Raw genomic sequence first — 60,948 nt, forward strand, 5'->3', positions numbered from 1 at the left:
TGCGGTTTTGATTCAAGGAACCACAGGAATGTGAATGCTTTCCATTATGTGAATGTCACGTACAACACGTTATATAAATTTTATATCTGTAACGAGTTGTCTGATATGATTTAGACTAAAAGTGATGATTATTGCACACCGGAGAGTAGTAAAGGTGGGAACAAAAATCAGCACAAAGTCTGATTAATAGGTGAGGCTTTGAACACACTGCATGAACGTAACTGACCATTATGTTTGGCCTAATATAGTCAACCTTGCAGTAATTTCATGTTTTGTTATTTTCTGTTTGTTTCCTCATAAGAATATTTTCGTATTAGTGATCTTATTGGAATTGCATTAGTGGGCCTTTAATTTGAAATGAGCATCCCTGTAATCGTCGCAGATGCAAAAAGGAAGTTGAGACGTAATGTTAGATAGATTGAGAAAAACACTGTGGAAAAACTCAAAGCAGGACAAAATCATATTTCTTTTTATTGTTTAGCACCTGGCTGATATGGGCACAAGGTTTGTAAATGTTTCGTTTCATATTATGATCAATATTGTGTGACATCGTAGCCTTAATGTATAGTTTTGGTAGATTTGTAAGCGAGTCTTACCTAACAAGGCCGCTGTTTTAGCTCATTGCATTGCCGATGTATGTGCGCTCTGTTTACAAGTGATTAACATTCTATTGCTTAGTTTTGTTAAATGCTGAACTGTTAAAATGCGTATTGCAGTAGATAATTCTAAGCATGTGTAAAACTTTCATACGTGCGTTGCATGTAGGCTATAGCCTAATTTATAATGGTATTTGTTAGTTTCTATGCTAACTGGTTTATTTAAAGGGGTTTCATTACGGAAATAGGCCTGCCTACATCAATCTGAGCAGAGATTCATGAGTGAAATGTAAACATCGATTCATTATTAGTGTAAGGTTTACACATGATTTGAGTTCAAATGTTTTTTATTTTATTTTTATTTTTTTATGACACATTATTACAAGACTACAGTTTGCCGTGTTTGACATTACATAAGAAATTGTTTTGTTTATTTTCACCTTTTAGCTCTTATGGTGTGTTTATGGAGATACAACGTATTCAAATTATTCAGATAATTATTCAGATTCAGCTTTATGAACCGTCAGTTTGGAGAGTCGGACCATCTTTCAGCCGGGGATGCTACAATGACTATTGCAAATGTCAGCAAATTAATATTCATAAGCACTAGCTATAATAGGCAATAATCCTGCACTGTAACCAAGGCATAATGCAGTGTATTTGTGATAAAGTGCATCACAGTTGCTGCAGTCATCAAAGCAGAGATTATTCTGTGAGGTTTTCTCTCTGTACTCTTGTTTGCTAATAGCTTTTTTTCCTTCAGAGCTAATGAATACATTGTACCACTACCAGGGCAATGGATACTCATGAATATAATATGGAATATATTTTACTTAATATCCCCACCTGAATTGAATTAAAATATTCTAATTTTGTTGCCTTTAGAAACACGATCATCCCAAAATTTTGGTTTTCATTTACATACATTTATATTTCAATTCTTAAAAATCCAAAATGCTAATCGTGGTTAAAGGTTGAATTGTATTACCAAAACAACATGAGATCAATCTGGACCAAATGATCTGAATCCTTTAAAAAATAATATTAATAATAATAATAATAATAATAATAATAATAATAAAATAAAGGATTTAATCCTATTCAGATGGTATAATCCAAACAGAAAACATGTAAAAATCAGACCCTGTGCATCTTATCAACAACACAGTGTGAAATTTGTTGACATGAGGAAAGCTAACTGACAACCCAGAGAGGCAGCCTGACATCTCCCCACACCTGGCCTTGCGTGTTTCAGGCAAGTCTCCAGCACTGCCATAAACTACAACCAGAATGACAGAGGGGCGTGTCCTTGTAGCATGACCTATGAACTGCCAGACTTAAGGGATGTCGCATTTACAGAAATGTGATTGCAGTTCAGTACTACAAACAGTGTCAGCTTATCTTTTTTAACATACTTTTTTTGGCATAAATGTTAACAATCTCAGAAGTTCTAATGGGCCTCAGGAGTGTTTCTTCAGGGAGTGTTTGATGAACCTACTTAATCAATTTCATGAAACCACTGTACTCTCTTTAAAAACAACACAGCAGGGGTGTGTGCTGGAAGCAGATGGACCGTGAGGTCTATGTGATTTGAGCCCAAGTTTTAAATGGAGTGATGTTTTCATGTTGCTATAGTTTTTTACCTGAAAACGTTTCACTGATGCAACTGCAGTTACACAATCAGCCTCTTTGCAGCCCAATGCTTGTACATTCCCACTGCTTTCTTTTTACATTGCTTCAGAATACAAGCCATAATCTACACACATTTCCCTGACTGCTGTTGTTGCTACCTGTGGTTCCTGGATGTCCCTAGAATATCGTCTTTCATGTAAACTGCAGTAATGGCTTTGGAATGTTATAAAATTTTGTTCTTCAAGTTAAAAGTACAATAAAAATAAAATAAATAGAATGTTACATGCCTGAAACATTTTCCAGAGCTTTAACAGGACTTGGAAGTTTGGGATGTCATAAGACTGTGTACCATTCTCAACATAACCTAATCTCACCAGCCAAATGGGAATCTAGCCAGAATCTTCCTCAACGTAGAAGCGGCTTGTCAGCTATGCTGGAGGAACCCACACTTTCACTGCTACACTGCTGTCACTATTTTCTTTTTGGAAAAACGTCTGTTTGATTCATAGCTACTGAAATTAGCCCTAAGTCTGAACAAAATGCTTTCCTCTAATTAGCAGTTAGCGCTTTACTTTGCTCTTGTTCAGTGGCACTGCAAATTGAAAGTCAGCATCTGCGAGACAATAAAACACAGGCTGTTGAATAGATCATTATGGCTGCCTTTCATTTTCAGTCATTGTGGAGAGAAGGAAACTGGACTGATGCTTATGATGTTTTCTGTTGTAGAGATTTATGATGGTAAAACACACAGTGAGAGGAAAGTAACTTTTCAGCACCTAGGGAGGATGTGAGCTATTAAATGCACAATTAGTTTTTTTATTGTCCTGCATGCTGAGAGTATATTTCCTGTGTCATCCTTATATGAGAACCCAGTCGGGCAGGATGTGGATACCCCTTTCCTCATGTGAGCTGATACACAAAGGGTTAACAGTTTGCCTCTGGTCATGAGATTTAGGCTATATCATCTCGGTAAAAAAATAGGTCAGGCTTTTTAGACTGAATACTTTTATTTCCTTCTGTTTCCTTGTCAGCCTTGCATTAAAGCCTTGCATTATTTGCAGCAGAAAGGAAGGCTATCATCTCTAACAGGTTTATCAGCCATGGTACACCTCCTTCCTAAGATTAAGGCTGCCCCCTTTGGTCTTCTGTGCGAAGAGAGTGTTTTCTTTTGTTATGATATTTGAGAAGGCTAAAGCATTGCCCTAATCTGTTAAAGGCTGATATTTGCATGCATGATGAATTGACTCCATCTTATTTAATAAATCCATAACATTCCATTTCAAAATACTTCCAAAATATTACATTTTCCCTAAAGATCTGAAACCATTTAATGTGACAAATATTCAATAATAGAAATACCTGAAATAACTGCAGTCATGGTAGACAAACCTCCAGAAGGTAGACAAACATCAAGGGAAAGGAGATTAATGTACTTAGTCATGTTTGAAACTCCCATGTTCAAAATTCCTCTGATCAAAAACAGACATTTATTCCTGAAATACCTGCAACCATGGTAAACAAACCTCCAAAAGGTAGACAAACATGGCAACAATGTCATGTATATGTTAGCTAAAGAGACATACAGAAAATACAACAGCAAGATGCTCAGGAAATCAGGAGGGGGAAAATAGTTTTCATTTTTCCACAACACTGTAATTATATGAGGAGACAATCACATTTAACCAGACACTCTTCTGGAAATGTGAAGATCTTTACTGGGGTCATTAAACACACATAATTGTCATTATCCCTGGGCCAGCAGTTGTCCCCACTAACTTTGAACTTGCATTCGAAAGCATGGCGGTGTGATTTTAGTGAGGGCCTTGCACAATTGGCTTGTTCGTTACAGAGCCATATTAAACCAAGTGCCAGAGCTCTATTGACGTGCTGCTAATCCTGGCACTGTTGCTGAAAAGGCCGTATTGATATTTTTTTCATTTGATTCAGAGGTTTACAACCTTACTTGAGTACCAACTCAAAAAGGGGATTAATGTCAAACATTTGACTCATAAACTTAGACTTTACTAAAGGACAACCTCAAGGGAAAGCAGATTAATGTACTTAGTCAGGTCTGAAACTCCCGTGTTTGAAATTTCTCTGATCAAAAACAGACATTTATACCTGAAATACCTGCAACCATGGTAGACAAACCTACAAAAGGTAGACAAACATGGAAACAATGTCATGTATATTTCACCTAAAGAGACATACAGCAAACACAACTGCAAGATGCTCAGATCATAATTACAATACATATTACAATTACGAAACATTACAAAAATTCTAAAAAAAAATGTTGCAAGTTTGATTCCCGCGTAGGACAACACTGCTGTTGTACCCTTGAGCAGGGTACTTAACCTCCATTGCTTTAGTAGATGTCCTGCTGTATAAATGTATGCAATATAAATACTATGTAAAAAAATAACGTAATCACGTTTTGAAAGAAAACGCACAAACAAACCCATTTGTCACTATAATTTTTTTAAACCCTCATATTCACATCATATTCATATTCACAGCAATTTTTTTCAAGGCTATTGCATTGCAGGATATGTTAAGATTTTCGGTTATTTAGAATAAAACAAGAGCATAATCTGTTACGTGTGACCACACTCCAGATAATTAGTTGTGTTTTGTAGCTTTCTTTTGAACCCACCTCTGTTCACCCAGCTGCAAAGGCCCCTTTCCTCCAGTAGACACAACCCAGCTGACAAAACCTTTGTGGTAGAAGCTGTTAATTTTGGAGGACTCGGACCAAAGGGATGAAAGGCTATTCTTCAACTGCCAAGTGCCTTTTTGATAAAAATCTTTCTGTTTAGAGAACACCCAAGGCATTTCTTAGGTAAACATGAACTACGGAATGATCAAGATATTGTTAGGCACCAAAGGAGTAATGACTTTTTTTATGTCATTTGGCGAGGATGGAGGGTCATTGATATAGACATTAACAGTAGTGTGAGCTCATTTTGACAGCATGCTGGGTTGAAAACTGAACGAACTAGACCACAGGCAGGCACCCATGGAGATCCTGAAAGCAATCACATTCAAAATGTCATGTACCTAAAGATCTCCCAGGTTGACATCCTTTTAAACACTGTCCTATGAACACAGGCACATGCCTTTGGTCCCCAGAGATCGATTAGCCTCATGGTATTTCTGTGTCTTTCCCTTTGGAATGGCCATCTTCCACAGATATCATTTGGAGGTGTTGCCAATTGTCTGACTCAAACCTTAGAAACGCACAATAAGAAATTGTAAGCTATCCTGTATTCTCTATCTCAATTCATTAGAAAAGGTAAAAAAAAGAAAAAAAAAGAAAGAGTCATCTTGATATATATTACATTGGTGTTATTTGAGTGCACCCATCCAGCTGCTTTCCCCCTTTCATCACCTTCTTGTCTGTGCCTCTATCCTCTCATCTGTTTCCTGAAAGGAATCAACGTGGTCACTCTCCCCTGTACACTAATGATGTCTACTTTGTTGACCCCTGAATGAGTCAGTCTGAGCCCCTTCCAGAAAGGATGACATCCACATTCCTGATCTTTATGGGTCGGCCTCACTTTACATTTTCCTTTTCTTAGGTTGTGCACCTTATGAATGACATTGTGAGTCAAAGTGGTTTTTTGTTTCAACATGATTATTTCAGCCTGGGTTCACAACACTGACTACAGTTTTATCCATGCTCAGGTGGAGTGTTCACAATCACCCTTTTCTTTTATTGAGTGAAGAATCAGTTCCCTAACCATTATGTTCAATGTCTAATATGAGAGAAATACTGTCCATGAGGTTTACAAAATTTCCAAACATGAGTTTCAGGTTCTTCTCCAGTTGATACATAGATACAGTATAGTTGTATTGGTTAGGGAGTTGGCATCTATAATATTGCATGTGTCCAATGAGGTTGTGTGGATGAATAGTCCAGTGATAAGTCATTGCAGACTCAGGGAGCAAATGTGCTTATTAGGGTATGTCTTGGTTTTTGCCACCAATGGCTGTTACTTGATATAAGCACTTCAGTGACCCTTAAACCCTTGAGCATTACCTTACTGTCATCTACACCGGAGTGGGAACAAATGGTATCTGTTAGGGTTGAATTAACACTGTTAGAGTTGAATTAATGCTGGACATTTTACAGTGCAGCAGATGCTCTCATCAAGAGCAACTTTAGCAAATCACATGCACTGCATCTATCTCCTATTGGACATTGCTGCCTTTAATAAGTGAAATGCTATGCAAATATACAAACTGAATTACAGTTGTAACAGGTTTGTACAAGTACAAACAGTACATGTTGCTCTTTCTGTGCAGTCAATAGTGAGTCAATAGGCTTTGAAAACAAGCATGGAGTTTTGAAACATAACAGTAAGGAATGGATTTGAAAACAAAAAGACATTTAGCTTCCCCATTCTTATTCTGGCTGAGGATATGACACTAGACTTTGAAATATGGGTAATTTTAACAATTCCCTCCAGTTCTTGTTTAACAAGTTTAACAAACCCTTCCCTTTATTGGCTTTGTCAGCATAAATCTCTCTATCACATTGATTTATTGATTTAAAATTACTAAATTAGCTAGATACGGCTTGTCATAGCTAGTCTCATATGCACTGAGCAATGCCCTATGTATTCCTTACATAAATAGTTTTCCAATTCTAACCAATAAAAATATAAAATTTTTCAAGCTCTCAAGTTTCACTTTCTGCTTGCTATATAAAACTACTGAGTTTATTCATTTTCTTTTGAAATGTACCCTTTGGAACTCAAAAAAATACATCTGTGGAAATACAATTACAAACCTTTTGTTGTATCTTTTTCATTAGTGCTAATTAATTTAGAGTGATCTCTTCCGTGGTGTAATAGTTTATGGTGCATGAATTCCTGTGCTCGTGCTCATCCATGTGGTATCTGAACAACTCTGATGAAATACTGCAGCTGGTCAATCCTGATATCTGAGAACTGGCGATGTGTCGCTACATTCAGCTTGTTTGTTTGCATCTTGGTAACAGAAAATCCATAGTTAGCTAATTTTATGACAATGTTTTTCAGATGTACTGTCAGTCATGTGAAGTCTTTTAGGGAAGAATCAACTACAAAACACAAAACATCCATATTTGGTTGATTTCTCTATTCAGTGTCTTAATTAACTAAACTTAAGCACATATGCTAAACTAAGGCTGCTCACACCTACTCGTGCACATTTGAATATGTCAAGCTATGCTGATCTTTAATGGCAGCGGAAATTGCAGGCAAGTGCCCATGTGGAAATGTAGGTTTCAACATACTGAGTGTTTGTTGTAGACCTGTTTCATTTCACAATGCCTCTGAAACACTTGAAACAGTGTGTCACCAAAGGAGAGCCATGGAGAGCCCTGCATGAACGTAGCAGCGGTTGCTGATAATTGGACTTTCCAAATCAGAGTGGGAATTAGACATTGGTTCAGCCCTGTTTTGGGTGCCAAATTCCTAAGAATAAATGAATAGATACAATAAAAATGTTTTGCATTGGCGGCAAATGTTTTCCCATTAGAAGGCAATCATATAACTGTTTTGGAATTTCTCCTGTAGCTGGCACGTGCCAGTGAAATAAATTTCACTTCATGTTCAGTTGAAAGAGTTTTGTAAATAAGTGTGAAAGATTGAGGAGTTGAGGGGCAGACAAATGTCAGACTTGTAACTATAGGGTAACATTAGTTATTTGTACCAACAGGATTGTATTTGTTTTTCAGATAGTATAAAATACAGGCTTATGGCCTATGCAGTACGTACTCTTAAACTCCTTCAAGCTTTGACCATGCCCCATTTCTACAAGCAAAAGCCCATTTAAAATGACCAACAGTGAAAAATAAAGAATAATAACATTGATTAATGCTGTAATGCTCCTTAATGTTTCCCCCACGTGGTTTAAACCACGTATTTATTAGCTTGACGGGTTTAAAACACAAGAAGGTGTTCTTTGTCCGTCTTGGGGGCGTGAAATGAAGGGGAGAAAATAAAAATGCATATGCGGCGTCCATGGTAGCTGGCAACCAACTCCTCCCCCAACTGCGATTGCTACCTTCCTAATCCCCATCCCTGGTCCCCAATTGCTCTTACCCCCCCCCCCCCCCCCCCCCCCATGAAATCTCGCCGAGGGCAGCAGAAAGGCTAGAGCTGAGCCTGGCACATTCTTTACTTTGTCTTTACCTTGAAATCGTGGACTGAATAGCTGGTGGTATGTGTTAAAATGGGACACGACTGGAACAATTTTAGACCAGCTACCCTATACTATGCGTTTCATAGTATTGTGTATCCTTTTCCTGTTCACAAAATTTGCACTGTTCAGTACTGTTTTTGACAAAAGAGAAGTAATCATTCTATGTCACGTAGAATCGCAAATGCAGTTGCTTACTCGATGCTAAGAAAGTGAAAGAAACACTTTGCCACAGCACTGAATTGCTCCTATATGATTGACAGTTTCAGCCTTTGCAGTGCCACTGCTGCTAACCTTACAAAACTACAACATCAATGTCTCAGATTTCAGGCAAAATAATACTCTGAACTCCAGCACCTTGTGAGCATTTCAGTGGAGTTAACGTACAGAGGCGGTTTGTGTCAGGTCAGAGGAAGTCCACTGCATCTCCTGAAAACAGCGGAACAACAAGTTGTTTCCTCATTAAGAGTAATGTACCTCTGGGGAACCCGACACAGCCATCCAGCCCTGACTTCCTTTGTTGAGAGCAGATGCTGGATGGAACCTGATGCTTCACAAATAAAGGAGGCCTGTTCTACCACAGGCGCGCCTCCCCTCTCCCTCACACCAGGCCATGAACTCTGCCACAGGGAGGACCTCACCCCTTTCATTCCTTGTCATAATTGCTCTCATATGTTTGGGAAATGCCTTGGGGTGTGTGCTTACGACCACGTGCAAACCAATACTCTCTGATAGCACACATGCCCTTGATTTTGGAAACAAAAACTTTTCATAATCCACAGAAAGCAAAGTTATTTGTCTTAGGCTGCTCACTTATTCCCACAAAACGAAAGAAGAGAAAACGCGTTCACCAGATATGATTTATTGAGCAGACATCCCTTCCTTCCGTTTTAAGTTAAAGCTGCATCCATTTACGACACTGTGAAAGGACACACTCAGGCCATCATGGGTACTACAATGTCACACAAACGGCGATAATAGTTGTGCATGTTTATTTGGTAAAGATGTAATAACGATACAGAAAAAAACATATTGTCACACCCTTTTGAAATGGTTGCCTAAGAAGATTTTTAGGATGGCCTGTGAACACTTGTCATGGGATTTGAGGACGCTTTCGGCATGCTGATTCTTTCTACTTTGTTGCCTTGTAATGACTGAAAGGTTCTCTTAATTTAAGATGGAGCTGCATACGATCTTTCTGTTTAACTTGATGGAACGAATTTTTATGGTGTCCAGAGTGTTCTGGTATCATAAGGGCAAAAAACATATAGAAAAAAGTTTCACTGCTATAATTTAATAATTATTTAATGATGTTATTACATATTCGTTGACATGTTCCAGTTTATAAGTGCGATTTGATTAACCTATGAAAAAACCATTTAATAAAAGCTGAGAATCTGCTCTTTAACCTCATGTGAATTGTTTGATTACAAATCCAAATTTGTGGGGTACAGAGCCATAAAACAAAAAAAAAACAATGTTTGTGTCCCTAAAACTATGCAGCTCTCTGTATCACAAACATTGAAACAGTATGGCTTAATATGGAATGGCTAGTGGTTAATTCTGAGTAATTTTTAATAGTTAGAAGGCAAACATTTCCTTTCCCTGTGTGCACAGTGGGTCATCTCACTGACCCTGCAAGAGCAGAATTCTGAAGAGAGCCTGGAGACATGATTTGCATGGTTGCAATGACAGGGAATGCAGGGAGGGGCGGTGCTGTGAATGGAGCCTAATCAGAGACAGGATTTGCATGTTGGGATTGACAGAGAATACTTGCAGTGCTTAATTACACAGAGGGGCCAACTTTGTGTGTTTTTGCGTTTAATTAAGATTAGAATAATTGTCCTCCTTGAAGAGGGAACCCCCAAAACCCACATCAGTGAGCCGCCAATCCATGCAAAGCTTTTACTCTACAGTTTTTAATTGGATTCTTTCACACACACACACATGCGTGCACACACACACACTCACACGCACGCTCACACACAAACACACATGCATGCACGCACTTGTAGTTGAATTATGGAGACATGCCTGCAGCCACTGATTTCCACTTTAATGTTCATCTCATTGTTTTTGTGGTTTCCCTATAATGAAAGAAGAAAGGTTTTGTAGCTGCATATAAATAATTTTGATGTTGTTGTTCACACTTGTGAAGGCAATTTCATTCAAGTTACGCCTGTGCTTTAAAAAAAAGGGTTTCAGCGGTAAAAAGAAAGTCAGTTTCATTTAAATCAAAGTGATTGAAAACATGACTAAAAAAACTATTGGAAAGAGAGTTTTGATGCCATGCCGTTGAGCAATGTAGGCCTAATACACCTTTAATTCTTTGGTAAATATTCACCTTTAAAAATAGTTTGTTTCTTGTCAGCCATGTAAGTCATCCTGGATAAGGAGATCTTCCTTACATTGGTAATTCACAACTAATGACAAACACTAATATACTGAGATTCTACCCAATGTTAAGAATCTCAGCAAAACAAATGGAAATAAATGCTCCTGCTCATCTTTTAGATAGAAGGCTATTCATATTCACTCCCAGAGATTATGGATATGAATAGTATGCCATCTTTGAATCATCATGTTTATGGATTGGAGATTAACTTTCATTGAGAGCACACATTTTTCAGGCATGCAAAATTGGGCTTGAATTGCAAACCTGAGACATGCAGATGTGAGTTGACGCATTCCTCTAGAGAAAAACCACTGCAACATAAGTCACATTCCTGACAATATACATTCATTACATTACATTACATTACATTTTTCTCGGAGAACTGCCTTGCACAACGTGCAGGAAATCTCTAAGCAGTCATGAAGGTTGAACAGGAGGCCAGTGGAATCCGTAGTGCTCCTCTGGGAAGGGCCTTGCTTGTCTCCAGGCCCCCTTACGTGAGGGTCTCAAAACGGGCTCGGGACACAGGCGCCTCGACATCTCCTCCCATTGTGCCGTAATTCTGCGGGGGTAAGGGTCCGACACCCGCCCTGACACCACGGCGAGCCTCTTGGCACGCCGCCCGGTGATAGAAATTGTCATCTGCTTGTTAACCTCCTGCTGGCTGGCCATGCCCTTTCATTTGTGATGGGTCTAATCCCCCCCTCTGAAGTAGCTCTATGCAGAGAAGGGAGAGGGCGAACATAAAGGGACTTCCAAGCACTGTAATAGAAGGGGTGCATTCTTCCCAACAATGGTGGAAATGACAAAGGCCCGGGTGACGGGCCTCGTCTGTCATTAGGACCTTGAAGCAGCTGGAGGAGGTTGGTGCTCGGTGGTAGGTGGCTGAGTGTTGGGGGGAAGGCGGGGGTGTGGGCAGGAATGCGAATAGAAGCCATTGTGTGGCCTGTTGCTGGAGTTGATTATTCATTAGGTTTGCTTTCCCTGCGTTAACAAACTCCTTACTGGGCTTCTATGTGAGGAATAAAATAAAATAAAATAGAACTCCTGCTTATGTGAGAGGTATCGATGTTGTTTAAAGAGGGAAAATGTTGAGCTGGTGAGCTCAGTGGGGTGCCTGTCTCCCACATTAGGCTGTAAATTTATGAAATTAAAAGATAATTGTGTTTCCTTTTGAATTCAGATGCACAGCTGACTATACACTTTATGTGCACTATTAATCAAAGGTACCTGGTCATTACTCTAATGTTCCATTTATTCAGACTGTTAATTGCCATAGATGTAGGTGGATAAGAGAAGGTTATATTCTTCACTGAGTAGCCTAAAAACACTTCAATGCTGCACCATAACAATGGAATACTACCTTTTCAGTTGCAGCACTCAAAATCCCATATGCATTTGCCAGCATCTTGTAAAGCTTCAGAATCAAGGATTCAACATTTGCACACCATGCACGTTTAGACTGCAAACCTCGAGGAGTTGCTCTTGGGCAGTAACGCAGGGTCTTCAGGCTTCCCTCCCTGTGTGAACCTAAGCCCAATTTTACACCCACCTGTGGGTCTACTCACTGTAGTCGGCAATACCACAGCAAGGATTTTGTTTCAGAATGTGGGGTATATTACTGGATACAGAACTGAGAAACGCTTGGGTTGGATGTGCCATCTGTCAGTCAAGATATAGACTTACCACAGGGTATGAACAATATCCAATACAAAACATGAAATAGATATGCTGATTCTCTATTTTCCCTGTATTTTCCTTGATTTAATTATTTGTCTTTTTTTTTTTAAAGTACCAAAATGAAAAAGTAAGACTTGAGTCATCCAAATGGAGCAATTCTGTAGTCAATGAGACATTACATTAATTATTCTGTATCATATTCACTCCATATGTAATATGAGAAAACACTCACAAATGAAGATATTAATAATGCTGCAATAAGATCCTGTCAATGAGTTCACTGTTTCTCATGTTAAATGTATGCAGATATATGCTAATCAACTCCAGCCCACTTTGGTTCGTATTACAGCAGGCTCACGCTGAAAGAATACGAAGAGGATGCCACGTGGATTGAAAGTGATTGATTAGTGTGTGACACTGAGTGTGTGTACATGGAGGCTCTTTCTGGCTTTGCTTTAATACGCTAGAAAAACAAAAGCTTTGTGTGAATAATTCCATCTTTGAAACATGCAGTGTTTTTCATGATGTATCTGCTTGTCTAAAAAAAAGAACACACAACACGCATGGCATTATTTTTAATGGATAATAGTTAAATCAGCAGCCAACCACAGAAGGAAGCCGGCGGTGGATAACGCAGGGCTTTTTGATGAGGTCTGGGCCTCGTTAGAATGCGTTAATGGCAGCGCAGATCAAACGGGACCTGTGGGTGCGGACGGCGTTCAGCCTCGCAGAGACGGAGAGGGGTCCTGATGCCGCTGTGGCACGCAGACGGTCTCGGCGGGGGCGGTTAACTCATTAAAGGGTTTCTCGAAGCACCGCAGCCCCGACACCCCCCCGCACCGGGACCGCTTCCAGGGTCGCCGCCCGTCCTGTTTGCTGTCGCCGTCGGTAACGGGTCGGTGCCGCGCCTCTGGCGATGAGTCAGAGCGCTGGACCTGCTCACCAGCACTCATCTGAAATGGACTCACTGGAAGCCATTCAGGACAAGGAGGTTTGGGCTTGACAGTTTTGTTTCTTGCTGCTTCTCGGTTATGTGCGTTTCCTGTATTATCCTTTAAACCCTCATTGATTCAGGGCACTCATCCTCCTGACCGTAGCTGCTGGAGTGAGATTTCACATTAGATTTGGAATTATTCACGGATTGTGGTGTGGGGATTTTACGCTGACACTGCTTCTTTTTTTTTTTTTTTACAATTATTTTCATAAGGTCTCTGAAAAGTGACCTTATTTGCAATGCAGAAAAAAAATTACTTATTATAAATTACAATTCGTAGAGGACTCTGCAGTTTAAACCATCTTGTGCTGTTTGTTTGACATTTACAAGTTTGTCTGACTTTCTTAACAGACCTTTCCACATAAGCTCTGTATTTGTTCTCGAAATAGGGAATAATATTTATCTGCGGACACAGATGCCTCTACTGAAACTGCAAATGATAAAGGTTAGACGTTAGACCATGACTAGAATTTGGCCTAATCTAAAGGACAGCTATGTGGGGACCTGCCTCTGGGTGCCTGTCTTGCAAGGACCCATGTCTGTTGGACGTGGTACCAACCTGATCAACAGATCAACATTTATTAACATTAAATTGATGAGCAGGAAAAAAGGTAGTCCAATTAGTTTAGCACGCAATTTCACTGAAAGTCACAAATTGGAGCCGAAGCTTTCTTTGCGCTGAATCCAGGTACTGCTGTGAATGTGGAAGCCTGAGAAGATGGTAAATTGGGACCTATTTTCCTTACAGTTCTTATCCTTTTCTTATATTCCGCTGTGGGTACCTTATTATAACTACATTCCGACCAGTCCAATGCACTCTGGGGGGTTCCTGTCTTTACTGTTGAAGACATCAGAGTTCAGGTCAGGGCTTATTGTATTACTGCCTTTCACAGTGAAAGTAGTTTTTGAAATAATTGTATCTGTTGGTAATTTCACAGAGGTTGAATGTGTTGTCCCCACCGCAAATATCTAAAATGGTCTCTGGTGAAAGTCCCAGTTTGTGCACATGGATTTCATATTGCAAATAAAACAGATGAACTAAGAATTCCTCTTCCATTACGCCCTGCACAATTTGGCGGATGTACTCAATCAAAGAAAAACGAAGACGCAGAATTGAATTACAGCTGAGGTAAATGGAAAAGAACACTTGCAGAGGAGACTTTGCGAAGGAATATGTGCACTAACTTGACAGCGTATGTGGACAGGCTGCAATCCCTGGAATGTCCTCATATGGACACTTGTTTTGTTCTATACAGTCATGGGATTCCTTCATAACAAGTAAAATCCGTGTAGTGGGCATTCCAGGGAGTTGCCTGAGAAGCCCAGTCTTTCATGTTGATATGGATTTGTGCTTGTTATGACTCCCCGTGAAAGTCTGATCAATGAAGCCTACATGCAGCCTGTAAGCCATTGTGCCCCGTATGAACTGCAGCCTGCAGCAAGTGTCCTAATTAGCCTTTATCTTATTGAAAATCAGATCACTGTATATTATAGGAGTTATTCACATTTTTAATTTCATATGCATAATTTCAGATGTCTACCGATCAAATTCAATTTGCAGACTTGCGTGAAAAAATGGAGAGCTTGTCTGATTGGTAAAATGCATATTCTGGGGAAGATAAAATAAAATTGAATAAAAAATTGAACATACAGTGATGTGTGATGGAAAATGGAATGGGGCGAAATGGAAATATATGGAAATTGCTTCTCCAACAAAATAGTCATACAATGTAAGATATATTCATAGCACAACAGGCACTTCCTGCAATCCATCAACTATTGTCTTTATTTACTTTCAATTCGACACCACAATTTCTGTGTGCTTGTTGAAAAAAGGCTGGTGTGATGCTTATCGAAATGATGATATGGTATACAGAATATGACTAAACATGTTTCATATCCAAAGGGAATACAATAATTACTATTTAATTTTGCTCCCAACAGATCTCTGATTCCAGCTGCAATTATTGATTCATTGGTAATTATATGTAATAACAGCTTCAGAAGGTTTTGCTTGGACCCATTTCTTTGAATTACCTGTAATTGCTGTAATTGTGAGATTCCTGCCTCTAAAATATATATTTCCATGGCATTCTTAACTTAAATTTCTGAACAAAAAAATCCAGAAAATAAGCATTTTAATATATTTTATATATTATATTCGCTAATGATGACATAGAACAAATGTAGGTTTAAAAACAATGCCTCGTGATTTCAAGATGTTTGGCCTAAGGAGGAGATCACTGACATACAGATGACTTATCTTTGTTTATTTAAATGCTGGTGTTGTTTTTCCATGTATAATATGCACATATTTTAAACATGTCCTTAGCCGATACACAATACACAATGATACACAATAACTGTATATGGTATAGTGAAAACCCTATAATCAATTATATTGGCAGTCTGAAAAAAAAAAACCAAAAAAAAAAAACATAAGCTTCAGTGGTGTTACGTGTAACAGTCTCCGTTTTGCATAAAAACTGTGGCAGAATTCCTGAAGAATTGTAGTTTGGTGGGCGGCTAATTAACGCTCTAGAGCTCCCTCGTCTCGCTCTGTCATCTTATCCACAGATGGTGAAATGCTCCGTCTGCCGCTCAGTAGTGATTTATGGAGGATCAATACTGCCATAAAGGTAAATCCTTGCAAATGGGCCCATTGAGCTTGTTCTAACGGTGTTCTGCTCCGACACTTTAAATTCTGCGCTTAGAAAGCAATTTCTCAGAGCCCAAATCCATAGTCTCTGAGCAACGATGGTCCCCTTTCCGATTGCTAGGTTAATGCAATTCTGAGAGTCCAAAGGGCCTCACATCTTGTTTACCTACATTAAATGTATATAATCCTGTCCCCATACAGATTTTAGTACCTATATACGCTGCAGAAATATCAGACTGTCATAATGGCATCATTGAGAGTTCTGTCAGTATTCCAGGGATAAAACCTTTGATTTAAGAGGGTGAAAATGTTATTATTATGATATAACCCCAGAAGTGTCTGCAAATAATATAACATAGATGAAAAACTACAATTGTGTGGGACCTGGGGGGCATTAAAGCTGTCACTAGACATTCAAGGTGAAAGAAATGTGCCAATGTTAAACAAACCCTGTAAGACCACGGAATAGCCATAATGATAGTCCCAGTGGTTCTACTCAATGAAAAAAACTTCAAATTTATTCCACATAATTTATTATTCTCCTCAAAGCAGCAAATGATATATTCACAATTCTATGGGTATAAAGGTCAGCTAATTCATGTACTGCTATAAATGTAGATAAAATGAAATTATATGTTGTAAGTAATATAAGTTTACATCTTTCTTTCCATTTTCTGTGGGTAGCCTTACTGGATATCCTCATGGTCAGCAGTTGAGGAAGCAGCAGTTGAACTCCTGGGGTTATGCTGGGCTATAGAAAAAGCCATTAAATAGATTTAAGAAACTGGATTTATGGTTTCCATAAAGTGCCGCTAAGCATTCTGTAGTGAAATATTGCAAGTTTAAAATCCCCTGTATTGCCTTTCACTTCCTCTTCTCAAAAAGCATCTTCTGGTCTTGAGTCATGAGTGGATGATGAACAAGAATAATGATTGCAAGAGACAATGCAAAATATATAATAATATATAACATATCTATTGTATACAGTAGTCCCATTCCTTCTCTGCAGAACAATGCTACAATGTGTATATATATATATATATATATATATATATATATATATATATTTACTGTATATATTATGTTTAAAATGTAACCAGTCATAAATGCAACAGTAATTAAAACCTAGAGGACTAGCATAATAAAAAGCAAAATTGCCCTCAAATTATCATTACACATGTGACCAGTGACACATAGAATCTTTTCAGCAACGATGTGCTTAGCTGATACACATGCCTATCAATGTCCAGCCTTACAGTTATTATAGTGAGTATACTTGGGGTGAAGTAGGCCAACGGATTCTGAGAAGTGGTTTGTGTGCCTCTAGTGTCCACAGTCACAGCACTTCATGGTGTATTAAACCAGAAACGCACTGTGGTTTTATTCCATTTCCCTCTACATAAGAAGCTTAATGAAAACAGACATGGTAGCTAGCTAGTCTACAGTTAGTGCACATATTGCCATTAATAGATCTGTTCTTTCATTGCATTATTTTCTGTTTTTGCAATATACTGTATTGTGCAGTTTTTTTGTGTGTGTGAACATTTTAAATTCAAGCTGGTTTTTTTCCATCGTAATCTCAAACTATAGCAATTCACCCCCATGCAGTTTGAGGTTCAATCCTCTGCCATGACACATTCTGTGCTGTGATCCCATCTCTGTCTGTAACTCTTCTCTACTTTAATTCTTTCTGAACAAAGTAAAAATATATATTTACTAAAGGAAGGCAGACTGCCTGCTCTCCTATAATTTATTTTTGAATCAGTGCTATTATATGTTTTGCTGAGCAAGTCTGCGCATGGATGTTCCATTTGTAAGCATCACATTTTAGACTCCCATTTATCAACACATTCCTGTGCCGATCTCCTTTGCTGTGATTGTGAACTTATGAGTGAAATTATTTCAAAATAAATGACCAAGCTGAAGGCCGTGGAGAGAAGTGCTATCGATTAGCACACAGATTCACTGAGGTCAGCTCTGCGGGATTACCTCGATTTTCTACAGGCAGTTGAAGCTTGTCTGGGCCATATCCAGAAGTCTCCAAAGCTTGTGGTATCAAATGTTCACAGGGTCAATCCATGTCAGGTTCTTATTCGCCATGTGATCCAATCCACTGTGGGTTCCAGAAGGAATAATGTTTTGTTATGACAGGAATGAAATTGCCTTCTGTGGTATATCAAAAAAATCATTTAGCCCCCAATGGGAAACAAAATCTATCAGCACTGAGAGATAGGGGGAAAACTGAAATGCGTAATATAGATTAAGCTGTAAAAGCAAAAATGTATTTGTTTATAAAATGTGGCCGCATGCCTTGAAGAAGCCATAAATATGTGTCATGGTCTTATGGATGCTGAAATACACAAAAAACATATCTATTGCTTTGCTCTTGGAAATCAGTCTTTAAGTCACATGACCACCCGGCAAACTATGCTGTCGTGATCGTTACCTGAAATGTAAACCTGCAGGATACTAGGACAGATGCATGCTGTAAGGAAAACTCAAGACGATAAAGGAAATGCATCATTAGATGTTCAGTAATAAAAATAATATTACAGGTTACTATCCAGAAGCACCAGTCTCCCATCACGCAGATGTGTTGGCTTAATGCTATCCTCATCCTATGCACAGTTTTGTTCTCCCTTAAGCAACCTAGAAACATTTATAAATCAACATGACTCAGAGAAAACTCAATACATGGAAAGCTGTTCAACAAAATCACAAACCCTCTGTTTTTGCAAAAATGTGAATTGATTGAAATATGAAAAAAAGATTACAGTTGGTCAGTAAGACATTTTTTTAAGATTCCTTCTTATATTGCTCAGTCTTGCCAAATAAACTACTGTATTTTATATATTTCACTGTTACATGTACTGTCACTAAGTACATTCAACTGAGAAAGATAGAAACATCTTTTTTTGCATAGTATTTTTTTTTTTCTAAGGAGTTGAAGATGCTATAGAATCACAGAAAAACAAAACAGGAGAAAAACTGAATTTAGGCTCTATGAATTTATAACATAATTTGTAATGTAATTAGTGTAACTTAAAATGTAAAACATCTGTAATGAGGCTCATCTCTTTCACAATATTATAATTATAAATAATACACTTGATATAGTGTGTTTAATCTTTAAAATTCGGGACTGAAAAAATACGAACAGGTGAAGTGTCTTTCTGATAGTCCGTACACTTTCTGAAACCTTTTTTGTACTATTTTTTAAACTCATCTTAATGCTGTTGGAGAAGAAAATGATTTTTTAGTGTGCGTGTTAGATGAACACTTTTAGCCCTAAGGATATTTAGCTTGTTCCACTGCTTTTAATTGTTTACCTGCTGCTTTTTGTAGCCCTCTAGCAACCATGTGTAAGATGACATTTTCTGGCATATAGGCTTGGCAAGAAAGCACCGCAAGAAGTAAACCTAATAAAAGATGAAAACGTGAATAAACCTTATCTTGTCTGAGCTATGCACTATAATGTGTGTTGATATTAACAAATTTGTATTTATCAAAGCTTTTGATGAAATTTTAAACGGCTGAAATTAGATGAGGAATCACAAGGCATACGTTGAAGAAACTAGAAGTAACAGCTGGATGCTTCTTAAAGCAGAAAAGATTATTATGTGAGGTTTCTGCATTCTTAGCACTTGTGTAACCCCATTGAACTAAATGATAAATGATTGTAGAAGATTCAAAAGGAGGAAAATGTAAATTAAAATAAAAAAATAAAAAAACTGTACCTTTTAATTGGCTAAAGGCATAGCGATTTTGGCCATCAAAAAGCTTTTAGCTTAATCTTTACAATGCCATATAGCCACACACAGTACAAAGAGAATAGGGATTCTACAGGTAAGGGTGATAAGGGTATAAGGGTGTATTGTATGTAAGAACTAATGACGTTGCTAGAGTCTGAGGGAAGGTTGCACCTTAAACTTTAATTTCTCATGTTGCAGACAATAAATATCCTAATCACAAATTTCCCACTTGTCTGTAGCTTGGGAAACATGGCAATAATGACCAGATGGACATGCTGTATGGAGAGAGAAGCTAGGGTAGTCACGTGTGCTGATGGTTGTCACATCCAGGACCCCGATTGGACAACTATTTATTTATTTATTTATTTATTTATTTATTTAATTAATTATTTATCTAGGACATTGCATGGCTTGTTATGGTTATTACTGCTTCATTATTGTCGCTAAATTTGCATCTGAGTTGTATCTGACACCCCCCCCCCCCCCCCCCCCCAAAAAAAAAGCCCCATCCAGCTTCCTCCCCCCTTGCCCCTCGCTCGCTCTCTTACCTTTAATTTTCAATGCCATTAGGCTTTAAAATGCCATGGAGACGTTCACGGTGAATGTAGAAATGTTGCTATGCTCTAGTCCGGCATCATCACCCTCAGCAACACTCCACGGCTTATTGAACATGCTCTGCATTCTTATGGGACGTGCGGTTATGGATTTTAAAAGAGAACACACTTCACCGCAGCGATTCAGTGGGAAGACAATGGTAATAAATTCCCGCACAGTGAGCCATTTTCCGTCTTGCAGGACATGGTACTTGCTGTAGTGTGGTAGCGAGGGTTCCAGAATATTCCCTGTTGACAATCTTGCCTCACGTGTGCCATTTCAGCAGTTTTGCAGGTCTGTGTGCATCTCAGCTTTACAACTGAAGACAAAGCAATCAAAGGGACAATACGTTTTGGCGTAATGTCCAAAGGAACTGTAAGTCACACGGACAGATTTTATATTTGTGGCCAATGCAGCAGGGCCCACAACCTCAGAGAACCACTGTCCTTAAATGTTTCCCAGCATACTTTGTAGAATAACTATTCAGTACAATAGTTTTTAAACAGAGTCGCATTATACAATTTACCTCAATTTTGACTGAAACAGATAATGTACTGTAAATTGAGTTACAGCCACAGGCACCATATTTAAAGGCTTGTCTGCCCCAAAGAAAGAGGATTCTGCAGCTGTTTGGAACACAAAAATGTGCTTTGTGGTTTTGGGCATACCTAAAAATCCAAGAAATCCAAATGAAGACCTTCAGCAAATCAAACTGCATAGCTCAGCCATTTGTCTGCAGCCAAAGAATTAAATAGTGTCACCATGGAAAAATATATCATAAGAAATCTTTCACAACATCCTTGTGGAATACAAGCCAGTGATGAATGGTAATGAGTGTATTAGACAGACTTGGCTGACTCTGTAGGCTAAGCTGATGGTATTAGCTGCTGTTTATTGTACTGTTCACTGGCCCTTCTGTCTACAGGGGCCAGGCAGTCTGGAAATAGTATCTGGGTTTATTTAATCGTCTGAAACGAACCAATGCACTCCTTGTAGTATAGTTCAGATTACCTTTGTTCATTCGACACATACAAACAAGCCACCAATGCATGTTTGTCTGGGAAGTCAGTGGTAATCTGGCTTATAAAGCAAGCACTGCTTAAACCAAAGCCAATCAAGTACGATTCACTCAAGAGGAAAATCAATGAAATGACGTAGTGCAAAAAGACAATACGTTACTTATCTGATCTAATTTCTGAACACGTACTTTTTTGTGTAGCTATTGATGTGCCCTTGTGTTAGTAATTGTTTACCCTTACATGGTGATCTATTTTATAGTGAACTAAGGCATTTTTGTATTATTTTACCCCTATTTTCCCAGATTTAGTATGCCTAATTGTGTTTGTGTGTTCAGGCTCATTGCTAAAGTTTTCAGATACTGAGACCGGACATTTCACACACAGCTTACGCAGGCAGGCTGTGGAACCCGATTGACCATAGAGGATCTGTTGTGTGCGATGATGAGACACCTTTCCTGGGAAGCCCTGAGGGGTTACTGGCCCCAACTGGCACTGTGCAGCTCTAATACCAGACTATTCCAGAGACTGGAACTGTCCACTCACTGGAATAGTATCTTTGCTGGATGAGCCACCAAGCAGCCCTAATGAAGGTCATTTTAACTGTATTAAAAAGAGTCCATTAGCTCTGTACAGTTGGTCACATACATTGGATGAACCACATCCAAACAGAATGTTCTGGACTGACATATTGCTTTGTGGTATCCCAGTAGCACTCTTTTTTTATCCACTTCAGGTAATATTATCTGAGTTTTTCAGTAGCAGACATGCACACTTGTTTTCCAACATGGCTATAACCTTTTTTTCTGGTTTTGCCTTGTGTGTGAGTATGTGCATTTCATGGATTAATCAATGTTTGCAGGTGATCGATTAAGAACATTACTGCTTTTATTACCTTCATTTAACATTTTCAAATACTCTAAATCCTATAATGATTGCCATATCTGGGAAAAATGACCTCATTTGTCACACACTGGAATACAGATTATATAGTAGTCTGATAAGAAAATGTCAATTTCCCCTGACTTATATTTCTCTCCCTTAGTAAAATGTCACACAACTTTAATTCAGCTGCATCGAAAATAAAATACAGCCGGGGATAGATCCACAGCAGTAGACGTTGTTTTCTTGGTTAGTGTCTGGCTTTTCTCAGGAACTGTACTCCATTGAACAAGATTATGTTCTATTTCTTCTGGACAATATCTACGAAACTCTCATAATAGAATAAAATACAACACAATCTACAATAAACAAGCATGATAAAACATACAAACCTTTAAAAATGCAAAAATAACCCAAAATTACATTTTGCATGACACTGACACTTGTTACCATGTTACCAAGGTAAATTTCCTTGACCATGTATTAGTAATGGTGTATTCAGTATAGTGCATGTTTGGGAAGGAATATGTTAAAATGAGTGAATTGTGGCTACTACTCGGTTGGATCTGGTAGGATGTTTTTTTTTTTTAACTGTCAAAGCCTTATAGCTTTCAGAGACATTTACAATGGGAAGCTTACTTCCTTTGCATTTTAGTGGTTATGATCGGACCGTCAGAAATTATTTTATAGTCAGCCTCTAAATTTTGACTGCTAAATGAATAGCAAATATTTAACAGCTGATTACTTAGGACATGTAGCCTGAATGTTAAAAAGTGCTGACCTTCAATAGATGATCAAATCAAAACATATAACTGGTAATAGTGCGTTTTAAAACTCCATGAGAAATTGCTTTACAACATGACGATTAACTGCATGAATTATAAATGATACCTTTAGAAGTTTTTACTATTGTTTATTTTTCTCAAAAAAATAAGTTATGTATAGATAAGATATATGAAACCTTTAATCAGAACTGTTTTGTAGACCTTGATTCAGATGTGGCTAATGACTTACAGTAATGGAGTTGAGATTTCCTCTGAAGCTGCAGTCCTGGTTGCTCTGGTCTTGGCCCTATGCTTTGAATGAGTTAGTAGTGTTTGTGTCCAGGTTGATGTATGAGACAGGCAAGAGCAAACAACGGATTCCATCGCTCTCCAGCTCATTATGAGACGCAGGCATGTTTTACATGGGGCTTATAAAATGCAGGGCTCTGTGTTTAATGTCAGACTGTCACATCCTTTTACTTCTAGAATACTAGTTTTACATCAAAATGTAGGTCAATTCCCTTTCAGTTCAGTTACATTTTTGGGGGGTTAGTAGGAAAAAGATTTTGTCAATTCGTGCGAATGCAGTATGCAGTATGGGGAAAGGAGCCACTCTTAATGTGAACATTGAAGAAAGAACACAGTACTTTATCTTACCAGAAGTATTATGTCTATGGCAGCTGTGCTGTTTTGAGTTCAGTGAAAATAACATTCTAACGAGAGCCCTTGTAAATCATACCCCTAATCACCTAATATTCCTCATGCCTGTTTCCTCTTCCTGTGATGCTCTTCTTCAAGGCTATCTGGAATTCCAGCTGGGTACGAAATGCACTGCTGTAGGCTCCCTGGTTTAGAAGTCATGCGCTTTATAGGAAAGCCACCCTGTTCAGCGGAGCTCCACTGGGATAGCAGTACACCTCCCCTTCTCTTGCAAGGTTTATGGGGCCTCGGCACTGCTGTTCTCTGAAGGGAAATAAAAGCAGGCGTAGTGGATGAATCAAGTTCTCATTATCCAGACTGGGGAAGCGTGCTACATCTGTGTACGCCATTAGGTTTTATTTCAGGTCAGCTGCTTTAATTGCAATAGTTAGTACAAACTTTCCCTTTCAAAGTTTGCTTCCCCATACACCTCACTCCACTCAGAATACCTAATATGTAGAATTCATTACATAAGCTTGCAAGAAAACCCCAAATATATATATATTTTTTAATCACACGTTCAGTGAAAATAGCATACTGTAGATGTAGTACCCAATGGACTTTACTCACAAGTTCATTTTCCAGAAATATGAGGGTTTGTTTGTCCAGATATTCTTTTTCATTGACACTTTGTTACAAAGGGACACCATTTCCTTGCAGGTCACCCTGAAGTAACAGTACACTCGCTGAAGGAAATGGCCCGTTGTTTGAGGTTGTACATGGAGCAGAGGTGCGTGGGTGGAGATGATTAAAGTGGTCTTGACCCACATGCAATTATTCTCACGATTTGCCTCATGCACTATGACTCAATTCTCCATTTTATCATAAAGGTGATGAGGGTATTCACAGTGGGTGGTATGAACTTAGTTATGAATAATCAATTTGAATGGATCCGACAGAAGAGAGCTGCAGTTTTCTGTCGGTGTACAGAATAAAAACACTCTCAGCTTTGTAATTCGTTTGGGCCTAGGCATTAGGTATTAATGAGGACATGTTTATAAAAACTGGTCAAAGAAATGAGCAAAAATGAGAGAGAGAGAGAGAGAGAGAGAGAGAGAGAGAGGCCCTATATATAGAGAGAGTAACTTAAATGTCACAGCAGTGATTTGTGTGGTAGTGTATGTCATAGGCCATAGAAAGAAAAATCATGGCATAAAAATGATACAATACCAGTAAGCTTTTAGTGTCTGGACATGGTAGATGTGTGTATAATACATGGCAGTTCACTGATTAAAGATTGTGAGGAGAGAGCTCTGTTTTATTTATTTTTTTGTTAAATTAATCTGTTATTGCAGCAAGGAATCTCACATAGGCCTCATAAAATGGCAAACATAAGACCAGCCAGACAAGTTTGTAAACCTGAAGAAAGACAATATGGGTGTACCTATGAAAGAACATGCTTATGAGAGCAAGTCAACTTCCCTTTCCAAAGTCCAAGCTGTGTAGGCTGTCACACACCTGCCCAAGGTGATAACAATGAAAACACCCTCATTGCAGTTATGGATGTTTTCGCTTGCTAAAAAACAATGTAGATCAGGATTGCATGCAACTGACACTGAAAGGGCACTGGTTTCTTTTTGTTTGCAGGGGATTTCCTTTTTATTGTTTCTCATGCATACAAAGTAAATAAAAACATCAATCATATCTGCATTAAAATCTCTTTTACGTGTATTTTCATTCCAGACTGTACAGAATATGAGGTAACCTCCACAGAATGAGGTCAGATGTTTGCTCAGATTATGAAGATGTGTTCTGCTGGAACTTGCTCCTGCAATAGTTTGCACTTCACACAGATCAGGCCTCTGACAACACATCTGCTCTGATGGTGGAGCAGGCAAGTAATGAGAAATCTGGGTGAGATCATTCATTAAAGATAAGTAAGAGTTACTAACGATATAGATCTTAGTGAACTCAAATGGAGAAATGCCATACTATATCGGTGTGCCTCTATGGCAAAATCATTTCTCCAAATGTGCTTCTCGTTATATATTCCTGTTTAAATTACATCCAAGTGCTTCCAGAGATGTCTATCGGCTTACCTTTTCCAGGCCTCAAAATGAACTCACAGCGTTTCAATGATTTCTGAACAGTCTCTCGGTGGAGGAGCAGCCGTAGCTGTTTTTATAGGATTAAGCTGTCTGACCTTCCCCGGAGCTAGCCCAGAATGGAGCAACCAGACTTAATCCCAAGGAGGGGACAGACTAACCAATGTAGATTAAAAACAGTAATGTGTTTAAACCTGATGAATGAGGTAATTCAGTGACATAGGAGCATAATGAATGTTTAAAGGGATTTCTGTTTTAAACGTAAGAAAGATGTAGTGTTGGAATGACTTTGAGATGAGCGGTTGTTTGGTTGTGTACGTGTGCGTGGGTGTGTCTGCTATCTCCCGTGACTTCTGAGGCATTGAACAGGCCAAGCATGTGCATTTTGCACGATATGATCTGTCTCACCTGTCTACTCTTTTGTTTTCATGTAAATGCATATAGAATATAAAAATAAATCGAATGAAAAAGACAAATACGTAACCTGTACAAATGGGGGGGGGGGGGGGTATAGTGGGTGATGGGGTAGGGTGGCAGGCTGGGGATAAAAACAGTGGAAATGGAAGAAAAACATTTCAAAATAGTGGTCAATTTTTAACCAATTGTTCAGAATTTATATTGCCTGATCAGGACTGCAGGCTGGACAATCCAGCCCAAATTTAAGCATCTGGCAACCCAATGACACCGTTATGGCATGGAAGGACACAAAATCCATTATAACTTGTAAGAATACCGAATAAACTTTAAATTATAGCTAAATTGGTTGATTCAATGGTATGATACAAAAGGTTTAGCTTACATGCCCTAGCTACTGCAGCTTGCTAAATATAATTAATATAAGAAGTAAATATGTATTTATTTCTAGAAATACATGCAAATATACACACCATGTGTTTTGCTTCTTGTATCAATGTAATTAGTGAAAAAATTATTATAATGTAATATTTGTTTCTAAAAATACTGAAGTTGTGTTATGGGAATGAAAAGGCAGCATTCCTATATTAAACTTTCATTTATCTAAACAAAATATCTATGTGCTGACTGTTGGGTTGTTAAGAGTACTGAGATTTGGTTTCTGAGGAAGGATGAGGACCCGAGCTTTGTAACTGACAAATCTGTTGAATGTTCATGATGGATCATTTGCTATTAGTGGCCATGCAATGCAAACAGGGGTGATAAATCGAGAGACGCTCACATGGCTAACTAATGGTAGTATTAGACACGTCATTTTGCCAGTGGGGTTGGTGACATCTTTTATGCTTCAGTGCTGGCATTTTGGATTATCCATCAAGCTGGCAAATCACAGCCTTTTCACGTAAGTGTGAAAAAGGTTTCTGTCAGTCTGTCAAACTGAAACGTGAACATCAGACGGATTTTCTCTATTTTACTGGTCAGATATCAGTCCAGGTGCAATTTGTACGTCTTTAAGTTAATGTCAGAGCACATCTGTCTAACTCTTGGAAAGATTTTCAGAACAGAAATAGCCTCGTTCTTCATGCCCTGATTGAAGTTTGCAATGCGGTGAGTTTTGGAAAAATTGTCATTTAAGATAATTTTCTTCAGCTGTCTGTCTGAAGACACAAGTTTTTCCGACTCTTAAACAAGCTATTTTTGGGTGATAAATAGGTTTTTCTCTCTGAGACATGTTTACCACAGTGATGCCATTGGGCTTCTTTGTAGCGATTAAATAAACATATTTTTTAATGTGCTTTGCCTATAGAGGCCCAATGATAAACCGTCTACTCAGCTTATGACAAAAGCTTTTATTTGGCCCGAAACATCTAGCTCTTTTCACCTCTCTGACAACAAACCGCAAAACACTTACATAGATATTGTTTCTTATACATTTTAAAATAATGTGATACACCCAAAATATTAAACCGTCTTCCTGCATACATTGGATTTTTAATGATGTAGGTTTTCACATGGAAATTTTTTTTAATTTTTATCATCTAGTCTTTTCTTTTCATGCAAACCAATTTGTCACTTCTAGAATCACTCTATGGTACCATTAGGGCTTGCCATATGAAATCAGCCTTATTACACCTAGGTTTGTAGAAATAACAAGGCAACAAAAGCACTGATGGTAATTAATCTATTTTCAGGGCTGAGACATGGCAGGGATTTAGGTCTGCGGCTCAAAGAAGCTAATCTGCTTTTGAGTCGTAAGCTCAATCTTCAGAGGCATGTTTACCCTGCACAGGTCAATATGACACAAATGGATTTCACAGGGCTGTAGAAATCAACACTGGAACCCTTTCTCAGCCTTAGAGCCAGAAAAAAAAAACATATTCTTTTTAAATCTACAGACCTCTGAAATTGCCACTTGTGTATAGCAATGGCCACATAAATCATTTGTACATAACAAGTGTAATGAACAAACTGGCAGAAAAACCTATTTAATGTCAAGGACATTTGTGAATTGCACATGGGCAGCTGGGAGAATATGTATGTGCTGGGGGAGAGCATGATTTATGTCTCCAATATAGTGTTCTCTGCAGCAATATAATGCATTGGATTCTTATCTCCTTCTTTATAGGAGTCCTCCTTATAACATGTAAGGCTATGCCCCATAAAATGACTCTGTGTTAGCAGATTCATAAGTCTGCCGCATGGCAGACCAGTTTCATCTCTTTCCACCGACTGCACTGAAAGGGAGGGAATGCAGCACATAATTACGTTCTGTTGGTAAAAGAACGTTAGATGGAGTGATGATGAAAGAAAGCTAACACAGCACCGTGCTCAGACTGAGGTAGCAACATGAAGAAAATGTTCTGTGGAAGGTCAGCCGTTTCAGTCTTAAATGTTTGCAGAACTTTATTGTCACTCGATGAGTTGTGAGCAAGGCTAACAATATTGTTCCTCGTGTTGCAAGTTAAGGCTCCAGCAAACATGGCAGAATGTAACGAACATTGAAAGACTAATAATAATAATTTTAAAAAAAATAAGCTTCAGACAGGGGTTGTGATCCATCTGCAGAATATTATCACATTTATATTTCATATTCAACCTCAACAGACTTTATAAAACAAGGTCAAGCCTCTTATTCACATTTCTGAACATTTTTATGTCCCAGCATTTCGCTTGCAGTTGAAGAGAATGGCAGTGCATAATCAGGGGCCATTTTGTCCCATCTCTTCCGAGCAGGTGTTTGAGTGACGGCTTTGCAGCGGAGTGCCAGACAGAGGCAGTTGTTATGGCGCAGATGGTGAGGCAGAGGGAAGAAGCAGCCCAGTGACAGAGCGAGTCAGCTGGAGCCATACAGCTGGACGGTGCCAGGGGAAGCAGGTATCAGAGGCATCCTGTTCAACGTGGAGAGCGCTGCATTTAAAGTGTAGGTGCTGTGTGTCTCCGAAGGGAAGGCCCAGAGCAAGGCCTCTGATGCTCTGCAATTCTTTTGGGCTTCATTTTTAAGTCACGCCAATTTAAGACGAGCTAAATATTTAAAGAAATAAAAACATTTACCTTAAATGTCATCTGCAGTCTTAGAAGAAATAAAAAGTTTTTAGTTGGATGCATCAAAATGCGTGCCAAGCCAGTGTCCTCTACAACAAGGCTGATTTCATTTGTCCTATGGGAGTGTTGATTTTATTTTATTTTTTCCCTTGGCTTTATTTTTTCATAAAGCTACACACGGATACAAAATGTGTGACAGAGCTTTTGTGAAATTCCCAAGTGGTGATCATTGCAAGCGTGCCGTTTTATTGCAAACCAAATATTGAGACATTTGGAGGGTCTCCTGGTGAAGATTTGTCTCAAAGCAGCCATTGGCATCAGATGCAGTAATCTTCCATATTTCTGTGAGTCGTAATCTTGGGGTGACCTCCTTCCCCAGGCCAGTGTAGCCTGCGGCCAACAGGTTTGAATTAGGCTCTTCCTGACCTGGCTATGTCATCTGCTATTGGAAGCCTCAGTCACGAAGACAACCGACAAAACATCCTTTAGATCATTATTATTACATTGCGCACATAAAAATAAGCAGGACCGGGTCAAGCAAGCTCTATGGTTTCAGAGGGAAACTGGAAAATTACTGAAAAAGTCATTTAGAATGCATCTCTTTCCTGTGTTCTCATATTTTTGGCTTGTGTGCGCACACTGAGTTAAACACTTGCAGCGCTGGAGAAACAAAATCTTTGTTGTCAGCAGTATAGCTGCTTTTTTTGTGAGGTTGGTAAGCCCAGTGTGCGTGTTGTTTATTTTCCACTTTCATCCTTGTTTGCCGTTCTGAATATTAAACCTCAACAATTTACGACATTCAATCAGACAGGGCTTCACAGGGTCATCAAAACCCCAGCCTGGCTGCCTTGCACATTCAAGGGATGTCGAGCGTATCTATAAATCCCAGAAGACGTGGCCAAAGAACTTCATAGAACTGCACAGAGCTTCCAAGATCTCCCAGAGAGAAGGGGGGGATGTTCATCTGCAACAAGTGATATTATTACATCCTTATGGTGACGTGAAAGTAAATCCTGTTTTATTAATATAACCTTGAGAGGGGTACAGCCGTAATGAGTGATGTGTGCAAGATATAAAAAAGGACACAAACGCCATATTGGCGCTGATAAAATATACATAAAGGAGTCCCACAGGGTGTGTAACTCAGTCTGCTCTTCTCATTTCGGCAGCCTTGACATCTGCTGAGCTGCTTAGCGCGACCTCGTCCGCTCCCTCTGCTGCGCCCCGTTCGCTGAGAGCCAGACACCCCGGGCCCCGGGCCCCGGCCCGTAACTGACTTCAGCAGCAGCCTTTGTAGCCACGCCAGCGCCGATCGCGTTCTGCGAACTTTCAGTGTCGTTAATGGCTGTATTAGTGCTGAGAGAGAGAGAATGAAGTTTGAACCTGCAAAAAAGGAATCTGAGTCTTATATCTGAACTCTTTATCGGTGCTGTTTTTCTGTCAAATGTATTTTTAAGCCCTCAGGTCCTGTCAATCAAAATGGTTCCTGACAACGGAAGAAATGACTTGATTGAATTCGCACGCCGCCGCTCACCGCGCTTGCTTCATTCTGGCTTTAAACACTTAGGGGGACATGATTGCGCAGGATCAAGCTCTTACCGGGGCACTTCAGCGCTGTATGTAATTTAGTTTAAGTGGTGGATCTGCGTGTGGGTCTCACACAGTGGAGACTGGGCTGCTTTGAACTTGCATTAGGCCCTGAATCAAAAGAATACTTGCACTGTGCTACGGGTCAAAAGCTGAAATTAATCAAATTCTAAATGAGGACAAAGCCAGGCGATAACCAATGTACCATGCACACATTTTATGCAAAAGAAACAGCCAGAGAAAGAGTAGTGTTTATCTCAACATACCATATGTACAGTAAATCCATAATTTGACTGCCTCATTAGATGAAATGGTAATGTAACTCTTTTTTTTTTTTAAATATGAGAGGGAGCTGAAGTGCCTTCTGCTTTTAATTAAAAAGTCTAATCAGGTATAATACAGTATGCATTTTGCATTGGCTTGCTTTGTTCATTTTTTTTTTAACTGGAGCAGATTACAAATGTATTTAATGTGTGTACGTTAATATTTTTGTCTAGGAGACAATTCATGAAAAGTAGAGGATAATGTAGGTTTACATTATCTAACTAATAAAAAAAAGTTTGCTAATCCATCCTGCATTTCTAGGTGGAAATGCAGGATTTTCCCCCCTCTGGGGGAAAAACGATTAAGTAGATTTAATTAATGGGAATCTGTCTGTCAACATATTTCAAGTGTTTTACATTCAATTTTCAAAGCTGCCACCTAGGCAGTAATTATTTGCTGATCTGTGACATGTGGCTTAAAACATAAAAGAGGGCAGTGTTCCTGGGTTTAATTGGAAGGAGGATGTTCTTGTCTCATTTTCTGTTGCTCAAAATCTTTATCCATGTTCAGACTTTGTTTTATTAGCTGCATAAGAGCGCAACTTAGTTATTCAATGGGATCTTTGATATCAGATTTGAAAATAATTATATCCATACTGTACATTTACTGTAGCCTGGCTAGCCTAGTCAGTAGAGTTTGACAATCTCTGTTTAATTTGTTCTTTGTTCTATTCAATGAATTTGAATACATAGATAAGGAAATTATATAGGACTAATAGCACAACAACAACAAAAAACAACTGATTACATATTTTATTATTGACCAAAGTCAAAGCGTTCACAGTTCTTGGAAAATAATACAATACAGCGCTGCCCTAAATGGCATATTTGATGTTTCAAAAGAATAGAATACATATTTGCCTGTTCTGAATTACCGATATTCATGTATCTAATTTCGGAGGCCATCAGAATAACCAGTCTAAACAAACATTTTTCTGAATATTTGAACAAAAGCCAAATCACAATATGGGTTTTTGAGAACTACTATAACTCCTGGTTATTTTAGCTGATTAACTGCTGTCTGTGGACCAGGCCCAGAGAAAATACCGTTTTCATGAGCTCCACCATGCCTAGTGCAGTTTCTCTGCAGAAAGAACCACTTCAGCAAGGTGACAGCCTGGCTATTGCTAAACCGTCCACAATTCAAAACAGTCATTACAGTGTGAGTCATGACACAGTGAGCTCAGCAGCATGTTGCATGAACATCTTGAAATAAAGTTGAAATATTAGGATCAGCATGGAATATCATGTTGTCCGTAGGAGACAGGGAAATGTTTGCTAAAGTGATTAACATTTACAAGCTCACTGCATGGGGAACCATGTTCCATGTGAGTGGCCTTTTCCACTTGTATGCTACAACCCAGCAGTCAAAATGCTCCCAGATGCATTGTTCTCCAGTTGATAATAGTACATGTGAAGGGGGAGTCCATGAGAAATGGAAATCTCCTGATGCTAACAGTCATCACAGCCATTCTGTGAAAAGGATGTGTAGATATTTGGCTAGCCAAGATTCAAGTGCATGTTTTTTCCTTTGTTTGCCTAGCAGAGGCAAACTGACAGATGTGTGCGTTGCCACATCTGTCAGTGATTGTGAGGAACATATGGGCTATGGACTGGAATGAGCAGGACAGGAAGACGCCTAGAGATTGCATGGAAGCCTGGCAACCTGTGGTCAGCACTGTTCCTCCTCTCCACCCTATATGTGGTGAGGCATGACATACCAGAATCTGTTTTTGTCATTGGCGAGCGACACAGATGTATGCAGTCATTGACTTAGGCCTTATTGTTTTTCACAGACCAAGTTTAAACTATAGGCCACATCTAATACTATCTTTGGGTAAAAAACAACTAATTTCTGAAAACACTTGTCAGCTTCAAAATTCAAGTGTAACATCATATAATACAGCCTACAGAATTGAAAAGAGAACAGAAACTCTACAGGTGCATGTTTAAAACAGCATTTGAAATGTATTAATCTTCTTAAATGCAATGGTTTGTCGGGTAGTAATGAAACAAAATTAACTTGGATTTACATTTTTTTGGGAACGAAGGGCCTTTTTTAAACCATTTTGTTTTTTAAACAGCGGTTTTAATGTGGTGAGTGTTACAGTCCCGAAGATATACAACCGTACCACACCGAGAAACTATAACTACAGCAGTCTGGCACAACTCCGCCAATGTGCATGATGCTTTATCGTTAGGATAATGTATCGCAGTTAATCTGCGTGTTGTTGACATTCTTCTGGCTTCTGTCCAAAAACATTTCTGCGCCCATTATAGCACTATCAAACTATTAATCTCTCGCAAGCAGTTCATTCAGCAAATTTAATTTGAGAACCACCTGCTTCAGTGTGTATTTGTATATCCCAAAGCCCCTTTTGGTGTTTTTAATTTTATTGTATTTACTTTTTTTTTTTGCATTTTATTTTGGTTTTGTCAAATTCAGCAAATTTTGGGGGAAAAAAAGAAGCTATTATTACTCGTTTTAATATTCTTATTCCTGGCTATTGGTTCTGTGGTTCCAGATTGTTTAATAGTCGCTTCATTCATTTTTAAATCAGCGTTCTAAACTGGCATTCTACGCCGGGCTGGGTCACATTCAGAACAGCAGGCCTGGCACAGTGCCCTCAGGAGGTCAGTGAAGGGCATACCCCCAGTGGTTTATCCTGCCATAATACCAGCACTTCAGAATTACTGATTTGCTACGGCAGGTCTGCATCATTTCTCTCTTTGTATGGAAAGTTTTACACGTACTGTATGGTCTGTGTGCGTTCATCAATCCGGCTTTCTTGCTGCAATAGCCATCCGGACATGCTCTTAAGATTATGATGTATGTGATGACACTTTAGATGATATCGCTGCCTGTGTGGGCCTTTGAGTGTTTAACCGGGCAAGCCTTAGAACGGGGAATGGAAGAGGAATATAAATCTGGGTAACGATCCAATCTTTTTTAGCTCTAGTTTTTTTGTAGATCATCTCCGCAGCATCTGTCTGCTGTTCCCCGGTGTAAAGCCCGTCATCCATCATAATTTCCAGCAGGTTCCCCTTCATCCCAAGGGTGGCGGAAGGAGCTCTTGTTAATAATGCTGTGCCTTCCAAGGCGACTCAGAGGGGGGAAAGCACAGAGCGTCAGCTGATCTCCCATTAATAGTGTGAAACCCGTCACATGAAATCATCTGAACAATGCCCTCCACCAAGACGCTAGTACAAAGGAGCTGTGGTCCAAAGAGTGGATTTAATAGCATGGTTAATGCCTTCAGATTGAATAACTGACAGGTTGGCAGAAGTGTTATTGCTCAGTGCACATTCACCTTTCTCCCCATCTACCTTTAGGCAAGGACCTCTCTCTTTCTCTCTCTCTCTCTATCTCTGTCTCGCTCTCTCTGTCCCCCTTTCTCTCTCTATCTCTATCTCGCTCTCTATCTGACTCAAAAGCCCCATTAATGAAATGTTCCATCTCCTGTGTTTATGAATATCTCATCTTTCTGTGCTGATGACAGATTGACTAAAATCAAACGGCAAATGGAATTCTTCATTGTATTTTAGCCTAAGGCCCAGCTGAAACAGCTGAGTTGGGTACAAACAAGTCTGTGTGAAGTGGAAAATAGAAGCAGGAACCTCCTATAGCAGGCATGTGTCTCAACCTGTACAACATAATACGACTACTTCAAAGACAAAGGAGCTAGTCACTTGTCGTTATTAACTGGATGTCACACTATACAGTCTGTGTAAAAAAACTGATTAAGCACTACTGACTAGTCAGCAAAAATGATCTCCTCAATGGTATTTTATAATGGGTATTTTAAATTGTGAATATGCATAAGAACCGTCATACAGTGCAGTCGATAAGTATTTGGACAGTGACAGTTATTGATGTTTTATCTCCATACTCCAGAACATTGGATTTGAAATAAAACAATGAATCTGAGGTTAAAGTGCAGGTTGTCATCTTGAGTTTGAGGACATTTACATCCATATCAAGTGAACCAAGTAGGAACTGCAACCCTTTTTATACATATACCCGCCATTTTGGGGGAGTAAACATAATTGCTTAGTTGTTTCTTGGTCAGCTGTATGTTGTCGCATCATTAGTTCAGGCACAAGCTAACACAAGGTTTAAAGTTGATTGTGGCATTTGCATTTAGGGTCTGTCGCTGTTGTGCCTCAACATGAAGACCAAAGAAGTGTCAATGCCAGTAAAACAGGGCATCATGGGGTGAAAAATCTGAATAAATCAGTCAGAGACATAGCAAAAACACTGGCTGTGTCAAAATCAACTGTTTGGTGCATTGCTAAGAAGCAAGAATGCACTGATAAGCAATACCAAACAACCTGGTAGACCATGAGAGACCACTATAGGGGATGACCAAAGAATCAAGAACACTATTCAGGATGTAGGCATAGATGTGTCAAATGCTAAAATAAAGAGAAGACTACACCCACATAACCTGAAAGGGTTTACTACAAGATGCAAACCACTGGCATGCTTCAAGAACAGAATACCCAGGTTAGAGTTAGCAAAAAGTACATTAAAAAAGAACTGTAGGGCTCTGGAACAAACTATGATTGACAGATAAGAAGAGTATTGACCTGTCCCAAAGTGCTGGCAAGCAAAAAGTGTGGAGAAAGAAAGGAACTGTTCATGATCCAAATCTTGACAGGCCAATTCAATCACCTGACTTGAATCTAACTGAACACGCTGAAGACAAGACTGAAGGCAAGAATCCCCCAAAACAAAGAGGAGCTAAAGATGGCTGCAATGCAGGCACTAGGGAATATACCAGCATCTGGTGATGGCTATGGGTCACAGACAGTCATTGAATGCAAAGGATTTGCAACCAAGTACTAAATAGGACAACTTTATTTAAGATTATGTTATTTTGTCAGATTACTTTTGGTCCCTTAAAATAGGGGGATTATATATAAAAGGCCTGTAATTCATACATGGATCACTGGTTATGAATGTAAGAGCCCTTAAATTACAGCTTACAGTTTGCACTTTAACCTCATTTTCATTGTTTCATTTCAAATCCATGTGCTGGAGTACAGAGCCAAAACAAGAAAAATTGTGTTACTGTCCAAATACTTATGGACTGCACTGAATAAGATAACGTGTATTCTGAAGGGAATTAGGGGTAATGGCCTCACTGTTTGCTAATAATAGCAAAATGATGAATAAACCATGGGAAGGGGGGTCAATTCAGTCATGCACATCAAATCAGGTCAACAGCAAAATGCACTGACAAACTAAGAATAGATTATGCTTATCATATGCAACCAAATGATTAACCTCCCCGTTCCAAGGCTAATAAATATATAAATAAATAAGCTCATCAACATTCTAAAAATTCAGCTTTGGAAAGAAAAGACAATAAAATTTCACCTGTGTTCTACGTCTCACTTTGATCCCTTAGCAACAAGCCCCTTCCGTTCACACCATTTGCATACTGTATGCACCTAATTTCTCTCTTCTTAGTTCCTTCTCCTAAGTGGCTGTATTGTGCATATTTAATTCTCTGGCTTTCATAGCCAGAACAAGCTCACATCAATCAACTATTTAGACTGTCAGATAAGTCATTATGGGCGCATAAATTAAATCAAATGCATACAAGGGAAGGGTGTGAGGTTTGAAAGGAGTTAGTGCGCATTAATGAACTCTGGCCAAATGACAGTGTTTAACTTCCCTTCAACCACAGCATACTATCAATAGTCCCTGTCAACAAAGTATTTCATCTTTTAAAACGTGATTCCTGTCATCTACATTTCCAAATATATGGTCCGTCAAAGTGCAAAGTGCAATGTGCACCCCCCCCCCACCCCATATTTTGTTGTCATTACTGTATGTACCAGAAAAATAACGTCTTTCTTCCGGTATTTTTCTAAATTTGAAAATGACCTTTGTAACCAGAAACAGAAATCTTTATCCTATCAAGCAAGACTACAATGGGCTTTTCAGAGGGTCGTTGTTGACAACACTGTCATAATTGCTTGTGCTGAGTTCCCTGTTGAGTATTCTTGTGAAAGGGGACACACTTTGTTAACACAGTCACAAAAAGGGCATCTTGACAACCAAGGTTTCCCGGTATTACAGAGGCTGTTAATGGGACACTTAATACAGCCATTTATTCTCAGCTTTCAGTTCTCTCTGTGGAGAGAGTGGACTGCAGACAAAGGTGCTGTAGTATAAACATTTCACTGCGAGATAAACACCCAACACTCCCAGGGGCATGGTCAAAGCAACCACGCTGCTGACATATTGTTTACAGTGCATTCATACTAACAAATGTGTGAAACTGGCGTCTATTTAATTTGCTGGGATCCGAATTGCTATTGGTTTGTCATTGGCGAGGCCCCGTGTAAAAGAGACCCTAATTCTCCCTGGACTGAACAATGCATGAATGCAACACTGCAATCACTGACTCAGCTGTTTGGAAATAAATCCAGTTCTCTAAAAGCCCAATCACTGGAACTTGGTAGATTTTTTTTTTTTTTTTTGTTGGACAGTACAATAAGTGGGCTGTTGTGTAATATGAAGGGGTTTAAATGTGTAATTACCCCTCTGTCCCCTGAAGAAAGCTGAACAAACAGTGAGCTTCTGCACCTGTGAAAGGCGTACCGAGCACACCTCCCCACCCCCACCCCCGCCCCCCACCTTGCAGATGGATTAGCTACATTAATGAAACAGGGCCTTTTCAAACACCTCCCGGGGAAAGCTGAGCCCCTGGATAACTGTTGCTATTATGTTATGCTAAGTTTACGGGCAGGCTGAAAATGACTTGAACTAAAATGACTTGGGTGTGCGGGAGCTGCACAGATACGGAAACATTTCTGGAAAAATCCAACTCTTTGAACACAAAAGACGATGGATATTAGCTAATTCGTAGAAGCTGTACTAGTATGTACTGTATAGAAGGTACATGATGTGCAGTGATGCAACAGAAGCCTGAAAACATATTTTAAAGTGGCATATCACCTGCCAAGTATAAATAATCAGGCCATTACAGTACATTTGATACACCACAGTTGCCATTTAATATACCTCCTCTTTATATTGCATTGCATGATGTTGTCTTCTGTGAGAAACACTTACAATCTTTCTTATAGCACAGTTCTGAAGCCTTTCCTAATTCTCAACTCCAGCCTGTTGTCACACATATGTCTGGGGATGATTGGTCATGCATTTTTCACTCTAAGGTCTAAGAGAAGCAGAACTGTCAGCCTGGGGGAGGTGGAGAGAGTACCCTCATGTGTGAAAGCTGCAGTTTAAAAACAGAGTTCAATAATCATAAAATCAGAGAAAGTAAAACCTCTTTGTGGAAAATCAGGTACCATAAGATTGCTGTAGTGAGAAGACATACCTAATGTGGACAGTTCTCTGTGGGCCATTCCAAGGTTGCCGTGACTCCTGCCCCCAATACCCCATCCATTTTGTCCAGAATTGGCATCCCCTTGGCCTTTGAACTCCAATTAAAGTTTGATGTGAACTGGGGCGTAAAAGTCACAGTGTTCTGAGCTGCTCCGATAGCCATTTCCATCGCCCATCAGGGGAGAACTCTGTGTGGATGCACTCTGAATCTTAACATTAGCACTCCCTCTAAAAATCTCCCTCTGGACAGCACAATGCATCCATATAATCTCAGCATACAGAATATGATGAAATCTCTCTACTTGTTTCCAAAAAGCAATTATACTTCTCTAATACTGAAACATTATATTCAGTGCTTGATAATAATGATAATAATGATTTTTTTGATGAATGTGCCAGTTCCACAGAAACCTTTGACAAATAGAAATGTTAGTATGTGTGAACTGTGTTGAATTAACAGTAAAAATGTTACTGTGTGGTAAACAGTAGACAGCTACCTGTATTTTTTATGAAATTCACTTTTGGGGAAGTAGCTTGATTATTACAGCGTAGCAGTTTAAAAGCGGCATAGGACAGTATATGTCATGTATAATTTAAACCTTTACGAATGTCTATGCAGTGCTTATGAAGGTGCTATGCAGTGCTTAAGAAGTTGTTATATAACTTGTATGAAGGACCATTCACGGAAAATGTTACCCAACATTACTTGTCACAACTCTGTCTGAGTTATTGAGCAAAACCTCTCATTGCATACCTTTTTTATGAGTTTTGTAGCTAGCTGTCTGACACAGCGTAACATTCATGTCAAGAAATCACGCCTCTTGTGTGTTCTGGAGTCAGGCCAGCACCAGATGGGTTGTAAGGCCATAGGTTCATAGGTGTTTCAGATATTACTCTGGGCTGAGCCACCTACAGGCTGACTTGCTGTTTCCAGTATGACAAAGGAAAAGGGACTTAAGTGTAAGTGAGTTTCTTTAAGGCTGCAGGAGTACTGGTAAGAAATGGCCTGACCTTCAGTGCTGGAACATTGGGCCTAGCAACCAAAATTCCCCAGTCACAGTTTGCGCTCTCTCCCTGAAGAAAGGGCTCCAGACAGGATGCTGGTGTCTGTGTTCCCATTATGGGTACAGTCTGTGCTTTTGGAAGAATAAGGCAGCCCCACTAGAATTGTCTTTTTCTCTCCCACACACTGTCTGAGCAGGAGCTGCTAGCTCTAGGCTCAAGAGATCAGACAGACTGAATACTTTTTGACAGGGACAGATCTATTAGTTATGAAGACACAGTCCTTTGTTTTCTTTGTGCTGTGAGGATTAGAGTCAATTTATATGATGCACACCTGCTACATCAGCCATTTGTTAATTTAGATTATCTTAAGCCTGTCATTATACATGTTGCATTTTTTTACGTGCTGCCACGTTTTATGTAACTTTTACATTCTTCTTGAAGTGTGCACCTTTGTGTCACTGTGTTCCAGAAACTGTTCCACTTTCAGCTCAGAAAAGAATCCTAAAGGGAAAACGAAGTGGGTCTGTGTAAAAATGAGCATTTTGGTCTACGTGAATGGTCTATCGAGTTTGATAATGTAGCATTGACTGAACTGTTACCAGTGTATTTTCCCACATAACTAAGTTTAGTCCTTACCATTCTGTCATAAAAGGCTTATAAAACTATGAGTAGAAGAATTTATTATTATTATTATTATTATTATTATTATTATTATTATTATTATTATTATTACTGTTTGGCAGTGACCATTTTCCCCTCGATTATAAGACTAAAATGAATGTTGCATTGCTTCCCTGAATAAATGCATGGAAAAGCATGGCACAACATGCTTTGTGCTGCCTGACGTCACAGAGCCAGACGTCAGATGACAAGCGTGTCAGTTAGGTTATCAGGGTCATGAGGGCCTGACGCATATGAGTCTGTCATTCGTACCCACACTCGTGTCAGTGTGGTTCCCGTCCTTCTGCAGGGTCAGGTCAACCCGAACCTCTGGCGAGACACCATCACATGGCTGCTGCACTTCTTTGCTGTCTAACTTCAGGCCCTTCCTGACCCCCCCAGCACCCACCATAGAATGATTTGACAAATGCATTTCCTGAACCCTGGCCCTAAGGCTCCATCGCTACACTGTGGGCCAGTGTGGCCAGATGACAGCGATGTCTCTGTAGTTGCGACTGAAAAGGCAGTGTGTGTGCTAGCGTCTGACTTGCCCTCAGGAGGTGGCACAGTAAATACTGTTGTAGGCTTTGTCGGCTGTGGTGCCAGCGCCTGCTGTTTAGTAGTAAACTGTTTCACATGTGCCTCAAAATGTTAATGCCTTATATGTTAACTCAAAACAAAAAGGCTCATTCACCTTTAAAGGGCACCTTTAAATAGAGTATTACTATTTAATAGAGGAGTATTAATAAGACATAAACCCAGGTAAAATGTTTTGTCATATTTTTTTTTCAGAAACACAATTGTAAGGGAAATTGACTTGTCTGCTTGATATAAATCAAGCCTTTTAGCCCTGATTTAGATCTATATTCAGTCAAATCTGCCAATTAAATTTAATGAAAAGAACAGTTCATGATTAACTTATCTTTAGACTAATTAAGTCAGCTTTGTTGTAGGCTCATACGGTACGTAACATATACGTACAATATACATACAGTATATGTACAATTATATAATTGTATATAATTCTAAAATGTCATGTCAAAACAATACTGTAATAATATGTTCACAGTTCTTAATACCAAATAAATAAAAAATTATAAAGAAAATAAAGATTAAAATAGGTCAATTTTTAAAAATAAATACAATAAATATTTGTTCAAATACTTTTTTAATTCAACTTCCCAGTAATATTATTGTTTGCAACTGTTCTATCAGAAAATTTCCAAATTTTACTTTTTTCATTACCTGTCCAATTTGAAAGGCCCAATCATACATAAGAATTTCTCTTTTTTTGATGAAGCACATGTTCTCTATCACCACTGTAATCTATGAATGTTGTGGTTGTTGTTGTATCTTTCACTGTTCTACTACCATATATATTGAATAGCAATGAAAAGTTACCTCTGCAAAACAGAGATTCAATTTTGTATCAGAATGAGGCCTACACACAAACATACCTTTACACAGAAGAGAGGGCTGGTATACTGTGGAACTTACAGGGAGTACTTAGGCCTCAAACATTTGTTTTAAATTTGTGTTTCGGGCTACATATGGAAATAGGAAGATGTAACCTTTTCCTGCAGCCTGGGGGTTTAATTTACATTTCTAATTCACAGGTGCATGACACACTGATCATTTTGCAATGAAATAGATGAATAGTGCCACTGTCTGTCAAGGGAAAAATCCCTAAACAAAAACACTGACCTACATAATAGGTCCTGCTGAAGTGCATGCAAATTATTGAGTGCAAATGTAAATCCCAAAATGTTAGGGTTGTCTCCTGCAGTTGAGTTGAATACTGGCGGGATTTAAAAGGGTTATGGAGTCTTAAACCATTGAACTGTTTCTGTTTGAGCGAGCAGTTTCATTGTTGTGCAACAATTTGTTTATGAGACTGTAGCAGTGGTTCTCACATTGTGCTTCCACACAACGATTGTGCAGCTCAGAGGATTTTGGACTAACTCTGTGAGTTAAACTGGTGGCTGCAGAATCAATTCATGCCCGGTATGAATGAAATCGGCAAACAAAAAGACTGAAATCTTTTAGTGACCAAAAAAAAAAAAAAAGAAAAAGACTATGCAAGCCTAGTTCAGCCAGACAGTCAGAACTGGAACCTTTGACCCATGACTTTTGTGGTAATGCACCCTCTTCTTACCTAGGTTCCAGAAGATTCTTCCTCTTTATTTAAAGTCACAATGATATCACTTTTTACTCATATTTTTTTAATCAATAACAACAAAAAGGCTATGAGTCCAAGATATGATGAGTGCCATACCTAAACGAGGTCTCTGGCTATCCGCAGCCAACTAAACTAGCTTCACTATTAAATTATGTCAGCTAAGTAGCTAGTTAGCCATTGGTAAGCATTCAGCGCACCATTAAATGTTAGCTACTTGTAACTAGCCGTTGAGCTATAATATAGAAACTAGTTAGCTAGCAAGCAAACTAATATACAATGAACTGTAGGCTAGTAGCATAATACTTGCTAGGTAGCAACCTACAACACGAATACCATTTTGAATACCGAATGTTTTTCTGTCCTTAAATTATCACACTCACCTGGGGTCGATGGTAAAGATTAGTACCGCCACCTACCGCACACTGCCACTCGTGCATGTTTCAATAATGGGCTGCTGAAAATGTGCGAGAAGGCCCCAAGTGTGTTTGAAGGAACATTTGTACATGAATGTGATGAACTAGTGAAAGAAAGAAGGAATCATACATACACGTTTGGTTTTGAGATTCTCTTTGTCTTTGCATTCATGACAGGGAAACATTTATATGGCCAGCAATTTAAAGAATGTTTTGCATGGTTTAATGTAAAAAGGAAGAAACTTTCATTAGAAAAGTAAGAGGAAATGAAGTCTGCCATTTTCATATAAATGACAGCAAGCTTTAAAGGAAGTCAGTTGGATTGTACATACCAACTTTAGAAGTGAGATGACATGTAAGAACAATGGGCAAGAATTACAAAACAAGCCAATCTTGCAACACCAAACTCACTTACTCAATAAATCTTGAGCAGCCAGGTTCAGCTCGTGCAATATTCAAAAACTTGAAATCTTGAATATAAACCAGAAGAAGATTTGTATACCCACTATATTCTTCAGACTGAAATCAATCATTTGTCTATCATGTTAGCAAGTTCAGTAATCACTGGCAAAAGTTCTTTGATACTGAAAAAAGTTATGGACAAAGCAAAGGGGATAAAAGTTAAAAATTTTATAAGAGGTACAGACTACAGAATGATGGCCTCTATTTGATACTGAAGATGTTTAAAAATCTGTTAAAAATACACAATTAAAACAGAATCAAGGCTGGCCTTAAAACAAAGCCTGTAAATTGAAAAATAAATGAATGGATAAGATCAATGAACATACTTTTCAACTGCAAACCTTTGATATTGTGTGTCTTCTGTCTGTCCTTTGCTGTTCTCCTCTTGTGCGACACTTTCTAGTGTTGAACAGTGACACATCTTCTAATGAAACATTGCTGGTTGGCAGGTGGCTTAACTCAAGTAGCTATCTTTCACTGGAAGTGCCAGGGAAAATCACTTCCTCTTCAATTAGAGGGAAAGAATCAAAGGAACTGGGCCACCCACCCACCAGGAAGAGCTGGATAACCATCACTCAGTCCCTCTGGAGCTGGCTGGGCCCCAGAGACAGGGACTGTCTGAGGTCACGTATATAATCATCTGTACATAAAATCACACATGGTACACAGCTGCCCCATCACATGCACATTGAAACACACACACACGCACACACACACACACACACACACACACACACACAAACGCAATCACACACAGTTATGGTTGCTTGTCTCAAGCACAGACATGTTGATATAAACTGGCTGACACAGGCATTCTTGAGATGGTTAGGTCCAGGTGCATATGTCCACACATACATAAACATACTGACTTGATACAGAATGTTTAAAATGTACACTCATGTACACCAGCAGGTACCATACTACTGTACATACAGGTGCAGTGCCCAAACACATAGACCCTTGAGATAATTAGCATTCAGAAAGCATTACAGATCAAATAGACAGAGATGGCAGACATATGGCTTCCTGGTGAGGAAATTAATATTCTGAATTCATAGCATTCCTCTCAACAGGGCTCATATCTACTGTTCTGAGAATGTTCTGAGAAACAAAACAATAAGCACTCAGGAGAGATTGTACACCTGTTGTGTTCATTGATACACAAACAAATTCAGAGCATGTTGATAGATTAGTAACAGCTAGTAATTAGTAACAGTTTAGTAATTTATTAATGTTGTTATGCATAAAGTAGGACATTTACTATGTCTACAGAATACAAAACCTACTTAATGCGTAAGGTGAAAGCACACTGCTGTTAGTCTTTCATTCTCTCTTGCTTTCATTGCCACAGATGGAAATTTTAATTTAAACGGGGATCATACCCTGACATTATCATTTTTACAGGCCTAGGACATTCCTTCCTCACACAGAATGTGTGATATGTTTCCTGACATACATGTGTAAGGACTGGAGAAGACCAGAAGGAAGAGTGTCATGTTATATTAGCATTCTTTAGCTGCAGATGGGATGCTGTAATGTTTCTCTGCAGGTTTGACCATGTTGTGGTGTTTTTCACCTGAAACTCTCCCTGAAACAAGGGCATACCTGAAATAACTGACTTGCCCGGTAATGTGCAACACCTGCCATGCCAAAATGTGTCCTTACTTGTGAGATAAACATTTGCAACAAAACAACATCAACGCTGGTTTGGTAGAATCTGCATATGGCAACATTAAGCTATGGAATAATCAGAGAGCTATGGATTGTTTTCTATGTGGGAACACCTTCCAGGTTTGTTTGGAATAACTCTTCCCCCAGTCGGATGGCAAAAACTTCCCACAGCCAACAGGCAAATACACTTACGGCCTCTGCAGTACATATGGCAGTGGCATGCAAACACAGATACGGATAAATGTTTTGTTTCGCGAGAAAACATAGAAAGGCTTTGTCATTCACTGTGGAATGCAGGCAAGTTCTGTTGCCCCTTGGGAGTGCCCTTGGAGACGGAACCATGGAATGCATTAAAAATACTGCATTTACATCCTGTTTTCAGGTCTGCTCCACTTGCATCGACATCAACATCACTGTCAAGGGCATGAAATCATTGACATGAATGCACAAGGCAGATGAACAGATATCAAATCTAACAAAGACTTGCAGTTTACTGTGTTCAAGGTGCCTATCTATAGACATGTACACTCATTTTCAAGTTTTAGATCGTTTCATTTTTGTAAAAGATATTTGTACAAAAATATTACCATCTGCATTTGATGCCTCAGTGTACCTACACTCACACAGTACAGCGCTCTTTCTCACTGACAACAGGAATTAGAGTGAACAAACATTAATATATGAAGTTGAAGTTTCCCTGGAAATGGCATATTGTACACCAGAGGTCTCAGAAATATATGGTAATGGAAACTGAACTGGCAAGAGCATCTTTCATTTATGGCATACATGGTGCTTATTCTCACAGTACGAAGCTTTAAAAAAATAAGTACTATTTATTAGTTTTTTCCTGAGTTATATTACTCACAGAATTCTGAATACCAGAAACGGCACTGCCCCCAACATGACTTTTGAGGTGCACCGAATATTCCTGTATTAGTGTGAGCATTCTGCTGAATTCTCTGTTTCTTTATATGAATATGCATATTTTCTGAAGATGAAGATAACTATAAGTGGGTTTTATTGATTCAGATGTTGCTCCTTATACCGGTGCACTCATGGGACTAAAGTATTGGGTCAAATAAATTATAAACTTTCTCTGATAACAAAAACTTTCTATATGCAACATGAATTTTCTGACATATGCCTAAAATATTTATCGATTATCACAACTTAAGAATTAAGATACTAATATTACATAGCTTAAAAGAGGCAAGTGCTATTTTCAGTACCTGAAAATGCTTACAGTAGTTTTCCCCCGTCTTTTGAAAAAAAGTGACATTTGATTGTTAACATACCTACCAACAGCATTCAATGCCAAAACCTTAACATGGAATCTTCAGTGTTAACACATGCATGGATCAGAGGGTCACACGGGGGTCCTGTGTTGACGGCACGGCCGGCTGCCTGTCCGCACTGCCGGAGATAAGCAAGCCTTTGATAAGCAAGTTTGACATGGAGCTCCCTCCCCCCAGCTGTCAGCTCCCCTAGAGAAATGGTCAATTCTGGGACAGCACATTGGCTTTCTGTTCAAGGACTAGGAGCAAGACTGATGGATCACACACACTCCTCATTTATTGAGTATGCCAGCACCAAAAATGTGTCCATTTGGAATTAGTTAAAGCAGTCTTTATTTCTGGTTGTGGCCCTGTCTTGCAGTATGGGTGTTTTCAAATATTAAAGGCATATTTATGCAGGAAATGGTAGATTCTGGCCTGTGTTGTCAATGTGCTCACAGAGTATAATTAGTACAATCAACTATTCAACAAAGTTTGCGCATATTGTATAACATGTTTAGCAATCAGTTTAATGTACACGAACCTTGCGTTGATGACCGATCACTGCTATTATTTTATTTATTTATTTTTGGATATGAACTATATTAAACTGTGACTATGACTCTCAACATGCTCAGGATCATATAAACATTTACAGGGGCAGACAATGTCAGCTGCACCACAGGGTGTGAATCAAACGCCCATTTGTCAGTGGCTGGCTGTTTTTCTCAAAGCAGCAGTTGGAACAAAGCAAAATTCATTTGAGCGTGATTTATGGCTTTCCAATATAGAGCTCCAGCAGTAACCACCTGTCAGGGCAATGTGAGGGCTTAATATTACTTTGGACAGAGTTATATTCGGTATGTTAGCATATCTCTACTGTTCAGGTGACTTGGGCTTTGCAGACTTTAAATGTGCCCCGCACTTGAGAAGCTGCTCATGCGAATGTGTTTAGCAGCTGCTGGCAATAAAACAATAAAAATACAAATTTAAAAATGTGAACATTAGCGACGAACATCTAGGAACCTTGATAATTTTGTCACTTGGCAGCCTTCTGCAAGCAGAATAAATATAACAGCATCTGCCAAGCGAAGACATTATCAAGATGTGCCTTATAAAAACAAATTGCAGGGATTGAGAACGCTTAAGGGACAGGCATAAAATGATCCACAAATAAAATATAAATCACTAGCAGCTGCTTGGGAAAGTAGCAATGCATTCTGTCTGTAATAACTTCATTCTCCAAGGCCCCAAAATCATTGTTGTGGGTAACCCCCATCCTTGTTGTTGAGAAGAATGTTTGCAACCACCAGACCACAAAAAATAAAAATAAAAACATCAGTTTGAGAGCTGCATCCAACTCTTCAGATGTCTTTTACTGGTTTTCCAATTTATACCACTTATATCAGCTTATCAGCTACCTCACTACAAAGCCAGAATTTCCTGTTCCTCTTTTGGACCTCATAATAAGCTTTCTCTCTGGACTGGATTCAATCAGTACTTGCCATTAACTTTGACCCAAAGTATTCCTGTATTCCTTATTACAACGTGTATTTGTTATTTCTGTGCAAACGAGATATCAATAAAAATAAATACAAAATGTACCATAGTTAGCTTTTCCAAGAATACAATTCATACTGCTGAAAATAAACAGAAAATTCCCTTATATTTGTATAATCATGGTTTTTTGTGTATGTGAGAAGATTTCCTTGCATGTACTTACTTAAGCCTGAAGGAAATTCCCCTCAAACCTCTGGGCAAACTGGGCAAATACATTGGCATAGACAACAGAAGGTGCAGTTGAAATGTAAATAAACCTTACTTCACCCTACAGTACATGAAAGAACATTCTTATGGTTCACAGAGCAAAGGTGTGTGGCCACAAAGTATTTACCATTCTTGTGTCTGTCATGACAGGGCATGGATCCAAAATAAACAGTTCCTTTGAACTCAAAGGCTTTTATTGCCAATGTCAAGTCTCAGCATGTCTTTGGGTTACATCACCTTTCTGTGATTGAAATTAGCACTAAACACTTCAGCTATCAAAATAAAAGTGAAGTCATTCAATTTATTCATTTGTAAAAAATAAAAAATAATAATAAAGAAAACAGGAAGAGTTAATTCCAAAAATTAAGTTTAATAATTTGACATTTCCCATTTTTATCTTGTATCAGAATGTCTTTAAGGGAAAGATCGCTATTCAATTTGGACAGAGTGAATAGCTTCCTTAGAGTGGCTGTGTTAATGCACACATTTTTAGCTATATAATAGAGTATCTATGTAAATAATAAGTAATTCTGCTGGCCAAATCCATATCAAATTAACTGGCTCAGCGGGAGCACTGTTCATCAGTGTACTGAAATTTAACTGCATTAAAACATCGTTATGATGCGGAAGCTGTCCGGTTTTTCTCATAAATAATCTTCAAAGCATCCACAATTGTGATTAAAGCAATTTAAAACAGTGTAAAGGGTGTGATAGCTGCACAATTCAGTTATTAAGGTCATCATCTGGAAAGATCAAAGCCCATTCATGACAATTTCATTCAATTCATGAGTGCACTGCAAACAACTGAAACTAGTTTGACAGATTTATTATATATTTTATTTCCCACACCAACCTTTAGACAATTTACAATGAGCCTGCTGTCATCAGTCAATATGAATCAGAGTCAACAACAATGCAATTAAGTACTTGCTCATTTTAATCTCAATAAGCCAGTCACTGGGAACACAGAAGACTTTGAAAGCCTTCCTGTACTGCACAAACCTGTTTATGCCAGAGAAGGTCATATGTATGAACGTGTTTATACAAGTTGCGTAGATGATAATTATAGCACTATGTGGTATGTAATTTCAAATGTAAGTAAAGAATTTAAATTTCAGGAAAATATTTTATTTTGTTTCTCACAACATTTCATGGAGAAATACAAGCAATATATGGATTGATGTAGCTGACGTGAGTGCAATGAACACTTCCTGCTAACTCATTTCATCCCAGCTCATAGGGGGCTTACGGTACAGGGCTGACCAATGACGTGCCTGCTTTTGAGTGGTACCTTAAAGTACATTCTCAGCTATTATGTAAGGGTATTTTTAGACACTTTGATTTAACCATGCAGAAATTGCAACACTTTTATACATATCCACCTCCACAGAACACCATAATATTTGGGACATATTAATATTATGCAAACCAAAAAAAAAATGGTCCTGTTTAGTACGGGGGTGCTGAGTATCTTCTCTGGTGATGCTCTGCCAATCCTGTAGTACCGTAAATGTATCTTCAGCTCCTGCTTGTTGTGGGTGCTAATTGCAATATGTTTTCTCTTCAGCATATGAAATGCATGTTCAATTCGATTCAGATCGGGTCAATGACGTGGCCAGTCAATAATTTTCCAGTTCTTGGCTTTGAAAAACTCCTTTGATGCTTTAATAGTGTGCTCGGGATCATTAACTTGCTGTAGGATGATGCACTGTCCTACGAGTTTGGAGGCAGTTGCTTGAACCTGAGCAGATAATATGCTTCTGCACACTTCAGAATTCTTTCTGCTGCAGCTATCAGCAGTTACATTATCAACTAAGACAAGTGTTCCAGTACCTGTGGCAGCCATGCATGACCAAACCTTAATACCCCCACCACCATGCTACACAGATGAGGAAGTGGGGTTCTTTGGATCTTGGCCTGTTTCTTTTGGTCTGCACACTTTGCCCTTGCCATCACTCTGATACAAGTGAATCTTGGTCTCATCCCTACTCAAGATCTTTTTCCAGCACTCTGCAGGCTCTTTTAGGTACATCTTAGCAAAATGTAACCTGGCCATCCTGTTATTGTGGGTGACTAGTGGCTTGCGTCTCAGTGTAGCCTCTGTAGATACTGAAATCTCGCTTATTCTTGCATGCTGTAAGAACTAACAATTGAAGACACCCGAATAATTAGAAACACCTGTGAAGCAATTTGTCCCAATCATTATGCTGCACTGAAATGGGTTTTCTATGTATACAAAGTGCTGCCATTTCTACATAGTGAACCCAAAATGTATAAAATACCCTTTATTACAACCTGCCTTTTAACCACATGCAAACTGTTTGATTACAACTCTAAAATTGCGGAGTTCTGAACCAAATCAAGAAAACCTATTTCCTTGTCCCAAACATTATAGAGCTTAGGGTATATACCGGCCTCTCAAAGATACAGCAATTCACACGTAATTCATACATAATGATGAATAATGATGACACAGTGTAAACTTTCACAGTTTTTCAGTGCGTAGCAATACCTACCAAACCTGTAGCAATAAACCCATATCCACAAACACCCACTGCCAGTTGCTGTAAGCTTCAAGTACATGCACATATTAAAGGTAAATGATATTGTGGCAGTTTTAAAGGGGTTTTATATATGTTGTGCCCTTGGTTGTAGCTTATACAATCCATGTCACATACCAGTCTTCAATAGTACTATAAATGTAAATGACTTGCATGTTTTATTTACATTGAGCTTTAAAAGCAGCCAGCAAGAATTATGTATTTTATGAGGAGACAAAGAGAGACGGAAGAAAAAATGAATGTATAAATGTGTAAAAATATTATTTAAAATGTCATATAAATCCGAGCCTTCTGTTGAAATGCCATTCTGGGAGATATCCTGACTTCTCCACACCTCAAATGTGACTGTAAAATGGTGGAATCCCCTCACGAGCACCTCTTGAATGCCATGTTGGGTTTTGCAACCTATCTCTCATTTTGAGGCTTAAACACAGATGAACAGCTCTTGATAGGAAAATTAATTCCCAAAACCTCCGGTAAAGCCCACAGTGCTAGCAAACAATACATTTATAAGTCTATTCTGAAGCAGAAACATCTGGTTAAGGGGAGGGAAAGGGCTCAAAAAACAACACCTGTCACTGCTGTATTTCATCATGCCAGTGATTTTAATGGCCCATAGCTGCCGTGATTGATGCTTTATGCAAATTGCTCTGTACCAGGGCCGGACGGTTATGCATATCGACGCTGAATTAAAGTCCTATTCTAATGGAAATCTATTTTCCGCAATTCATTTCCAGCGTTGGACTATAGCTTTTCTAAGCTCCCTGTTGAATGTCTTGTCCATTTGATATACTTTAAAGCCTTCCAACTATGCAGCCTTGTGCCATAATACTTTCTCAGTCGTCGCAAAAAGAAAAGCTTTGAAAATTTCTTGATGCTTTTTAAAATTCATATACAGAAATCCACCATTATTCATTGATACATTCACTGACAATGTTTTAAATTGACAACATGGCCCAACTAATGTATGCCACAACTTAGACTGAATTCCTAGATACATTTATACAGTAACTCTCTCATAAAAATTAATGTTATGCCTTCAATTATTGTCACAGGCCCCTGAAAGCATATTATCGGCGTGATTTAAAATACAAACACCTCACTTAACAATTTGCCCTCAGATAAAATTGTGCATCCATTTAATTTCAACATTTGACTGAATTCCAGCTGTCACTTCCAAGCAATTATTTCTTCATCAGACAACACAACTGCTGCCAAACAAAAAAAAAGTCAAGAAAAAAAAGCAAAACTACAGACACTGTATAAACACCAATGAGCAGAAAAAACCTTGGACCCTCCTTTTTGGCAGGAAACAAGGAACAGAGTTTCAATCCTCCGGATGTCTTTGAAAAGATAACTCCATATGTAACCTTCACAGTAAAGGCAAAAACGATGAGTTCATTTCAGAGGCAACTTGAGCAATCCAAGAATATAATAGCTCCTATTCAATTCTCAGTGTTAGATCATATGAGATAAAACATAGTCTATAATAAACAGCTTTCTTATATGAATAATTGTTTTTAACAACACATTATGTGGCAGATAATGGGCATTGACAGCACTGTAAATTATTCACAAAGGTCTTCTTGTCAAAGACAGGATGGCTCTCATGGTGACCTCGCCTGACACAATCCCACCAAGAACCACATTGTATACACAACAATATACAGTATATATACAGTATGGAATACAGGAATACTCTTAACAGGGCCGTGAAAAATTAGTTCAGGTTGTTGGAAGATTTTCTGCATCTTTGTTAGGTAGTCAGTATAGCAAGCAAACATGTACTGAACAATGTTTATGGAGTTTGTGACTGCCTTCTTAAATTCTATTTTCACCTGAAGTATGTAGTCATTTCCACTTTGTTACTGTAAATACAATATCCTTGTAAATAAATGTCATATAAATTACAAGGGTTCCTTTTGTTCGGTGTGAAGAGGTTTCAAACATTTTTGCAAATTTATAAAGAACACGATGTAAAATGAGAGAGCATACATCTGTGTACATACAGTTTTTTTTGCCTTTCCATAAACATCTCTAGTGGCTGGCAAAAAACAACTAAAACTCAAGAAATGTCAAAACATTTGACAGGAACATTACAGTACAAGATTAAACAACCTATTTGAATGAGCACCAATGACTGGTAATTGATGAATGATAGCATCATAACTAAAATGGGGGAAGAAGAGGCAGATTTATAGTAACTATTTGAATCAAATCATTGCATTCCATGTTTGAAATTGATATGTCCTGACCTTATGTCCAATGGAACCCAAAAAACTACAAGTGAAGTGTTATTATCTATCCATGAAATTCAAAAATGATTTTTAAAATGAATAAAATATCTTACTTCTTGTAGTATGCAGTGGTAAATAATTTCAGTTAGGCCTGAGCTTTCTTGGGTACTTGCAAATGTAGGTTTTTATTGAAACAAATAAAAATATGACTGCTCATAAACAAATGACATGGGGGAACTGACTTATATTTTCCATAAAATAGCTTGATCACCCAGCTGTGTACAATATTTAGGACAAACGGTAACTTTTATCCTGTGCAGTCTTCCAATGAGTAAAACTGCTTAGCTTTTAGGTAAATTTGTATATTGTACAACATGACCGGTAAGTTATAATACAGTAACTCCAAAAAAGTAGGGCATGTTGAAGTTTATAACCTTTTAGAAAAATTCAGTATTGTTACTTGTAATGAGGAATTCAAATGTAATGTATAAAAAAGTAGCTGAAGTTGAAAAAGCTAAATTCTGATTTCCATTGTTTCATTTAGATATCTTCTGCTGCTTTTCCCACGGACAAACATGATTTACCACAATGCTTTTATTCACACGTAGAATGCACCTGAAAGTACTGCAGGTACAGTAGAACTCTCTGTTGTTCCTTTAATACGCCTCAACGTAATGTCATAGAAAAAAGGCTTAGTCATTAGCATGCTTTTATCTTGAATTTCAAAGAGCATAATGCTTTAGACATGATTGTTAATTCTGGTATGCACACTTTGAACCATTCGTTTTTTTACGATCACAGAAACTCCCAATGGCTGGGTGTGTGAATAGGCAAACTCTATCTATGCCAAAAAGAGGTTTCTGCAGAAAATAGCTAACATTCCTTGAGTAACCTCAAGATCATCTGTGTACGCACATCATGAATAAGAGACAAAGAAAATAATGCTTAACAACAGTTACATTTTTTCTTTTCTTGACATGTTCTCAACTTTTCTTTTCATTGTATGATTCGGTGTTTTATATTCCGGATATAAAAGAAAAGGAAGCAAATGGTTACAATGCCATCATTTATACACCATTATTTTCACAGCAATGCATACACAGTAAACTGTTCAGTGTTGAATAAACTCTTACAAAGTACATATTGTCCCAGTTGGGAGTTGAATTAACACAGGACATTTTACTATGCAGGGTGTGTACAACTGGCTTATTTCTTCCTGAGGTCCATTACCTGGACTGATTACTACTTAGTCAAGCAAATTCCACTGATAAAAAAACAAATAGAACTTATTGGTTCAAAGAAAGGCAAGGTTGTTTGAATATAAAATAACACCCAAAACTTAATTTAATTAAGCTTAATTTAATTATTATGGAATCAATGCCTAATTGTCAAAGCCTATGTTTACTGTTATGAAATCCTGGACACCTTTGGTCCAGTAACGGCACCAGGATTTCAATTTTGGATGGACCAAAGTCATTCTGGCTAGGCCCTTTAATTGTATAAATCAGGGCAAACTGTTCGCACACCCCATGTCCTTTGTTTCATTAATTTACTGGAGGCATTACGGATCTGCCATTCCAAATAAGCAGCTTTCGTCATTATTGCGCCGCTTATGTCATAAACAGCTGATCAGCGTTCTAAACGCGATTCTACACAGCTGGAAGATGACATGTTCCTATAGCAATATAGAACACATGGTGAAATAGACCAGTTTCAGAACACACAGTCACAGTCACAGCTTAGGTGTGCACGCAGCCCTAGGCCAAAATATGCAATATCGCAAAAGAAAAAGATCAATATCAACTTGTGATTGCAGAAGCTGAAATCGATGATAAGGACACTTGTTTTAGATACTGTATCTAAGGAACATCAACAATGAGCTAGCTAAGCAGTTTGGGTATAAATATGTGCAATAATTATTCAATTTAAGGTATGCTATGCTATGCTCTTTGGCTATGTTCTCATCTCTTGTGTAGGTATGCAAAGCCATTGATGCCCAAACAAAAATAACCAGGGGTGGCTCTTTAAAGGGGTTTTGGCATCAATGGCTTTCCATTCAGACACTCAACTGAATGAAGGCTTCGCAATTACTTTGCTATTACCGTAAATATAGCTGGAGTTTTTAAGCAAATGGAGTAGGTGTTTAGCTAGCTGTCCATGACAGAAAACAATACAAAACTATTTTTACCCAAGAGCAAGTAGAATTGTAATAAGTTATACCAGAAACAGTGAACCTAGCATAATGCTGACCAATTAATGAATGTGGGATTCCCAGCTGGCTAGCTAGCCATTTACAGTAGCTAGCTGGCTGTCTCCTTTCTAATTATTAGCTATAAGTTATACAAAAGGAATTCCTACTGGGCCATAACAAGGAATTAATTAGTAGCCTATAGTTAGATTTAAGTTTTAAAAATCCTATCCTATAACAAACAGACAAGGACAAGAGACCCACTCAACTGGCTGTTGAGATGGTCAAGGATACACACATAATAGTAGTTTAATAAAAAAATTTTTTATATATATAATACTCGGAACCAAGGAATGCAATCGCAGATATTATTGTTCAGCATTGCTGTTGAATCCCACCATAGAAATGCAGCAATTTACTAGAATCCCCCCTCATCCACATTGCCTCTCATCCAGGTCTCGCAGCAAAAGCCTGGCAGCTACTTTCCATCCTTTCCATCAATACAGCAGACACAAATAGTAATAACAACAGACCATAAAACTACCTATTTAGGAAATGTATGACTGTTTAGGTCAAGTCTTAGCCAATCTGTTTCTGAACAGATTCATCCCCACACAGGAAGAGCAGCTGGGCATCTATCAGATCTGGACCAGTGCTGTTTTTGTATGAAGGCCATTTATGAGGGGGAACCAATGGTGCACAAAAGCAATGCTATCCTTCACCCTTACCACTTGGAACCAGATGCTTGGGCCCTTCATAAGCCCTTATCCCACCCCTCTATATTCAGAATCTCCTAAGTTTCTAGACATGTAATGGCAGGAACATTGAACCTATTATTTCTATATTTCTGTGTGTCCTTTGTATTTTTTTCCTTTTTAATTTCTTATCCCTTAAGACCAGCTCCACACCTGTGTTTAAGACAACAGATATTCAAAAAAAAATAGATAAATAAATAAATACTACAAAACATATGTAAACCACAAAAACAATTCCATATGTGAATGGCTGAAAAGTAACAAAATTTAAATTTTGGACTGGCCTAGTCAAGTCCTGACGTGAATCCAATATAAGTGCTGTGGCAAGACCTGAAATGAGCAGTTCATGCTGGGAAACCTACCAATTTGCCTGAATTAACGCAGTTCTGCACAGAAGAGTGGGCTAAATTTCCTCCACTGTGATGTGAAAGCCTGATATATAGAAAGCGTTTTGGTGCAGTTATTGCTGCTGAAGATGGTGCAACCAGTTATTATTTGAAGGTGACACTTACTATTTCACATGGGTGATATGGGTGTTTGATTACCCTTTTCATTAAATAAATGAGATAATTGTATAAAAAATGTGTTCTGTGTTTACTCATGTTCCATTTGTATAATATTACATTTTGTCAGAAGATCTGAAACTTTTCAGTGTGACAAATATGCAATAATAGAGGAAATCAGGAACGGGAAAAGTACTTTTTCACATTACTGTACTTGCCTGCTATTACGTATACCAGTTGTATACAACTTGCACTGCTATTTTGTTTGTTTTCATGATGGACTGTCTAACACATATTAAGATTTTTGTTGTTAATGCATGCATGTAGGTTCAAAGGTCAGTGCAGAGATCGGTTCACACTTATGTCAAATATCAGTCACTTACAAACATGAATCAATGTGAACAGCAAATGCAAAAAGCAAATTGAATCCAAGCAAATAATTGGAATTGAGCATTAAGACCTGCAATGTGAACTCTGCCTTAAATGTTAACATGTGAATTTGTACAATATGTCAATGGCAGATTTTAGTTCTGGTTTGTTTTTATTATGGAGAAACTCTTCAAGTCACATGATGTACGGAGTTGTTAATTCGTAGGATTATAATAAATTATTACTTATTCAGAGCACGACCAGGTGGGTAACGTTTATTATCTATTAGCATATTGACTTCTGACCAGACTGAAAAATAAATTGCGCTAATGCTCAGCTCCTCTCAATACCTAAAATGATTCTAGAGAAGAAAACTGTCTCTTCAGGAAGAGGAAGCGAGATAAAGAAGGGCATCCTGGTCCTCTGGCAAAGCCTTTGTACAGACATTCAGTACCGTTTATCTGCATTCCCCACACCAGTCACAAGAAGACCAAGTGATAAGATAAAACAGCAGCAGTTAGCTTTTGTTTTGTTTGAATTTTTCTTCAAGAATACATTGCGGTCTGACCCTGTATATACGGATACAAAATGGAATGCTTCTGTAGGAATGACAATGAGATTTTAGAACGGAAATGATAATGTAAAGCCTCTGTATTTATATGCATTTTTTAGCCATTCAACATGTAATAGAAAGGCTACAGTTCAGTCTCCTCATATGGGATTTCTTTTTTTTTTTGCAATAGAATTTTGTACAATGATGGTCAATGTTAATATATCATTTTGTATATCCTCAGCTCAATGAAAGGCAAGTGGCATTTAGGCTTATTGAAAGCTAGACCTGTACAAACTCAAGAAAGAGTAGGGAATAACATTATTTTAGGTTTATGCAGGACTACTGCAGTACTGAAATCCTATTGTATTTGTTATGCCATTTACTGTATATCGTGTCACAATTGCTGCATGTAACAAACAAATTGTTCAGCATTTTCTTATCATTATACAATATTTTATAATATGTTTCCTTAATAAAACAAGAGGGGGTATAATTGCTAAAATACTTTCTGATTGTAAAAAAAGTGCACACCATAACCTAGATGTCAAATATGACGATAATTTCATTATGTTGAATATGTTGGTCCAAAACAGACAGTTAGAAAGAAAGAAAGAAAGCTAATAGGTTTGCATCTGTTATGGAGTTATGAAAATACATCCATTAAACTGTTGGACTGTCATGTTATGCAGCAAAATCAGATGGATACACTCCATTTATGGTCCCTTGGAGTCCTGGAACTGTAAGAAGCAAACAGATTACTATAATTACCATCGAGGACAGAGCTCTATTAGAAACATACTATGAGCACAACTTGAAAGCTCTCACCAAAATGTGTGCATAAAGAGCAGAGTGCTGTGATGATGTTGGAGTTTTGTGACATAATTGTATCCTTTTAGTGATTTTATGAGCAAAAGCGATCTTATTTTTGTATCTTAAACACTCGTAGCTGTTAATGTTTTTTGTAATGCAAATGACATACGAATTACCAGTGATTCTGATTTCTTGCCCATGCACATAGGGTGGGCAGACTGACTGATCCTGGGCTATAGCCTTTTATAATGCCTCCCCCCCCACAAAAAAAAGCACCTGAATCCTGAATGCATCTTCTTATATGAGTGTCTTTTTCTGAGGTGCTTAATCTATTTGAATTTCTAATTTTAATTAATTAATCCATTAGGGCACTGTTGTAATGGAGCAATGAGAAATTTCTGCAAGATCCATTTATTTCAATAATCCATTTTCAAACAAACAGATTATCTCAGGGACTCACACTCCCAAACCAGCCCCTGTCTCCCATTTCACTGAAGGATTATTGATCCGTTATATAAGTGAAAATATTATCAGTCATAACGAAGCTAAGGTATCTACGCTCTTAAACTAAACGGTCCAGTTAAATCTAAGACACAGAAAAATGATTGATGGTGCTGTATATTTCTGTTTTGTCTTTATTATTTTATTTCTTTTTGCATGTATTATCTTGAATTAACTGCTAGGACAACCATTCATATTTATACATTGAGATTAACTGTAAAAATGCTTCAGAATGATATTCTACCACTGGCTTTACAAAAGTCATGTCATGGTAAAGCTATATTTTTATATGTTGTTGTGCCATGCTGTAGTTGTGTGAGCACCAGTCATAAGCATCAATATTCAGCACAGATCACAGTAACAGCAGATAGAATGTAATAGAAATATACAATGTTTCTGAAAATTTGGCCAGTATTAAAATGAGTAAAAGGAGAGAACATTCAGGAAAATGAAAGGCGCCATTTGTCTCTCTTATTATTCCACTACATAAATGTCTATGAATCAATATACTGAAATGTTGACTGTTAATGAGATTTCTCCCATTGACATCTTCAGATTTATGGCCCACAAGTGTAATACTGTTCCCTTTCCTCATATCGTCAGTCAGGGTTTCTGAATTCATTTTGTTCTCTCTTGGTGATGTTGTTATTGAATATGAAAATGAAATGCAATTCTATTATTCTTCTATTTTGTTCCATGTAAATCAGCAGATGATGAGTCACAGTGTAACTTTCATTTAAAAAACACATAATTAACTACAACACAGAATGGCTCGACTGCATTCAAAACAATTCCATAATATTCACAGAACCAGATCCACGGTGTGCTTTGTAATGCAGAACAAAATTATGCACATTCTAATTGGTGTATTCTCAATTAATATTAAAGTCACAAGTTCCAAACAAAATTTCAGATTTCTACAGACAGGTACATGGATTTCCATTGGGAGTCTGAAACCACTGAAAACAGATGGCTTATTATTTGCAATTCTGGAGAAAGAAAAACATGCAAAAGCTCGGATTTGGCCACTGTTAGTAACCACACTGGGGTAATTTGTCACTGTGGCACATTCTGTCCCCCGTCCATTGGAAGTGACGACAGATCACCCAGAATGACTGAGGACAACAAGGTAGCCATCGCACCCGCCCAGATGCACTGCATTTAAAACCACTTTACAGTTCGCTGCTCCGGGACCTGACACATGACTTCTCTGCTCTCTAACAGTGCATCTCTGTTCCACTCCACGGGCCTCTTTCATCCGTGCCTCTGCCCAAACTCGCTCTGCCTTGCAGGGGAAAAACACTCGACTCCAGCAAAAGTGGCTTCCACTCTTTATCGGCCAGACAGCGATATGCTTACCCCAGATTCTGAAAAATAACACCTGGAGCACGAATAAGAGCAGGAAATTCCAGGCACCTATGCTGTGTTTCCTGTGCATATGTTCTGTCCTTTCAGACTTTTTTGAAAAATGCTGTGGTTTCGGATGCTGAAATTCTCTCTGTAGTAACATAATTGGACTCCACATCTCAGCCTATACAGTTCACACTATACTACACACTCACACACATATTACGGGTGCAGCAGTTCACGAAACTCATGGTTTGCTTCGTGGTTTTGGTGTCAAGGTTTTAGTTTGTTTCAGTTCTGTATGTTTTTTGGTAAAACACAGAAAAAGTACCATTACCAATGGCAATACAATTTCCATTTATTTGAGAAAAAATGCTATTAAAATGGTTATCAAAATGTAATTAAATCATTATCAAAAGCTTGAGAACAAGTAGGTTTTCACAGGTTTCCTTTCAGGAAAAGTGACACTTAAAAATAATATCCACATTATGGGCTTAGGCTATCAACATAAAATGCAGCATAAACTCAGCCTACATTTGACTATGTAAACAAGACAAGCAGAGCCAGCTACTACCATAAACACTATGCAGTCTTTTCGGGCCATACAATTTTTTTTTTTTTTTTTTTGAGCACTATGGAGCCACAACAACATTCTTGTTTAGGGCCAGCTACGAAGACAAGAAATAGTACATTCATAAATTTGAATATCAGATTTAAACGATTATAGTTCCAATTGTATTTTCCAACTGAAATTTAAATGCAGTATTTTACTGTACCAGAATTAATAGAACATGGTGTTCTCTCAAAGGTAAAGCACCACTTCGTTAAATTTGTGCTTCTTATGCTTCTTACGGGGACACCAGGGTGATGTCATTGTAAATGTCCCATCAAGTTCAACATGCTGTCATTAATATAGGTCTATGGTACACTCACCACCTTTTGCACATCACTATTATTGTTAATACTAAATCCATAAAGCTCCTAAATAGCGTCCTTAAACCCTGTTAGAGAACCTGTAAGTGTGATTTCTCTTGCCCCCTTGCCATTTGGCAAACTGACCGACT

At 38.4% G+C, this 60,948-nt stretch overlaps 1 long non-coding RNA gene across 1 annotated transcript; it reads left to right on the top strand.

Moving 5' to 3' along the window:
- Positions 1 to 16,061: 16,061 nt before the first annotated feature.
- LOC118212522 lies at positions 16,062 to 55,712 on the top strand. The gene is made up of 3 exons (XR_004762258.1): positions 16,062 to 16,125; positions 53,403 to 53,488; positions 55,665 to 55,712. It is a non-coding gene; the product is annotated as an uncharacterized LOC118212522 (long non-coding RNA).
- The last annotated feature ends 5,236 nt before the right edge of the window (positions 55,713 to 60,948 follow it).

Source organism: Anguilla anguilla, chromosome 14 (assembly GCF_013347855.1).
Source record: "Anguilla anguilla isolate fAngAng1 chromosome 14, fAngAng1.pri, whole genome shotgun sequence".
Taxonomy (NCBI): Eukaryota; Metazoa; Chordata; class Actinopteri; order Anguilliformes; family Anguillidae; genus Anguilla; species Anguilla anguilla.